The sequence below is a fragment of the Vicia villosa genome, linkage group LG4, assembly GCF_029867415.1.
Source record: "Vicia villosa cultivar HV-30 ecotype Madison, WI linkage group LG4, Vvil1.0, whole genome shotgun sequence".
Lineage (NCBI taxonomy): Eukaryota > Viridiplantae > Streptophyta > Magnoliopsida > Fabales > Fabaceae > Vicia > Vicia villosa.
This window is the reverse complement of record NC_081183.1, coordinates 73,794,955-73,867,043: the sequence shown is the minus strand read 5'-3', so window position 1 is coordinate 73,867,043 and position 72,089 is coordinate 73,794,955. Positions and strand designations below refer to the sequence as shown.

General features: G+C 38.5%; 1 protein-coding gene and 3 long non-coding RNA genes across 4 annotated transcripts; all 4 read right to left on the bottom strand.

Moving 5' to 3' along the window:
- Positions 1-33,744: 33,744 nt before the first annotated feature.
- LOC131597370 (uncharacterized) lies at positions 33,745-35,495 on the bottom strand. Its single transcript, XM_058870074.1, has 2 exons — positions 34,414-35,495; positions 33,745-34,327 (listed from the first exon to the last, which is right to left on the bottom strand). The coding sequence occupies exons 1-2, from the start codon at positions 35,493-35,495 to the stop codon at positions 33,745-33,747; spliced, it is 1,665 nt and encodes a 554-aa protein (XP_058726057.1).
- A 17,178-nt stretch (positions 35,496-52,673) lies between these two features.
- On the bottom strand, positions 52,674-53,365 carry LOC131599252 (uncharacterized). Its single transcript, XR_009282672.1, has 2 exons — positions 53,179-53,365; positions 52,674-53,012 (listed from the first exon to the last, which is right to left on the bottom strand). It is a non-coding gene; the product is annotated as an uncharacterized LOC131599252 (long non-coding RNA).
- A 138-nt stretch (positions 53,366-53,503) lies between these two features.
- On the bottom strand, positions 53,504-54,096 carry LOC131599251 (uncharacterized). Its single transcript, XR_009282671.1, has 3 exons — positions 53,863-54,096; positions 53,698-53,777; positions 53,504-53,602 (listed from the first exon to the last, which is right to left on the bottom strand). It is a non-coding gene; the product is annotated as an uncharacterized LOC131599251 (long non-coding RNA).
- A 16,740-nt stretch (positions 54,097-70,836) lies between these two features.
- On the bottom strand, positions 70,837-71,395 carry LOC131599250 (uncharacterized). Its single transcript, XR_009282670.1, has 2 exons — positions 71,342-71,395; positions 70,837-71,175 (listed from the first exon to the last, which is right to left on the bottom strand). It is a non-coding gene; the product is annotated as an uncharacterized LOC131599250 (long non-coding RNA).
- Between the last annotated feature and the right edge of the window lie 694 nt (positions 71,396-72,089).

Sequence of the window (72,089 nt, the reverse complement as noted above, 5' to 3'; positions counted from 1 at the left end):
TCGGAACGAACCCTATCGATAACCCTGAAAAGGCATGAAAAAGGCACAAAGAAATATTTTCAGTGTATAATAAATCCTGGTTAAGATTCAAATAGAATATAATGGTAAATCGATTTAATTAATTATTGGTCTTGCGACCTAATTAATTAAATCGGGATAAAAAATATAAAGTCAAGCACAGATATATTTTTTGGGATTTTTTGGGATTAAAATAAAGCAAATATGAATTTTTAAATAATATATAGATAATTAAATCGAATTAACATTTTTTTTTTAGGAATAATATTTATATAAAATAAATAAATACAAAGTAATACAAGTTTTTGTTATAAAGTTTTATATAGTTTATGTATATATAACAAAATTATTTGAAGGAAAATAATATATATATATGTTACAAAAAAAAGGCTACGTAATTAAAATAAAAAAAATTTCTGAAAACCTTAACTTTTGCTTCAATGTGATGCGCCCAGGGAGATCTATGGTAGTCTCGTGTCCTGAAGCCCGTTGGATGCGTTCTGGAGGAGATCCAATGGATCCTGCACGAGGGACCACCGTACGTGCCTGAGGATGAAACGCGTCAGATCCACTCCTCCACTCAGCAAGAAGCGCGCGCGGAAAAATTTGAATGGGCCAGTAGACTCGCGCCACGTATTGTCTTCTTCACCAAAAAAACCAGTCATACCTTTTTACAGCGCTTGCGTTGGAACGCTATAAAAGGCTTTGGTCTATTACACCTGTTAAATGCTTACAACACACATATATGCATAAAAATTCAAGATAAGACCATGGATTGACTCGATTTTTCATCACGAACTCAACCACGGCCTTAATTTGGTCTAATTTTGGCTAGACCGTAAACCCCTAATTTGGAGATTCGAGATTCATCCATGGTGGATGTGTGTTCCTGCATTCAAACTCAACCAAACTTTCCAGAAATGCTGCCCATACTCATATAAACACAAATATGCGATCCAAATTCATGGAAAATGTATGTAATATGCAAATCAAACGAAAGTTAGTAATGACAAACCGTGAGCTTTTAGTGACTATTCAGGATGCCTCCAGGCGTGATAGTGATTGGAAACGCTTCCTTGATGCCTCCGGAACCTATTGGGATCGGTAAAACACCTTGAATTAATCTGTAGACCGAATTCGATTTTGAGATTTTTTACTCTTCTTTGAAACTCGGTTTAGGGTTCCTCTGGCTGCAAATTCGTCACCCTTGCATCTGAATGTGTTATGTACTTATAGAGGGATGAATTAGGGCTATTATCTTTGAGGAAAATCCAATTGAATCATAGATTTCCATTAGAGAAAATATGATTGGAAAATATTTCTTAATTTGTCCAAAATCGAATCAATTTTCTCTAATTTTAATTTGCACGAAATTATATTGGTTTTGAGATATTATTGGTGATTAAGTTGGTTCCAAATCATATCTTTTACCAAATATTTGATTTTCCTTTAATTTATATGATTTTAATTCTTTTTTAATTGAAATAAAAATCAAAATAAATCAAATAAATCAAATATTTTCGTGGCCTTGATATTGAAGCTTCTAGATATCTTGGGGAGCAATATTGAATCAAAGAAGATTGGGTCTTTTTGCAAAAAGATCCAAATTCTTTCACATTTTTCCCTCTAAAATAGTCCAATTTTGACAAGGCCTATCTCTCTCATTTTTTGAGGTATGGAAGTGTTCTAAGACTTTTTAGAAACCTTAAAGAGTCCTCTAACCAGTGTCTTTGGTCTCATATCAAACAATTTTCCATGCTCCTTGTGTGTCCTTTTGAAAGAAGTGACTTTTTGTTGACTTTTGAAGATGACCTATAATGTTTTAGTCCATATCTCTCAACTGAAGCATTTTTAGACTTGGCATGTGAGAGACAAAATTGTAGAGAATCAAATTTCCTTCAAAATGAGCTTTGGATGGAAAATTTCTGATGTTCCATGTGAGAGTTATGGCTGGTCAAAGTTTAGTTGACTTTTCCTATACAGAAACCCTAATTTAGAAACTTTTTGATTTGTTGATTTTTGATCTTTCCTTGCATCATCATGATCAACCCTTGATCAAATGATGATTTTAGGGTTATGAGGATGTTGTTGACCAAATATCTTGAACTTTGACTGTACATTGACTTGAAATGACCATTTTGCCCTTGAGAGTCGACTATTGACCTAATCAAGGTTTGAGGGACTCAACTTGCCCTGATTGGCTTGAAACCTTGCATGGAGATTCTTTGGGATGTTTGTGACCCTATGGATTCCACCTTGAGCCATTGATTCAATGATTTTCTTTTGAATGACCTAAACCCTAATTCAGGGCCTTGTATAGGAGAGTGTATTTTGGAGCTTTGTGTTTTGATTTGATTTTGTGCAGGAGAAAATGTATGGGCAAATTTTGGGGTATGACACTAGTCGTTACTAGTCTTGTTTTGGTTATTTTCCCGTGTGCCGCGTGCATAATAGAGTGCGAATGAGGGTGGGCATTCAACCCATCTCATTTTTCAATCATTTGAAATCCATACTATGTGTGTGGCAATTCAAGCGATTGCCACCCTTGAAGAGTACACCCCGCCTTTGGCCTGAGGGATCCATGTAATTCTTATGCTTCGAAAGCATCAATATCTTCCTGAAAGCCCAGTGTTTACTGGCATCCCCTGATTGATTCTAGTTGCCACTAGCCTTTCATTCAGTCAAGCCCAATAGTTATTGGCATCTCTTTCGAATTCAGTGTTCATAAACATCCCCAATAAGAGTCTAGTCGTCACTAGTCTTCTTTAGTCAAGTCCAATGATTATTGGCATCTCTTTCTTTAAAGTCCTGTTGTTACAGGCATCCTTCTAAGTCTGGTTGTTACCAGCAAAAGTCCTATTGTTATAGGCATCCTTCGGCCAGTCCTAGTTGTTACTAGTCTGTTTACTTCAAAGTCCTGTTGTTACAGGCATCCTTGAAAGTCTGGTTGTTACCAGCAAAAGTCCCGTTGTTACGGGCATCTTTTGGTCAGTTCTAGTTGTTACTAGTCTGTTCCTTTAAAGTCCTGTTGTTACAGGCATCCTTTGGTTGGGTCTGATTGTTATTGGTCCTTTCCTTGAAAGTCTGGTTGTTACCAGCAAAAGTCCTGTTGTTACGGGCATCTTTTGGTCAGTTCTAGTTGTTACCAGTCTGTTCCTTTGAAGTCCTGTGGTTACAGGCATCCGTTGGCTAGGTCTGATTGTTATTGGTCCTTTCCTTGAAAGTCTGGTTGTTACCAGCAAAGTCCTGTTGTTACAGGAATCCTTGAAAGTCTGGTTGTTACCAGCAAAAGTCCCGTTGTTACGGGCATCTTTTGGTCAGTTCTAGTTGTTACTAGTCTGTTCCTTTAAAGTCCTGTTGTTACAGGCATCCTTTGGCTGGATCTGATTGTTATTGGTCCTTTCCTTCAAAGTCCGGTTGTTATCGGCAAATGTCCAGTAGTTGACTAGCGCTTCTTGTTTATATCAAGCATTTAATAGTATCCCTTGGTTGGAATCAGTAGTAACTGATGTCCTCTTTCAAAATCAAAATTGCAAAATACCACCTCAGAGTTGTTACTCCTGAGCGCAAATTTTTGGGTTCTTTGGTATTCAATCCACTTACACCTCAAATGTCCAGAACTTGTGTCGTTCGTACATTCAGGTTAAAGAAGATTGAATAGGGGCAGCTGTTGCACCCCAAAATTTGCCCATTTGTTTATATCCAATTGGCCCCACCTTACATTCATGTGCATACCTCATATAGGACATTCATCCATTTCATTCATCCATATCACAATTACTGCTCAAGAAAATTGACAAAAGAGGCTGAGGTTGAGGAAATTCTTGGTTAAGAAGAATCAGATCTGAGGTCTTATTGAAGAGGATCATTTCCATTGGTATACTCCTAAAATCATGGCTTCATCATTTCCAAGTCAAAGCTTTGATTAAAAGATACAATTCTCATGTTTATCAGGATTTCCAATTAGGGCTTTGACCAAAGTCAACCCTGTTGATTTTTTGGTCAAAGTTTAATCAGGAGATGATTTTTGGATATGAAAATGTGGTTGCTTTGAAGAAATATTCATTGAAGTTTCTTTGGTTGAAAGATGATCGAGAATCAGATCAGAAATGGATTAATCGGGAAATTCGTCTGGAATCGGAAAAATCAGGAAAAGTTGACTTTTGTGGTCAAAATCAGGGTCAAATGTCAAACATTGACTTTTGGTGGAAAATTGGTCAAAGGAGTCAACACAAATAAATAAAATCAAAGAATAACCGACAATTGCCATTTTGGGAAAATTGGTTAAAATGAGAAAATTCTAAACTTGGAGGATGGTTGTGTAACTGACATCAGGCCCAAATTTCACTTGGTTCGAGGCACTATTTCCGAAAGTGATCAAAGGAAATATTGCTCATTTCATGGCATACTACATTTGCGTAGTTGGAAGTTTCTTGATTTGAGTCTTGGTTCAAAAGATGTGAATCGAGGAAAGTCATGGTTCAATGTGGAAGAGTCTCCATTACTTAGAAAATTCTGGAAATTTTGAGAATAGTAGAGCAACCAACTTTGAGCTTACTTTTCATGCGAATCAGGGCTTTATTTTAGAATGAGGTCAAGAGTGACATTGTTCCACCCATGGCATACTACAATTGTGTAGTTGGAAATTTCTCCATTTGAATTGTGCATCAAAAGTTACAGGCCCGAAAAGTTGATGAATCATAAAAAAATAGATGCTGATTGCATATCAGAATTCTTGCTGGTCATGACATGGTCAAGCAGCTGTCTTTGGGGTCCATCTTTCATATAGTTGTAGACATTATCTCAGATCGGGGATAACTACAATATTGTTCATGTCTTGGCGAACTAAAATGTTGCGGTTGGAATTTTCTCAAATAGAAGCGTGGATCACAATTTATACGCACAAGAAGTCGAGGATCCACCAAGAAATGCTACTGGGCGCGTAGTGGAATTCTGGCTGAGCCATGAAACGGCCGGACAGCTGACTTCGAGTTCGTTTTTGGTACAGTTTCAGACATTGTTTCGGATCGAGTTCAACTACCAAGCTCTTCCCCTTGTGGCAATCTATAACATTGTAGAAGGAAGTTTCGCTGAAAAATGTTTGGATGCAAAGTTATAAAGCCTGAAAGTTGGTGTTTTGAAATATTTGTTGCCCAGCAGCCAGCAGAACTTGGAAAAAAGTTTCATGAGTGATTGTAATTGAATCTTTGAGGGCAATTTTCATTCAAGTCCGGGTTCCGGTTCAGAATGTGTTCAACTATAGACTTGTTCTCCTCATTGTCGTTTACGACTTTGTAAAAGGAATTAAGTTCAGACGGGGTTCGGATCAAGAGATACGGTGGAAAGAAGTCGATGTCTCATTAGGTGTTTTATGATACACTTGGAACTCTGCTACAAGTTTCTTAAGCAGTCTAAGGGTCTGACTTTGAAGGGAAAGTACATGACACTCTAGCCATTTTCTCGAGACGAGTTCAACAACGAGGTTGTTCATCTCATTGCAACGTGTAATTTCGTAGAAGGAATTGACTCCAAGAATTGCATGAATCTGGACTTATAAAGGGCAGAAGTTGAATTCGTCCTTGTTCAAACCAACGAGACATGATAAAGTTTCTTAGTGCTCACAGTTTGATGATGTGAAATCGAAGAGATTCCGGGCGCAATCTCAATGTTTTTCTAATATGAGGAATGTGTACGTCGTGTCGTCTCTACCCCGATACCAAGAGTGCGTCATATGGATCGTTGTCGAAGAAGCTATATGCATGATAAGTGGGCGTCTTAAGCACTGAAGCCATATGACGTACTGAGTTGAAAAGAAAACAAACTATTGCTCGAAGAGATTGATGGCTGCAACATTTCCAATTTGGTCCTATTCATCGACTTGCCGAAGCCTAGTATCAATCCACATCATTCCCGAAACTCATTGACATCAATGGCATGCTATCATAATTCTTTTTATCGCAAATCTGAATCAAGTAAGGGTCGGTGGAGTTTATTGCATGCACGCGAAGCCAGCATTATGAACCTGAGTCATACGATATTGGCACGATGGTTTTGTATCAAAAGTGCAAAGTTGATGGACAGGATGCAACACGATACGACATGGGCACAACAAATTGCACCGTCATGCGCATAGAAGGAATTGATTACCACAAGTGTATAAGAGAGAGCATACCCCAAGTGAAAAGGGACTGACATGGTGAATTTAAAACAGAAGCGCTCAGCTACAAGCTACACACCATGCACACTCACCATATAAATATCAAGACCTCTTCACAAATGAAAGAACACGATTCATTTTTTCTTTTTCTCAGTTTCACTCTCTTCTCTCACTCTCTCATCACTCTCTTCCATCACACTCCACAAAACTTCCATAACCGTTTCTCTCACATCTCTAACCACCATAACCACCTCTAACAACCATGTAACAAACTGCCACAACCATTTTCCAATCATCTTCAACCACTATTCCTCCCTCACCTCCATAACCGAGCTTCAAACCATCACAAACCTCCATGAAAGAATCACTAAGCTTCTAATCTCCACCGTCGTAGTCATTGCTGAACCTTCATCTTCATCTTCTCATCAACACCACTACTTTCACATCATCATCAACCTTTTCTCGGGATCAACATCACCATCAGCATCATCTCCATTTTCAAGATTCGAACGTTATCATCGCCAAGAGTGTGACTCATCATCATCAAGATCTCGCGAGGAGTAGAGTTTCCTTTTCTTTTGGTTCAAGACTCACAGGTAAGTTCACTAAGACTCACTCGCATGTAGCACCATGGATCCAGTTGAATATTGCATATGTATGAGTTTTTGTGATTCATGAATATGATTTACTGTGTCTGAAATGCTTGCTGCTTACATGTTTGGATTATGGATTGAAGTTCTATGAATGTTGATGAGTATAAGGATGTGTTTAGCATAAGTTCCGGTGAGATCTTGTATGTTAGGGTTTTAAAGATGGTTTCGGTTCAGATGATAGAGAGGGTTTTAGAGAAAACTAGTGGCAGATTCGGAATCTGCACGAAAATTCGAGTGGGATGAGGTTTGATTCGCGCCTTTCTGGGCGCTTTGAATCGTAGCCGCGGCAGAGCTCCGCCGGAGAAGACGACCGGAGTGTGATCTCCGGCGTCTGTTATTTTTCTTTTCTTTTTTACGTTTAGCCGAGGTGGCGTGCGACTATTGGCCGTGTTCCCATAAGTTTGTGATTTTTGTTTGATTCATATGATTGGAAGAACGACGTGGCAAGCTCCAATTGGCTGATGTCCTGGTTTTGTCTTGTTGTGACTTAAGTCTTATGGTGACCTATTGATACAGGTTCTTTACTCCTTTTTGGTCACGTATATACTGAGACATATACTAGTCAAATAGAAAACATAGTATAAAATGAAATAAAAAATGAAATAAGTGAATCTGGGCCACGAATTCACACTGTATTGGGCCTAGCATATACCTGCTTTCGGAACCCCCTTTTGCCTGGGCCTTAGCGCCATATAACTAGATTTCCGTTCAGTCTCTTTTACTAATACACCCCACGCTGATAATAATAAAAAACATATAAAAATAGTTCTTTCTTTTTTCTTTTATTGCTTGTTAATTGTTTTTTTTCTTAAATAAAAATTGATAAAAATATTTTTTACCCAATTAAATTTTTAGGAATAATTGTTGTAATTAGATTTTAATTATTGATTTTTTTTCAAATTTGTGATTGGTTGATAATAATAAAAATACTTAGTTTTTGTTAGTTTTAATTTTTGAAAATAGTTTCAACATGAATAAAAATACAAAATTACTTGTGAATATTTTCTTTAATAGTTTAGAGTTTTACTTCTCTTATTTTTGTGAATATAATTTCCGTATTTTGTGAAGTACCAAAAACGCCCCTAGTTGTTAAAACAACTCTTTTTAGTTAATCTCCTTTAGATTTAGTTTAGATTTTAAATAGGAATTAGAATAACTCTAGGTTTAGAAAATAGGCTAGTCCCCCCTTTCATTCTTTTTCTTTTTCAACATTAATCCATCTAATAAATACTCAAAATAAAATCCCTTTAAAAAATACAAAGAAAACATCTAAAACATTAATAAAAAAGTGAAAATCATTAAAAAGGGAATGGAAGCTTGAATCTCCCTTGCTTTAGGGAATCATTCGAGTGCCTGGATTTCCCTTGCTTTAGGGTTCCATTCGGGCGTAAGTTCCCAAATTCTAAAAACACAAACCATAGAGCAACTCGAGTTTCCCTTGCTTTACGGATTTCCTCGAAACGCTCTAACTCTCTTCTATCTCTCGCCCTCGTGGCATTCTTAAGAACATGTTGAATCCATTCCATAATTAGGCGTATAAGTCTCCAAAGGTCGAGCATCGTGGAGTTCGACTTTAACCTCTGTTCAACTAAAAAACACAAAACAAATGGAAACTATAGAGCCGAACTACGGTCGCTCTGATTCCTTGTAAGGGATACGTAGGCATTGGGTCGCGGGGCCTAAGCGAGCACACTTGTAAATAATTCCTTCTTTTCCCCGTATTTCTTTTGCATTCATTCGCATTTAGGTTTAGACATAGATACACCCTTTAGATAGAAACAAACATAGGTGGATACCATCGAGTACGATGGGCGTGAGGGGTGCTAGCACCTTCCCCTTGCGTAACTGACTCCCGTGCCCTCTTCTCTGGTCGAAAGACCTTGTTCTTATTCTGAGTTAGGTTTCCTGGTATTCCTTTCCCTTATGGGATAAATATATTAGTGGCGACTCTGATTCCATTTTTCGCGGTAGCGACAGCTGGCGACTCTGCTGGGGAAATGTGATAGACCTGTGCTGGTCCATTCTTAGCGAGTTGATCCTAGCCTTTGTTTGTTTCTTTTATTGGGTGTTTATTTGTTTTTATGTCTATATCTTGTACATATGTTTGCATGTTTATTTCCTGCTTGCGTATCATGTTTATTTCTGCTTGCACATCATGCATCTGGACTATATTATGGGTCCCTGTGGGGGCCACATATTTAGGCTTAGGAAGGTGCTGATTCAGAATTGTGGTCTCAGTCAACAGTTGACTGAAAGTCGACTGTTGACTAAAAGTCAAATGTAGCCTCTCTTTTTTGTAATTTTCAATGCACTTCCAGATTCTGATTTTTTTTTTGTAATGACTTCTTGTATGGTTAACTTGCACTGTATGAATCTCGACTTGAAATATTGGAATTCTCTTCAAGTAGTAAGGCTCTTGCATTTTCCCACCTTTTCTATTTGACTATTTGAATTCATGCTTGCGACTTTGAATAGAATTTTCTTATGAGTGAATTGTGAATGATACTCGAGCGGATATTGAATGACGACTTGAGTCTTGTATGAACACTCACCTTGAACTCATAATTGCGCACCACTATGCCATTAGTCTTCCAACATGTTCCATATGCACTTAAACTTGCAACACGAGCCAATCAATGGATACTTTATGCATGCCATGAAAGAACTTGAACATAGCCAACCTTGGATCAACTTCTCGAACCATAAGTAGCCCAATTAATTAAATGAAGTATTTTGAGTTGCCAAAGTCGTATCCTCAATACAACTCAAGAATGCATCGTGTCTTGACTGAAATGTCTCCTTTAACAAATGACTTTAATATGACACCTCGAGGAATCCTCTGATGAAGATAAGAATTGAAGCGTAGGAGAACATTTTATCATGAAATTCAATTGTCCTTTGCTGATGGACTTTAACAAACTCGAACATCGCGAATAAGAAACCCCAATTCAACGATCCCCAGTCGACTTCAGATGGATGCACACCTTGTAACTTGGTGAAGAAGAAATCCCTGAATCAACCCTAGTATGCCTTTCAATACATACAGGGAAACCAATTGAGATAAGCTTATCTGAAGTAGCAACCCTAAACTTTCAAACCTTGATCCCAAAGCCAAGTTATTGATTAATGATGCATGATATGTTAGATGACCTAATGGAGAGTATGTACATGAGTATGAAACTTAAGCCAGTTAGAAGTTAGGGGTACGACAAATTTGGGGTATGACACCCGGCGTACACAGTTCGGAAGAGATATCTGTTCATATCCTAATATTCAGATTTAGATTAGTTGAAGGAACCGCCTCCGGATCTCTGTTGATCTTCCGAAGGAGCAAGCCACTGATATCATTAGATCAGATGGAGATGTCTGCCTGATCGACTTTGTCTTTCAGATGAAGATTGTCCTACTTATTTTCTAGCATCATGTCCAGATCAGTTTAAAGGCATTCTTTCCCCGATGTACACAATTCGGAAGAGATATTGTTCCTATCTTGATTCCAGTTCAGTTTTGAAGGAACCGCCTCCGGATCCCCGTGGTCTTACGAAGGAGCTGGCCGCTAATTCCCAGATTAGTAGGAATATCTACCTAATGATTTAATTGCATCAGAAGAGATGTCTGCCCAGATTCCCAGATCATGATTCCCATATCAGAGATACCTATTACCCGTTGATGTCCGATCCAACCGATGTATCTCCCTCGATTCCCAGATCGACTTAAGACATCTATCCAGATGCATGTTCGGAGACATCTGCTACGTCTGATACTCAGATCAGTCGAGATGTTCCTTCTTATCACAAGTGGGAGCTTATTTAATTATCCAAGTCAATTGAAGTTTTTTCTCCTCGCCTGCGGGGTGGTACATTCCTTCTTATTGCAAGATGGAATCTTCTATTGATCAAGTGCGCAAATTTTCGAGTTCATTCTGGTATTCAATCTCCTTCCACCTCAACGGTTCGAAACTTTTGTTTCTCACTCGTCAGGTTCAAGAAGTTTGAATTGGGCAGCTGTTGCACCCCAAAATTTGCCCTTTTATTTGTGCTATAAGTTATCCACGACGTTTATTTCATCGTTCAAAAATTGAATAAAAATAGTAAAAGAGTTCTTCTGTGGTTCAAAGCATGTCCTTCGTCTCAATGCTTATGACTTGTAATACAAGTTACTTGATGAAAGTTTGGGTAGGATGTTCATTAAAGTTGACTTGAAGATTGATGGCTTAATATTATAAAAGTTTGAATGTTGGGTGGAATTTCTTAACACATAAGTCATCATGAAGGTTTTGTTACTAATCATCAGACGATGGACTATGATTCTAGTTTTTCATGTTATGATTCCCTCATTTATTCATTTGGATCACTTGGGTTGCAAGTAATTGGTACAACATGTTAAGACAAATATCAAAACCAAGAGATATGGAGCTGGAATGCAAGTATTTGATTCTTATTGTTTGAGTCGTAAATCATTAAATGGCAAGGAAATAAAGAACCATTGGAAAGGCAAAAAGAGAAGTTTATTTGAATTCAACATACTTAAGTTGATTAATCAAGTCAATGTCCATTACACAAAATATTCAAATATCTTCATATGCTACAAGAACTTTCACTAGGACCAAATTCAAAAACCATCAAAAGATCTAAATGCCCTTTCACGTGTTCTTCAATTCTTCAAGACCACCCCTTTTGCACAAAACCTCACCCTGCATTTCAAAGATCCAAAAAACGGTTCAGACCAGCCGCTTTTCAACCCTGCACCAGACCGAACCGCAGCCCTGCACTTGTTCCATAAAACCAGAAAAAATATCACAATAAGGAGAGAACTTATAACAGAAAAAAGGAACCGATTCAGAGAGGGAGAACAAAAAAGGAGAATTCATAGAGAAGAGAATAACAGAATGGATAACCGAAAACGTAACAAACTCTCTTCCTCATAACCAATCTACACGCTCTGAACGTAGGACCAGAAGAAAACCTTCATTCATCTTCTTCCCGAATTCTCTTAATTCTCCATTGAATTTAACCTAAAACTCATACAAATGATCCTCCAATCTCTCACAAACTCACTCTCGATCAAAGATAAGGAAAAATCATCATACAACATCACATTTTGAATCGCAAGAATTTACCGTAATCGTTTCTTGAAGCTCCAATAGTCAACGTTGAATCTCCATCATTGAATCTTCTTCAATCTTCACCTTCCATAAATCCTGCAAGAAAACCGGAACATCTACATACTTTTCTTCATCTCCCTCTGAGAATTGCAGTATCTTGTCATCGCAGCATAATTACTATTCATCTTCTTCGTTCATCGTTCACCTTCAATCCATGTTCACGCAGCAAAAATGCTACAAGACATTAACAAGCAACAATAATAGATGAGAAGCGAAACACAGTCGAATATGGAAAGAAGAGGGAGAAGGTTCGCATGATGATGAATTGAAGATGTGAATGAGCATCAGGACTTACATGAGTTTCACCAAGCTGTTAATGTTCGATGACTGTCCCGAAGCACCGTCGGAGCAACTTCGACCGAGGAAGAACCATCATATGATGTGCGATGTTGATCTGAGATGATATGAACGAGAGGTGAGGTGACATTGTCGCTCACGGAGGCGCAAAGAGAGTCTTCACCGGAGAAGGAGAACGGCGTCGTTGAATCGTGGTGAGGAAGGAGAGCTAAGACTCCAACATTATCACGTAAACCTAATTCCATTCCTCTTTTCAATTGAAATAGTGTTATGGCATAAACTGTAGTTTAGTTGGCTTAATCTGAGCATTAATTGATAGTGATGTGTGTGAATATTTGGTTTAATTGTTAATATGATAGTTAACATAGGATTTAATCTGAGTTTAATTTGGTTAACAGAGTTTAGTTAGATTTTATTGTTAATTGAGAAAAATGATAAAAAAATTTAAACAAATGGATCGGGATCATATCCCTTGGGCCTTGGACGAATACCCCTGCGCACACCCCCTCATGAGCCCATTGCCACCGTTTTTTTGGCTGAAAAATGAAACAATAAACATTCATTGGGCCAACAGCTTGGGCCTGGCGCCCTTACTCCATAACACACCATATTTCCAGTAGATCACCCCCTGTATGCATGATTTTGATGTTTTAGATTTAGTTTTTTTAACTAGTTTGCTTTCCATTATTTTTAGCATAATAAAATGTATGAAAAACATTGATCTTTGTTAGATTTTTGACATGATAAAAATAACATAAAAAAAAGTAATATTTTGCTTGTTAGAATTTATTTGTTTTGTTACGTAGTTTAGTTCTAATTCTTTGATAAAATGCCATGAAAAATATTATGTTTGATTAGATTTCTCGCATTGATAAAAAGAGATAATAAAAAATATGTAATCTTTTGCTTGTTCGACTTTAATTGTTTCTTACATAGTTCGATTCTAGTTTTAGTTGAAATGTCATAAAAAAACAATTTAATCTTGTTAGATTTTTGTTTAGGATTTAATTAGAATTTAATTGCTAGTATTTTCTATGGTCGGTGCATGCTTCCTTGTTATTACTGATTTGGTTGTTGAGATGTGCGAGGTACTTTGAGAGAGCCTTCGTTTGCGATTCGACTTACTTTGTGTTCCACTTTATTTGTGGGACAAGAATTCGCTTCCGGTGCAATTGATTTTCGTCGTGTTCCACTTTATTTGTGGGACACGAACCTATTTCCGATGCCAGTCACCTGATCTGTCATTCATTGAGATGTATACTCTTGTATTGTCTGGATTGTTTCTCTTGCAGGTTGCTCGTGTGGTTATGCTCGACGTGTACCTCTGATTCTGCAAAACGGATACGTAGGCAGCGGGGTAGGGCCCGTGCGAGTATAACTCTTTCTTTTCCCTACATTTGGCATGCATTTTAGTTCAGATTTAGCGCAGTTTGCTTACACACCCATAGTTTTAGACACAGGCGTGGATACCATCGAGTACGATGGGCGCGTGGGGTGCTAACACCTTCCCCTCGCGTAACCGACTCCCTTACCCTTTTTCTCTGGTCGTGAGACCGTTGTTTTGTTTTTGCTGTTTGCTGGTGTTCTCTTCCTTTTCAGAATAAATATGTTAGTGGCGACTCTGTTGATTTTCGCGGTAGCGACAATGAGGACCTGGATAGCTTCACTAACCTCTAAGGAACATGTTGGAATGCTTAGAATGGACTAAGACCTCTTACTACTCCAAACCCGATAGCACCTAAAACTCAAATGAACAACAATGGTGAATGATGATTAAGGTGTTACAGATGTAATTTTATGTTTTGGATAGCTTATGTAGATGTTTTTCTTGTTGGTTGCATTTGTGGTAAAACATACATGAGTATTTAATGTCTTGACTGATGTCACGACATGTTTGATATTATGTTATGCAGGTTGCATATGTGTTAAGCTAATACAAGTTCTGTTAGTGAATGTCATGACCGAGACATCCTTGTCTGACTGCAGGAGTTGTTATATTTTATTAATTGTGTTTCTTGACTTCTCTCAATCTACAATTTAGGAAACTTTTTATTGTGTGTTAAATATTTTGTCCAGTAGATTTCGCTGACAGCACATACTGTAACAACCAGATGGCGTGTAAATTAGGTTAACTTGGTTAACCCTAATTTGTTTCTAAAAAGGCCCAAGGCCCAAGAGCTGCATATTAAAAGTCTGCAATCCTAATTTGGAACGGAGAGAGAGTAAATTGTTAATTGTGAAAAACCATAATTCTGTAGCTGTCTCTTGTACTCCAAGCAATTGTCTTTGATGATTGCGTTGGAATAGGTTGTGTTTGTTAAATGTCACTCTAAGCTTTTAAGCACGATTGTGTGTCTCTTTATTGAAGCTTTGAAGCAGATCAAGGTGTGTTTTTGAAGTGCGTCTTCTCTCTGAATTTGTTTAATGTTTATTTATAATCACTACTGTGATTGAGGGGGAGTGAGTGGAGATACTCCGGTCTAGGAATAGATTGGAATTACATTGGGTAGGTTTTAAGTGAGGAGTTGTAAACAGGGGAGTTTAACTCCAAATTAATTATGCTTATTGTCGCTACCGCGAAAAATGGATCAGAGTCGCCACTAATATATTGATCCCATCGAGGGAAAGGAATACCAGATAACCTAACTCTGAATAAGAACGAGGTATTTCGACCAGAGAATAGGGCACGGGAGTCGATTACGCAAGGGGAAGGTGCTAGCACCCCTCACGTCCATCGTACTCAATGGTATCCACCTATGTTTGTTTCTATCTAAAGGGTGTCTAATGTCTAAAACCTAAATGCAAATGAATGCAAAAGAAATACGGGGAAAAGAAGGAATTATTTACAAGTGTGCTCGCTTAGTCCCCGCGACCCAATGCCTACGTATCCCTTATCAGGAATCAGAGCGACCGTAGTTCGGCTCAAAAGTTTTCATTTGTTTTGTGTTTTTTAGTTGAACAGAGGTTAAGGTTACAATCCACGATGCTCGACCTTTGGAGACTTATACGCCTAATTCTGGACTGGACTTACTTGTTCTTAATGAGAAGAGAAATTGGATTTGTGTGTTTTATGTAACTACATGATGAACAAAACCCAATACAAGGTTTCGCACCACTTCATTACTTTATTTTAATTCAAGCCTTTATTAAGTGTTTTAAATATTTTGGTTGGGTAATTTTTAAGGGATTTACTTTGCGATTTGAATCACATAAAAAATGTATGATGGTAGAGAAACAGATTAGGGAATGAATCCCACTCATTTCTCTCCCCATTATATAGTGATTGAGAAACAGATTAGGGAATAAATCCCACTCAGTTCTCTCGCACTAAGTGAGTGAGAAACAGATTAAGGAATAAATCCCACTCATTTCTCTCTCACTTTCAGTAAAGTGTGATTCGCATCTTTATTTATTAGTATTTTAATGTTGAAAGAAAAAAGAATGAAAGAGGGGAGACTAACCTATTTTCTAGCCCAATTGTTATTCTAATTCCTATTTATCATCTAAGGGAAGTAACTAAGAAGATAGTTGTTTAAGTAGACTAAAGTCAAATTTAATAACTAGGAGGCATTTTAGACATTTCACAAAGCATTGAAAAATATTCACAAAAAGAAAGAATTAATATCTAAACTCACAAGAAAAATATTCACAAGTCATTTTTGTATTTTTTTTAATTCATTTCAAAGATATTTCCAAAAATTAAAACCAAAAAACTAAGTATTTATATTCAATGTGCACCGATCAAAATTCAAATAAATCCTCAATTAAAATTCTAAACAATTACACAATTATTCCTAATATCTAATTAGTCAAGAAAAACTATTTTTATCAATTTTTATTTAAGCAAAAATCAATTAACAAGCAATAAAAGTAATAAAAGGAACTATTTTTATTGTTTTTTTATTTAGTCAGCAGGGGGTGAATTAATAAACAAAATGAACAGAGACCTAGTTACAATGGCGCTTGGGCCTAATTCCAGGGGGTAGATATCAGTGGCGCTATGGCCCAAACCAATAAACACGTATGCATCATCAGTAAAGGAGGTGTGTGATCAGAAAAACGCCCTCGGGCCCAGCCATTAATCACGTTCAGGGCCCAATATCCTTTTGCTCATTTTTATTTCATTTTTATTGTTTGATCTTGACGTGATTAACAACTTAACATATGGTCCTTTTGTTCACGTGACATGAACTCTATCAATAGGGCAGATTCAATTAAGTTGCTACAAGACAAAAAAAACCATGGCCAATCAATATTTGCCAACGCTACATGCAGTGATTATAATGAAGACAAAAAAACCAAATAATGGGAAACGGACCAATGAGAAGCGGACACGCAAGCGAAACGGAAAACGGAAACAGGCAAATATCTCGGACGCCGGAGCTAAGCTCCGTTCGTCTTCCCCGGTAGCCCCACGGCAGAGATAATGCTGCGAGGTGGTGAATATAGATGAAGGTTGATGAAGCGAGTTTGCCGAAGGTTTGAAGTTTGTTACAAAATGTAACAAACTTTGATGTAGAGAGAGAAAGAGAGGGAGCAACGAGAGAGAGAGAGAGAGAGAGAGAGAGAGAGAGAGAGAGAATGAGGGGAATAAGAATGAGAGTGTGTTGGTGGGTGAAAGATGGGAAAATGAAGCGTGTCTTACTTTGTGAGGAATTGGAGGTTTTATAGTGAGGTTGTGTGGTTCATGGAAGTGTTATGGTGAGGTTGCGCAGTAGCAAATTCCTTTCTCTTTTAAATTTCCCATACAAGTTGTCATTGTGCAAGGTCACGTGGAGAGATATAGAGCAATTTTTCTTCAGCCCCTTCTTTGTTTTTCTTCTTTGCATGGCTTTTGTAGTAAGCTTCTTTTATGCTTTTTATTTCCAGTTGCAGCGCATGATCACTTGGAGTAAGAATGAGGTGCATGGGATTTACACTGAGGTGATGCATAGCTTGTAGTTTCCTTCGCACTTGCTCACCAAACTTTGGTATTTTGAGTAATCTCTAGGCATGGTTTCTTGTTCTCAGCCGTATGCATGATTAAATGGAGTAAGGTTACGTGCTCAGCTATGTGGTATGAACTTGGACTGATGCCTTGCATTTGAGTATAGTGCCCATGTCAACTAACTGTAGCGGGGAAAATCTGACATCGAAGCCATGGGATTGACTCGAATCAATATTCCGTTTTGAAATCGCCACCGCGCTTTATTTTTTCAAAGGAAAAGGGAAAAGAACGTAAAACCCAAAGTTTTGTTTTTAAAAAAACAAGAAAGAGAACTCAGGTTCGGGTGTTGATTATATGAGGGGAAGGTTTAAAGCACCCCTCATATCCGTGGTACTCCACGGGAACCTTTTTGAAAATCTGTGTTGTGTGTGTGCTAAAAAACGGTTTGTTTTATTTTTAAAATAAGCTCGGCAAAGCGATAAGCTTTGGGCCTACATACCTCCTCGGTGCAATGGAGAAGTCAGAGCTAATGTAGTTCCGCTTTTGGGAAAAACGTTTTTAAAACGAATAAACACTTTGTTGTCGTTAGAGAGAAATACTCAGCCATTGATCTTGAGCATGAGAACAAACAAGTTCTTTGCATCGCAAATGAAAGAAGGGCTCCAACTCGGATAAAATCGACGAGTATGCCACTAGCTCTCTCACGCGGAAAAGATCTTGTTATTATCAATCAATTTCAAAATCGTGGGGTATAACCACTCGTTTCGACAATTAGCGGTGTCTAAACTTTTGAAGAAAAGCCACTTGGGGCGAAAGATATTTTTAAGAAAAAGGTTTTGAAAAGGTTTGCAAACATAAGAATGTTTTGGAAAAAGAGAGAAGATTTTGAAAATTTAAGAATGGGAGGAGATGAAGAGGCTATCCTATTGCGTAAAATAAAAGCTAAGGAAAGAAACGGTCTAACCAAATAAGAAGCCAACACTCGACATTAAGAGCCAAGGTAGTTTTCCCATCCTTTGGATTTATCAGTACCAACACATTAACACTTGGGGATCCAGATGAACTTATTGTCTTAGCACCATTTTTCATTAAGCACATTAAGATTCTGACGAAAGTCGGGCAGAGTAACGACTGTTTTCGGGTAAAATCCTTATCTCAATGCCTTGGAATTAACCATCAAGGGCTTTCAAGGAAATACCTGCACACATAAACATACAACAGAACAATGCCAGACAGACAGAACAATCACAGGATAGTAATAGAATGAGTCCAAAGGTACTAGGTCCATAAGTCCGAATCTCCAAAGTGCTAGGGATAGTAACCGATAGTCCAAAGAGAGCCTTATGTATTTTTTAGATTTTGGTTATTTATTAGTGTTTTAGCAAGAAAAGATAAAGTATGGTCCAAGTGGACAAAGGAAAAATGGCGGAAAGTAAATATGATGAAATGGTAAAGTAAAGCGATAAGGCGAGAAATATAAAGAGCAGTAATATAAAGAGCGGTAATATAAAGGTGCGGAAATTAAAGTTAGTTGTTAAATGTTAAAGATAACCATCTTGAAACTTGTCAAGTATGTTATCAAAGTTAGTAGGAAGATCTATGGTGAGTGAATGATGTACTCGGATTTAAAGTCAATGGGGCTTATCAGAAGCTTGATAAAATCATAGTGACTACACGATAAAAACCTCCACAAGTCTTAAATCAACCGCATACAATTCTCTTCCATGTTTGATCTTTTTGATTCGGGACACGAAATATTGCGCTATGTTAAGCAGATCGCCAAGTGATTTATGTAGAAATCACCCTACAACGAGGCCGGTCAAAACTTTATGTGCTAATGTATGCGAGAAGAACGATATGTAGATCGCCTTCCGAAAGCAATACCGCACGAAAAGAAAATAGGTAACGATCTAGTCTTTACTAAGAATCCATAAGAATTCTCAAAGTATTAAGACTTTCATCGATCAAAAGAAAAAAAAAGAGAAGGAGAAGATAAAATGCATAAAGATAATCAACTCACACTACCATTAATATCATTCATCTAATATTATAGATTTGGTTCTTTCAAACCTATCAACATCCTAGATCCAATGATATTAATGAAATGGAGGAAGAAGAATAAAATTCACAAAAGATAATCAACTCACACTATCATTAATATCATTCATCTAATATTATGGATTAGGTCATTTCAAACCTATCAACATCCTAGATCCAATGATATTAATGAAGTGGAGGAAGTAGGAAACCAAAACAAGCATAAAAAAGGCAAAAAACCACATTCTGCCAGCAGGAAATTGATTTCATGCAGAGGGAAATCGATTTCCATAGTGCAGTTTTCAAAAAAAAACAAGTCACGCTCAGCAGGAAATCGATTTGAGCCTTAAGGAAATCGATTTGACCAGTGCAAATTTCAGCAAAAACAACATTTAAAGGCATAAAACTTGACTTAAGCAAACATACAAACACCTTATGATCACATATCAATTGGAGCACGAATTTTCCATCAAATCACCATCAAATAGGACTAATATAGCATCAAAGATGCATCACACACAAGCACAAAAGAATCACATTATGATGGATGAATAAAGATGAATAAAATTACCAAATCTTGAACAAAACTTAGATCTACTTCAAGAATCACCAACACAAATCTTGATCTCTCAACAATTGAAGAAAAAAGAGTGAAATGGATGGTGGTTTAGCTCAAAGTTTGTGAGGTTCAAGGTGTAACTCACAAACTTTATGAAAGAATGAAGAGCTTTGGTGAATTTGGTAGGAATGAGGAGAGAAATTGCAAGAGGTTTTTTGGCTCTCAAAAGCTTGAGAAATGAATTTGCAAGAACTTTTTTGGCTATCAAAAGCTTGAGAAATGAGAGAGTAGAGGGCTCTATTTATAGAATTGGAGCAAGAGTAGTGGCAAATTGGTCTTTTTGTGTTTGGTGATTAACTTGTGTTTAATTGGTGATTAAAGTGGCAATTAAATGGTAAAAATGGTAAAATGAGGTTAAAGTGGGTTTAATGAATGAATTAATTTTGATGAGGTGGAAAATTGATAAAATGATCAAATAAAAAGGTACCAAAATGATGTCAAGCTTCCCTCCTTATATTTTTTTGAATTTTGCGCACAGGAAATTGATTTCCCACAGGGGTAAATCGATTTCCACCTTCAAATTTTCAAAAACTGTTTTCTTGCACTGTTTTGATTTTTGCCCGATCTTTCACCTGTAAAATATAAACAAAAGAGACAAAACATATATTTTTGATTTTTTGGTTAGTATAAACAAATAAAAGGCTATAAATGCTCGATAATTCCCCTCAGAGATAATCACAGTATCAAAGATAAAGCTTCATAATGGTGCTCTTGATTGATGATTGAATGCAAATGATGTATGATCTTAGGGTCAAAAATTGGGGTATGACACTAACATGTTCAAGATGCCTACTTTGGGTGCTCATTTCTCTAGCTATAGCTCATTATATGCTCCAATTTTGTTACCAAAATGAAGGACAAATGGAGTAAAAGCACTTTGATGTTTGAAAGATTGGGAGATAACACATGTAAGTCTTTACAAAATGGTTTGAAAAAATGGTGATGCACCCTCGTGGTTTGCCTGGGCGCATGACTCGAAAGCTGGCCTGGGGCCTTCTCAAATACCAACTTCATGCATATGAATTTAAGGCATGGCATCTCATTCTACACTTAAGCAAAAGTTATGGGGTTGGTGCCAAATGAAATAGGGCATGGGGATGATCATGATGCAATTAGAATGGGATTCAAGAGATGCCTATATATCTTTAAAAATTGAATTCGAATTGGCCCATCACCTGTTCGACCAAATGCCTTGCGGGCCTGGGATTTTTGTGCTCACCCATATGTCACAAGATGTTTTTGCGTGGCTACCACTTTGAACCTCTCTAATTTACTCAATACACGACCAATTTCCATTATTCTTGGTGTTTTTTGGTAGAGGGAATGGCAAAGAAGAGATTGACACCAATTTTGTACCTTATGGGCCTTTACATTTCTCTAAAACTGACTTCAAAGATGGTGCACCATGTGTTTAATCAAATGCTTTCTGCTTGCCCAGAATTTGGCCCAGCAACTTAACTTGAATCAACTTGAATCTCCCAACTTAACCTCTTCGTATCTCTTCAACCAAACTTCAAATAGAAAAGTAACCAAAAACAAAGTTGTTCTCCTCAATGAGAGGAACAACTTTGATGTTGGAAACTTTTCCAAAAAACGCCTCTTGCCACGTGTAAATCAGTGATAAAGTAGACTGCTCACCCAATTCCAAAAGCCTCAAAAATTTTCTAAGTGTTGGAATTTTCTTATTATTGATTTTTTTGATTTTTGGTAACTTTTGTCAAACTCCTGATTTTATTTTATTTTCTTGACCTATTTTCAATCAACCTTCAGTATTTGACAATTGACCCTGACTTTGACCCAAAAGTCAACATTTCCTGATTTTTCTAATTCCAAATGAATTTCTCGATTAATCTGTTTCCGATTCAACTCTCAATCAGTTTTCAACCAAAGAAGCTTCAATGAAAATTTATTCAAGGCAACCATATTTCGTACTCAAAATCACCTCTCGATTAAATGTTTGACCAAAAAGTCAACAGGATTGACTTTGGTCAAAACCTTACTTTGGAAGGCTTGATGAACTTGAAGATTGTATCTTTTAATCAAAGCTTTGACTTGGAGATGATGAAACCCTGATTTTAGGAGGATTTCAATGGGAATTATGCCATACAATCAGACTTCAAATCTTCCCTTATTTTTTATCAGGAATTTCTTCTACAGAAGCTCTTTTCTTATCAACTCTAGATAGTAACCATGATATGGATGAATGTAATGGATGAATGGCCTAGATGAGCTATGCACATGAATGTAATGTGAAGGCCAATTGGGGAATAAATAAGTGGGCAAATTTTGGGGTGCAACACTTATATTGGATTCCCTCCTTGGCTTGGTAGCCCCCAGAATAGGTTGTTTGAACCGAACTGGGTAAACAATTTTGTGTGTTCTTTATTGTTTTTATGCGTTTCTGTGTTAACATTTTATGTTGTGATTTCGTGGATGTCATAACAACCAATAATACATCCAGCGTGAGTTACTAGAATTTTCAATTGGCATCAGAGCATGCACCCTGCCTATTTACATCTGGGTGAGATCTAGGGACAACAAAATTCAGGTACTATGGAGAAGGAACTGTTAGTGTTTGGGAATAGACCACCCATCTTGGATGGCTCTAACTATGATTATTGGAAACCCAGTATGGTAGCAGTCATAAAGTCTATGGACAGCAAGGTCTGGAGAGCTGTGGAAAGCGGATGGAAACATCCCGAGAAGGTTATGGAAGATGGAACCATTGTTCTAATTCCTGAAGCACAATGGAACAAAACTGAATAAGAACTAGCTTTGGGCAATTCCAAGGCCCTAAGTTCCTTGTTCAATGGAATTGACAAGAATATATTCAAGCTTGTGCAACACTATGAACTAGCTAAAGAACCTTGGGATATTCTCAAAACAACACATGAAGGCACATCCAAGGTAAAGATGTCGAGACTTCAAATGTTTACCACTAAGTTTGAAAATCTCAAGATGAAAGAGGATGAAACTATTTATTAATTCTATATGAATGTCCTTGAGATTGCAAATAACTCAGGAGCCTTAGGAGAAAAAATGTCTGAAGAAAAATTGGTAAGAAAGATCCTCAGATCACTGCCTAAGCGATTTGATATGAAGGTGACGGCCATAGAGGAAGCCCAAGACATCAGCAACAAGAAGCTGGACGAACTCATTGGTTCTCTACAAACCTTTGAGTTAAGTATCTGTGAGTCTGTTGAAAAGAAAAACAAAAGCATAGCTTTTGTTTCGAACACAGAAGATAATTCAAGAGAAAGCAATGGTGGAAGTAATGAAAATTTATCAGAAGCCATAGCCATGCTTGGAAAACAATTCAACAAATTTATTAAAAGGGTTGACCAAAAGTCCAGATCCAATGTCAAGAACACTTCCAATGACATCAGCAAGACCTATGATCCTAGCATAAGATTCAAAGCTGAAGAGAAGTCAAATCAAGGGAAAGGGGTTCAGTATCATGGATGTGAAGGATATGGACACATTATAGTTGAATGTCCTACCTATCTCAAAGAGCAAAGAAAAGGTATATTTGTCACCCGATCTGATGGAGACTCAGATAGTGATGTTGAAGAGGAATGTGTTGCTCTAACAAGTGTGTGTACACTTGAATACAAATTCGGCAAAAAGGATCCTACCTTTGAAGAACTGGCTACCTCATACAATGATCTAAGAGTCAAGAGTATTGAATTGTGGAGATTAAGGGAGAAGCAAAAGAAAAGTATAGAAGAACTGGAAGTCGAGAAGAAAGAACTTCTAGAAACCATAACATATCTCAACGGTGAAGTCAGCACACTCAAATTCAAACTAGATCAGATGTCAAGATCAATCAGAATGCTGAACAATGGGACTGACTCCCTGGAAAAGATTCTTGAACTTGGACAGGAAGTATGGAATATGTCGGGTTTAGGATTTATGAAAAAAACTGAACCCAATCTAGGGTGGAAAAGGTCAGAATCTAAAGCTCACCATGTCAATCAAACGTTAGTATCGATGTCACGACATCATGAAATGAGAAACTGGAACCAAACAAAGAAGAAATTTCAGAAATGGAGATACCACTACTGTGGAAGGTTTGGCCACCTAAAACCGTTCTGCTACAAACTGTTTGTGTAACACCCCGTAGATTCTTATTTATCAATTTAATTAAGTTTTAAATTAAATTATTGGAGTTGAAATTTTATTGGAAATTATTTGGGAAATAATGAAATATTGGTTATTTGGCTTAGTGTAGTAGTTAGCAAAAGGGAGGTGTTAACTATGTAAGCCTATTAAGACATTTTCTATTTTTTTCATAAAAATAAGGGAAATTGGAAAGGGAGGAAGGGAGAAGCAAGAAAGCCAAAGTCTGAGGAACAGAAGAGATACGTGAAAAGAAGAGGAACCAAAGAGGAAGAGGACCTTCGAAAACTCGACTCTGAGGTAAGGGGGGATTCTTCAGGTTATTAATCCTTATGCAATTACGGGTAGTAGAATTGATTAGGATTGTTATTTAGTTCAATCGGATGTGTTGGGTTTTGGGGATTTTGTTAGGTTTTGATGAACCTTCATAGTTTTGTATGATTTTGATGATAACCATGATATATGTTGTTAATTGATGTTTAAAACTTGTTTGAGTTGTGTTATAATGTGCAATTTAGTGTTGTTTGTATGTGATATTTGTTTGGGGACGAATTGGTTGAATGGGGAAAAGTGTTTTGCTGTAAAAAACTATGAAATTGCTGTTGCAGGCACGTAGGAACCGGTTCCTGTGTGGGAGGAACCGGGTTCCCCTTATAAAAAGCAGAGGCGTTGGAATTCTGGGTGCTGGGAACCGGTTCCCAGCTAGAGACAACTCGGTTCCCCATAGTAAAAACCAGAGGCGAGTTTTGGGACGCAGCCAGGAACTGGGTTCCACATAGGGAGGAACCGGGTCCCACTGTGTGTTTTTGAAAAATTATTTTTATTTTAAAAACCCTTAACTTTTGATCCGAGTATCTGATTTATGTGGCATTTGGGGTGTTGTGAAGCTAATTAATAGCCCTATACGATGAATAGGTGAAATGGATGGGAATCCGAGTTTATATTTTGCTTAGATTATTTATTGGGTGATTTCTAATATGAATATGTGTGATATATATTTGAATGAGTGCTGAAACATGTGCATGCTTATTGGTGATGAATTGGTGATTGGTAACGAGACGATGTAATACATCGAATTGGTGATGTTGTAAGCATGTTATATGTTGCATTCATTCACATACATTTTGGTGATGGATCCCGGTGACGTTGTGAATCAAAATGGTGGGCATAATTCCCATTGTGAGGAATTTGTGCCGGTTGGACTGTATCTTGGTGATGAAAAGATCAGTTGGATGGGTTTAGCCCATCTATGGTACCACATGCATAGTGTCAGTCCATTCATGTGCATAATAGCATGATATAACTAAATGATTGTGTAATGTGATAGGTGATACGTGTGAATTGGTGCTTTCTTATTTATAGTAAAACTGAATACATGTATGGTTGGGTGAATGATAATTGCTATGATATTTTATTACTTATGACTGTATAATGCTTACTAATTTCGAATGAAACTCACCCTTACATGTTGACATTTTCAGATTAAGGAGTAGCGGCATCTTGATTGGGTGAGGATAGCTCGTAGGCTAGTCCGTAGTTCCTGACGAGTCATGCTCTGATTTGTAACACTGGGAACGATAGTCTTAGAGTTACTTGTGATACACTATTTTTCCGTTTTTGGATTATGTATCATTGATTTTGTTGGTGATGTTTCATAACACTGTAGGATGAGTTTCCGCTGTGCTGAATATGTGTTTTGATATTTGTGGATTATTCCTAATAAAGCATGACAAAAACTTGGAGTTTTCTTTATTTTATTAATTGTAACATCCTTGTTGTATGATTACTCTGATTTTTATTATATTTTCCGCGGGGGTTTAGAAGGGTGTTACAGTTTGGTTACCCCTGTCAATCAGACACGAATAATCTCAAGCAGCATAAACTTATCAAGAAACAACAATGGGTTTCCAAAGGTTCTACATTGATTTCTCACACCTCCTTGAGGATGTCAACCAAAGGAGACTGGTATTTTGATAGTGGATGTTCAAAACACATGACAGGAATGAAGAACTTGTTAGAAGAGGTCAAGCCGCATTCCTCTAGCTATGTGACCTTTGGTGATGGAGCCAGGGGAGATATTAATGGGTAGGAAAACTAGAACATTCAGGAGCCCCTCAACTAGACAGTGTTCTGTTGGTCAAAGGACTAGCTGCAAACTTGATCAACATTAGTCAACTGTGTGATCAAGGTCTAAGAGTCAGATTTACCAAAGATGAATGTGTGGTCACTAACGAAGAAAATGTAGAGGTCACAAAGGGAGTGAGATTCAAAGACAACTATTAATTATGGGAACCCAAAACAGCAAGTCATTCATCCATATGTTCCATGGAAAAAGAAGAAAAAGAGGTGATACTGTGGCATCAAAAACCGGGTCATCTACATGTGAGAGGAATGAAAAAGATCATAAGTAAGGAAGCTGTGAGAGGAATTCCAAAAATATAGATTGATGAAGTCAAAGTGTGTGGAGAATGTCAGGTTGGCAAGAAAACCATGACTCCTCAACCAAGGATAGCTTCTATTTGATGTATAGAAGCTATCTGAAGTGATAGTTTGGTTAGTTTGTGTATGGCTTGTGTTTTGGAAGGTTAAGGCTTCAAGTGTCTCTTTAAGGGAGGTTTGAAAGTGAATTTTTGCTAAGGGTGGTTTGGGAGATGGAGGAGATGATGGTAAGCTTCTAAATGATGATTAAAAGTTATTTGAAACCTTGGTTGACACCTAGAATTGATAGAACTCAAATCACTAAAGAAATGCAAAGATGGAAAAATGGAGAATTTTAAGTGAGGGGTAACTTGGAGAATTTTGGTGTGTTGAATCCCAAGAGCAATGCTCTCTATTTATAGGCATAAATTAGGGTTTATGGAGGGAAAAATCTCAGAAATTGGAGATAACATGTGAGAGTTGTGCCACATTGCTTATTCATGAAGTTATGTGAAAATTGTAGTTCCAAGAGCAAAGTACAAGCTTAAACATGCTTTCATGAATTTATTATTTGCATGGAGAGGTTGCTTATGATGAATGAAGTGATTTTGATGCATAAGAAAAAATGTATTGGCTCAAGGAGAGTGGACTTTGCATAAAGCTGTGCTTTTCTAAATTGGAAGTTGTGACTTTTGTACACAAATGACATGAAACTTGGTTAATGTTCAGAACACATGGATCATAGCTCAAAAGAGAGTGTAATCTTCTGAGTTTGGTGTCTTGAACAAGATTGAGGGCATGCACTTTGAAGATTCCTTCATATTTGAATCAAATTCAAACCTTGTTCTTCATGTTCATACTCCAATTTCAAGTGCCATAGAGCTCTCTTTGCAAAATCATATCTCATAGCTCAAGTAATAAAATTCCATGGTCATGGTATCTTTGGAAAGCCCTTTCTACATACTCCAATCCAAAAGTCAACATTTCCTGACTTTTCTGATTCTAGATGAATTTCTCGATTAATTCGTTTCTAATTCAACTCTCAATCAGTTTTCAACCAAAGAAGCTTCAATGAAAATTTCTTCAAGGCAACCATATTTCGTACTCAAAATCACCTCCTGATTAAATGTTTGACCAAAAAGTCAACAGGATTGACTTTGGTCAAAACCTTAATTTGGAAGGCCTGATGAACTTGAAGATTGTATCTTTTAATCAAAGCTTTGACTTGGAGATGATGAAACCCTGATTTTAGGAGGATTTCAATGGGAATTATGCCATACAATCAGACTTCAAATCTTCCCTTATTTTTTATCAGGAATTTCTTTTACAGAAGCCCTTTCCTTATCAACTCTAGATAGTAACCATGATATGGATGAATGTAATGGATGAATGGCCTAGATGAGGTATGCACATGAATGTAATGTGAAGGCCAATTGGGGAATAAATAAGTGGGCAAATTTTGGGGTGCAACAGCTGCCCCTATTCAATCTTCTTGTACCGGAATGTACGAACGACACAAGTTCGAGATATTTGAGGTGTAAGTGGATTGAATACCCCGAAAGTACCATCAAAATTTGCATTCTATGGTACAACAAAGAATATTGAGTATTATCAAAGGATACCAGCCGAAGGTGGACCTTAACCAGATTGCTAACCTCAGTTAAACTTGAACAAAGAAGAAACCAGCCGAAGGGGAATCTTAACCAAATTTCTAACCTCAGTTAGACTTCAAAAAGAGACACAGCCGAAGGGTGACTCGATAAAGGATGAAACCAGCCGAAGGGGAATCCGATCCTAATTTTCTAACCTCAGTTAGACTTAAACAAAGAGACGTAGCCGAAGGACGACTCCAAAAGGAAGAAACTAGCCGAAGGGGAATCTTAACCAAAATGTTAACCTCAGTTAGACTTCAAAAAGAGACACAGCCGAAGGGTGACTCAATAAAGGATGAAACCAGCCGAAGGGGAATCCGATCCTAATTTGCTAACCTCAGTTAGACTTCAAAAAAGAGACACAGCCGAAGGGTGACTCTAAAAGGAAGAAACCAGCCGAAGGGGAATCTTACCTAATTTTCTAACCTCAGTTAGACTTCAAAAGGAGACACAGCCGAAGGGTGACTCTAGATCTGAAAAGGTATGCCAATAATCATTGGACTTGACTGAAGAAGACTAGTAACGACTAGACTCTAATTGGGGATGTTGACGAACACTGAATCTGAAGATGATGCCAATAATCATTGGACTTGACATAAAACAGAGACTAGTAATGACTAGATTCACGCAAAGCATGGGTTATCCAAATTGTTGAACTCAGCATACGGGGAAATGACCAATGAAACAGTGATTTTGATGAAGAAAGACTTTGTATCCAATCCACACTAGGGGAGGGAAAGTGAGACTTCTTCTGGGGATGTATATCAATTTGTCTGTGTAACATATGTGAACTTGGCTTATGCATTGATGCATGTTTGAATTTTCCATGGCGTAATGTTCCATATTTATGGAAATGCTACACGCTTTTATAGATGCAATGATTTATATATGCAAGAGAGGATGGATGAACATCGGAGAGAGCCTTCTGTCTGAAGGACTCTGTGGGGATTCCTCTTGATTGTCTTAACTTTGTAAGGCCACACCAGATGGTTTTTGGATTATCCTCAGTATGCAACTTCTGCAGGGGGATGACTCGCACCAGAAGACTTGTGAGAAAGGAGGCGTGATGGCATTTTTGAGAGACATTACCGTCATCATATTTGGAAACTTGAAGATTGCACCTCCCCCTTTGAACTCCCACATCTTTGTTGAAGGATAAGGGAATCTAATCAGCACTGCGTAGAACTTGGGCCACGGATGAGAGATCCAAAGAGAAATAAACTCTAGTATTCGGAGGAAAAGAAATCTTGGGATTCCATATCGAGTGAGATGCCTGGTTGACACTCTTTGAAGCGTAGGTACTGGCATCTGACTGTGCTGAATGATCGGAGATTCCTGCAAAACAAATCAAACAAATATGCCCCAGGTATGATGGCTCGACCTCGTCCACCATCCCAAGTACTCAAAGTCTTAAGCAATTCTATCTGTTTTAGATCATGTTCCTTTTGTAGGACCTCAATGTTAGAAATGCAATGCTTACCAAAATAACAGGACGTTTTTGTAAACAAAACAGTAAAAGATAAAATGAGGTAGGAATTTTTTTTTTTAGTGAAATATTTTTCATTAATGAAAATTTGCCCAACATAGGTGAGTACATCAGGAAGTATCCCCTTAAAGAGGTGGTTACCAAAAAAGAAAATAAATAGCATTTACAAACATGGCAACGTAAGAAAAAGATTTTCTTGGGTTCCAATCTTGCTATGCCTTGTAGACCCTCGACGTTCCTTCTAATTTGCTTTCTGAAATGGATGAATGGATTGATCTTTACCCTTCTGAGTCCTCTAGTTTTGGTGACTAACTGTACTCAAAGATCTAATGTGCGACGCAGTCATTCGCTTTTTGTCCCCCTTTTGCCTGGACTGCCCTTTCGGGTTTTCAATCCACCAGGACCCCTTTTTTGCCAAAGTCTCCCTTTCGGGTTTTCAACTTAGCGGGTGTACTTTATATATTTTTCATTCTTTTTCCTGATCTTTTCCTTTTCTTTTATTTTATTTTGATCAGGTTTATGCGAAGTATTTTTTAACTGCGTCGGCATTCATGGGAAGTGGGAAGTCTTTGCCATCCATAGTTGAGAGGATCATGGCGCCACCCGATAAGACTTTCTTTACGACATAAGGCCCTTCGTAATTCGGAGTCCACTTGCCCCTAGGATCATTGTGAATAGGCAGGATCTTCTTGAGCACAAGGTCACCAACCTGAAAGTGTCGAGGACGAATCTTCTTGTCGAAGGCTTTCTTCATCTTCTTTTGATAGGCTTGCCCATGGCATATGGCCGCTAATCTCTTTTCGTCGATGAGGTTCAATTGATCAAATATGGTCTGAACCCAATCAGCTTCACTGAGCTTCACATTTGTCAATACCCTTAATGAAGGAATCTCGACCTCAACCGGAAGGATTGCTTCCATGCCATATTCCAATGAGAAAGGAGTTGCCCCTGTGGAGGTGCGCACCGAGGTACGATAACCCTGTAAAGCAAAAGGTAACATCTCATGCCAATCTTTATAGGTGACCACCATATTTTCCACAATCTTCTTGATATTCTTATTGGCCGCTTCAACTGCGCCATTCATCTCACATAACTCCTTCATCATCTTGTTATTGAGGTTGGATCCATTATCAGTGATAATTTTCTCAGGAACCCCATAACGACAGATTATATTGTGCTTAATGAAGCGAGTCACTACTTGCTTGGAGACATTTGCATAAGAAGCAGCTTCAACCCACTTGGTGAAGTAATCAATGGCAACGAGAATGAAACGATGTCCATTAGAGGCGGTGGGCTTAATTTCTCCAATCATATCGATGCCCCACGTAGCAAACGACCAAGGAGATGTCAACACATTCAGAGGAACCAGAGGTACATGAACCCTATCTGCATACACTTAACATTTGTAACATACCACCACATGACTAAAACAATCATGCTCCATGGTCGACCAATAATAACCTGCTCTCAATATTTTTCTAGCCATGGTGTGTCCACTCGCATGTGTACCAAAGGATCCCTCATGCACCTCTTGTATAATCTTTGTTGCTTCGTGTCTATCCACGCATTTGAGCAACACAGAATCAAAATTCCTCTTGTACAACACACCTCCAGCAAAGAAGAACTTGGAAGATAATCTCTTCAGAGTTTTCCTATCCGTAAGGGAAGCACCCTCAGGATACTCTTGGGTCTCTAGAAATTTCTTAATGTCATAAAACCATGGTTTCTCATCAGGCACGTTATCAATAACGCCACAGAATGCGGGCTCATCCAACCTTTTGATCACAATTGAAGGCGCTTCATTGTCCCATTTAACTTTGAACATGGATGCTAAAGTGGCAAAAGCATCAGCCAAATGATTTTCCTCTCGAGGGATGTGATCAAAAGTGATCTCATCGAAATATTGAGCCAATTTCACAACATGTTCTCTATAAGGAATCAAGTTGGGGTGGTGTGTTTCCCAATCTCCGTTGATCTGACTAATCACCAAAGCAAAATCTCCAAAAACTGCGAGATTTTTAATCCTCAAATCAATGGCAGCCTCAATACCATATATGCAAGCCTCGTATTCATCAACATTATTAGTACAATAAAAAAAATCCTGGCCGTGAATTGAATATGAAAACCTGTCGGAGAAGTAAGGACAGCCCCAATACCATTGCCCAATGCATTAGAAGCACCATCGAACACAAGCGTCCATCGTGACCCTGGTTCTGGTCCTTCCTCTTGATCTTGACTATTAGAAGTCTGTGCCACACACATTATATCCTCATCAGGAAACTCAAAGTGCATAGACTGGTAATCGTCCACAGGTTGATGCGCAAGATAATCAGTAATCACACTACTTTTAATGGCCTTCTGAGTAGTGTATTGTATGTCGTATTCTGTCAAGATCATTTGCAAACGGGCAATCCTTCCTGTCAATGTTGGTTTCTCAAATATATATTTGATCGGATCCATCTTTGAAATCAACAAAGTGGTGTGAGTCAACATATACTGTCTTAGTCGGCGAGCAGCCCATGCCAAAGCACAACAAGTTTTCTCGAGTAGTGAGTATCTTGATTCACAATTGGTAAACTTTTTGCTAAGGTAATAAATTGCATGCTCTTTTCGACCAGACTCGTTATGCTGCCCCAGCACACACCCCATTGAATTCTCGAGGACTGTCAAGTACATGATCAACGGTCTACCTTCCACTGGAGGCATAAGGATTGGAGGTTCCTGTAAATACTCCTTAACTTTATTGAATGCCCTTTGACAATTGTCATCCCACTTTATTGCCTGATTCTTCCTCAATAGCTTGAAGATAGGTTCACATGTGGCGGTAAGGTGTGAGATGAATCTCGCAATGTAATTCAACCTTCCCAGGAACCCACGAACCTGTTTCTCTGTCCTCGGCTCAGGCATCTCTTGTATGGCTTTTACCTTTGTAGGATCGACCTCAATACCCTTTTCACTTACGATGAAACCAAGCAACTTTCCTGATCTCACTCCGAAGGTACATTTATTGGGATTCAACCTTAACCTGAACTTTCTTAACCTTTCAAACAATTTTTTCAGGTGGACAAGGTGCTCCTCCTCAGTATGGGACTTTGCAATCATGTCGTCCACATAGACCTCGATCTCCTTATGAATCATGTCGTGAAACAACGTCACCATAGCTCTTTGATAGGTTGCCCCAGCATTCTTCAACCTAAACGGCATGACCTTGTAACAAAAAGTGCCCCAAGGTGTAATGAATGTTGTCTTTTCCATGTCCTCAGGTGCCATCTTTATTTGATTGTAACCAGAAAAACCGTCCATGAAGGAGAAAACCGAGAATTGAGCAGTATTATCTACCAACACATAAATGTGAGGGAGCGGGAAATCATCCTTCGGGCTCGCTCTATTCATATCTCTATAGTCGACACACATTCGTACCTTCCCATCTTTCTTAGGTACAGGTACAATATTAGCGACCCATGGTGGGTAAACTGTTACAGCGAGAAAACCTGCATCAAACTGCTTCTGAACCTCTTCCTGGATTTTTTTGGACATGTCAAGACGTGTTCTTCTGAGTTTCTGTTTGACAGGCGGAGAATCTTCTTTAAGAGGTAACCTGTGCACAACAATATCAGTATCTAATCCAGGCATATCTTCGTAAGACCAAGCGAAGATATCAGAATACTCCTTCAACATTCCAATCAACTTTTCTTTTACATCCTCATTCAAAGAAGCCCCTATTTTAACCTCCCTCCTCATCTCTTCGGTGCCAAGATTCACCGTTTCAATAGGTTCTTGATGTGGCTCGATCACTTTCTCTTCTTGTTTCAACAAGCTGGCCAACTCATCAGGGAGTTCACAATCTTCTTCATCCCCTTCTTCAGCGATGTAGATAGGATTGTTGAAGTCATAACGAGGCATAGCAAAATCGTTATCAACAGAATCTGGAGGAGAAGTGGATCTGCATGAATTATGATTTATGCTTTATTTTAGAATGGAGGGATGATGATGAATAAGAAACGTTGCCATCTTTTATTTATTTATAACAAATGTAAAATTAAAAAAGAAAGACAGGGAACAAGAATGTTTGAATTCAAAAACGTCCTTTTATTAATGATTTTAACATTGAAAAACAACAAATGATGCCCTACATGTGTTCACTGTGTCTTGGGCAGAACACAGGAATTATTGCATGATAAACAAAAACAAACAGTATTACTCTTGATCAAAAGCAATTGAGATGATGTCCTCAGATGACCAGTTGAGAAGCTTCTGTCCTGGGACACATGGCTTGATCCATCCCTCGATATCATAATCGCTATCCATATCGTCATCAGCAGCACAAATATGATCCTTGACAATGCCAGCACTAGAGAACTTGATCGGAATGAAAGTTCCGGGCTTCTTAGGGGCCTCATTAGACGAACTCTGACCCACTTGATAACCAATCCCACATTTATCCTGCTTGATCGGTAAATCCAAGACTCGGCCCCATCCTTCAGGATGACCAGACTCAACCACAGCTCTGGCTTCCTTTAGTGAAGACATGGGGGCCTCCAATTTGTTATTTTCAACATAAGGGATCTTGATAGTCTGGACAGCCTCAAAAGCTTGGCATGGTGTCTCGTGGACCTCTCCTTCCACCTCGATATACCTGAAAGACACGAGATGACTTACTACGTGTTCTTCTTCCCCACATATGGTGACTATCTTTCCTTGAGTTGCGAACTTGAGTTTTTGATGCAATGTGGAAGTCACGGCCCCAGCAGCATGGATCCATGGACGTCCCAGGAGACAACTGTAAGCGGGTGGATGTCCATCACAAAGAAATTAATGGTGAAGAGCTGGGGACCTATCATTATTGGCAAGTCAACTTCCCCAAACACTGATCTCTTTGAGCCATCAAAAGCTCTCACCGTCAGTTCACTCGGCCTTATCTCAACACCAGAATAATCTAGCCTCACCAAAGACGACTTCGGTAATACATTCAAAGAAGATCCAGTATCCACGAGAACACGTGATAACATAGTCCCTTTACACTCCACTGATATATGCAAAGCTCTATTGTGGTTTCTGCCTTCGGAAGGCAAGTCTGCATCAGTGAATCCCAACCCATTGCCAGCGTTGATGTTTGACACCACTCCTTCAAGTTGATTCACTAAGATCTCCGGAGGGACAAAGGCAGTACTTAGAAGTCTCAACAACGCGTTTTGATGTGTCTCCGAACACAAGAGCAACTGCAAAATCGAAATCTTTGATTGAGTTTGACTCAGTTGGTCAACCACTTTATACTCACTTTTCTTGATGATCTTTAGGAACTCTTCCATCTCTTTGGCCACAGTATCTTCAGAATTGGAGCTTTGCCCCTGATCCACTGTATCTTCTACCACTCTTTTCCCTTTAGCTTGAGCTAGAGCCTCTTCATTATCATCGCGAGCATTCTGGGTAGGATTGAAAACACGACCACTCCTTGTCATTCTTCCAATGCCAACAACATTATCCACATCCTCTTTCTCAACCGGAGACTTGATCTCATACTTGGCCCCTTGGTAGAAAACTTCTGCCCCATAATTCCATGGGATTGCTCTTTCACTAGTATACGGGACGGGACCAAGCAATGTAATAACCAAAGGAGGTGCTCGGGCAGGAATTGGAATCTTGGCAGGAGTATACAGAATGGATGCCACATTAACTTCGTTTTCAACCATTTCAGGACGACGCACACGCTCAAACTGTAGATACCCACTATCTATTAGCTGTTGAACCCCACTTTTCACCTTATCACAAACTGAGGAAATGGCCATGCAATCAACACAAAATTCTCCACAACCAGAGTATAGATCCATCCTCAATAATTCCGTCTTCAATAATGGCAATAGAGAGCCCAATTCGATCACATCTTTGACCAAGCGAGCATCTTCAACAACCTCAATGGCATTTGCCGCATGAGCTCCATGGGGAGGCATAGGATTCTGAACAACATTAGGTCCTTGAGTAGGAGTAAACTCGATGGCTTTATAGTCGAGAAGATCCTGGACTTTATGCTTTAATGCTTTACAATTTTCAATATTATGTCTAGGTGAGCCAGAGTGGAACTCACATCTTGCATTGGCATCCCAACTAGCAGGCAACTTAGCAGAAGTGGCCAGAGTCCTCAATTGGACCAACTTCAAATCGAGGAGATATGGCAATTGTTATACCCCAAAATTTGCCCGCATCTTTTTTCAAGAAAACTCCAATCTGAAAATTAAGAGTCTCATATAATCATGGATTTTTATTTCAACAAATATCCTGACATATGAAATACTTAGTTTTTAGAATTTTTCTTATACAGTAATTTGGCTTGCAGTTGAATTTATTCTTACGCAAACGCCAAATACTGTTTATTACTTCACACATGCTATTTATTTATTTACAGATAAATAGTACTGACACAATTGGTACATAGTTAAATCTTTTTGCAGGCGCAGAATCAGGAAACTCAGACTGTACTGGTAACAAGTAGATTATTATTATCTTTTGTTTCCCACTAATTTTTGTACTATATTCCATTATTTTCAAAAATATTTTCAAATCTCTTTTTCAAAAATCAAATCCTATCTTTATTCTCTACATCTCTCTTTTTCCCAACACTATCATACACTTTCTTTCAAATCTTATTTCCACTCAAATTTTCCTTTTGTACGGAATCACATCATTCCCCAACGTCTCTATCCTTCTTTCCACTCTATAAATACCTCTCATTTTTTCATAAAAATCTCACATCAAATTCTAATTCATCTCTCAAATTTCTACTTCATAAATCCATCCTTTCTTCTTCCCCGACAAAATGGCGAAGCGGTGGGAAACGTGTTTTCTTATGGTCATCACCATTGCTACGGTGATCATGTCTTTCTTCTGTCTACATAGCCCGGAACACTGTGGACCTGGGATGCTTATGCTCCCAATCATCTACATGTTACTATTTGTAGCATGGGTTATCAATCGTCATTCTTAAAATTTGCCGTATTTCTTATTTCTTAAATATACCGTTCATTCGTACTGTTCAATATAGTATGTAATATTTGTACTGTCAGTATTAAATGTTGTACTATTTGTAATAATATTGCTTAATTACTCAGATAATATTTTGTGTGTTTTCTGCCAGTCAAATATTCATTTTTCTGTGCATTAAATGATTTTCAGGGTTATTATCGGTAATTTTGCGCGCATACAGTAAATATTAGTTATTTATTATGTCTGTGTTTTTTTTTAACAAGTCATGTAAATAAACTTTCATTTTTCACATAAAACAAAAACAAAAACAACAAAAAAGAAAATTAACTTTAACTGTTAATTTTTCACTCTAACTGCTACGTCAATATCTGGACAGTCAGTCGACAGCCAAACTGCTGGCAGTACAATTCTCAGTGTTTTGTACCATCAATCAAATCAATCTTTTACAATTCAAAATTCCAAGATTTTTGTTCTAGAAGTCTTCTGAATATCACGCGATTAGCAGAGACTCAACACTGCACAAAAATCAGGTACGCTTAACTGTCTCCTACACAAACAGTCCCTGACTAGGGTTTTCTTGTTTTTACAGGAGAAACAAGTTTTTGAGACCTCAAATGGATTTCATGCACATCCATATATCTCAAAGTACCATCATACAAATTTTCAAACTTCAATTCACTCAGACGCACCGTCAGCAGCTCAAACAGTCAACAGACGACCCGTTTGACCAAAAAGTCAACAGACAGTCAAAAATGAAATTTTTTTGTCAAAGTCCATATTTTGTCAAAGGATTCATCATTTGATCATTGGATGATCATAATTCATCAAGGAAAGATCAAAAATCAACAAAACCCTAAGATTCAAAATTAGGGTTTTTGCTTGAAAAGTCAACTCAACTTTGACTGATCATAACTCTCTCATCCTTCATCCAAAAAATTCAAACCAAAGCTCATTTTGAAGGAAATTCAATTATCTTTCAAATGCAATTGATCCCATGGTCATTGCATTGACCATTTGAAAAATATGGCCAAAGACATTACAGGTCATTTTCAAAGTCAACAAAAAGACACTTTTTTCAAAAGGACACACAAGGAGCATCAAAAATCATTTTGACATGAGACCAAAGACATTTGGTTAGAGGACTCTTTGAGGTTTCCAAAAAGTGCAAGAACTCCTTCATATGACAAAAATTGAGGGATTTACACCTTGTTGAAGTTGGCTAAATTTTGGAAAATGCATAAAAACAACATTGCTCAAAAATGCATTTTTTCCAAATGGGGCCAAGTTTTCATGGTTCAAACATGTTTGCCATGTTATTATGGGCCTCCCACGACCAAGACAAGGCCCACACCATTTTTATCCATTTTTTGCTTGATTTTATCTTATTTTAAGATTAAATAAAAAGGAAAAATGAATGGATAATGGATAGCTTACAATCTAAGCATGAGTCATCCAAGAATCTTCAATTTTCTGTAGAGGATTGAAAGACAAGGCAAGAGCATTGAAGGGAAGCAAGACTTGGTCAACAATTCAAAGGTTTTAATATAAAAAAATCAAGAATTCAACAAAGGCAACTAAAGGTTTCTTGGCTTCAATTCTAAGCACAACATAGTCTATATAAAGGCTATAACACTTCACAAACAAAGGAGAACGAAATCATAGCCAGAATTCTGCTTATAACACACTTGTAACATCTTGAAATATTCAAAGAAATTTAAAATTCGAATTTTAAGTTTAAGCTAGTTTCAATACAAATTAAACACTCAAACACGTTCCTTGAACTTCACTGAACCTATCCAGATCAGTTTCAAGCCTTGAAACCTCACAAATCGAGCTACACAAGCCACGGTTTGTTCAAACTAAAATCAACTTGTATCTCATAACACACGCATATTTAATAAGATGTAGATATATATTTGTGTTTAGTTTGAGGTCCTAATCATTTCTGGAAACTTAATTGAGGTTTGGACACCTATACGAGGAACCACCATTTTAGGGTTCTTACTTTCAAATTTAGGGCTTTACAGTTAGTGCAAAATCATGAGCTCTAAATAATACCATTAAACTCGCATGAACAAGACGAACTAAATGGTGGCATCGCGCCAAATTTATGTTGTTGTTTGCTTGTATTCGCTATTTCCAACAGGTGTAAAAGGTTAGAGTTTCTACACCACCTGCAAAAGAAAGGTGTAAAAACTCTATCCTGAGGAAGAAGATGATGCGTGGCGTCCTCTGATTGGCTGGAGGGCGCGCGCGTGTTTTTTTAAATTCACTTTGGATTCAGTGTTTTGCAGGTACGTCACGTGTCATGGTCCCTCATGATGGTAACCATCAGATCTGTCCACTCAGCAATCCAACGCACCAGAATGAAGCACCATATCATGGACTCCATTTAAATATCACATCTGATCATTCATCTTTTTATTTTCTATTTTATTTTAATTTCGTGTTAAATTAATTAAAAATAGTTTTAAAAATCCAAAAAATACACAAAAAATATTTTTAAGTTTCTAAAATAATATATTATTTTCTGATGTAAAAATATTTTATTTTTCTTCATAATTTAAATATTTTGCATAATTAATTAGTATATATTTATATATTTGCTTTTTAATTATTCTAACCAATCAAAAAAATCATAAAAAATTGTTCTTTATATAAAATATTGTTTATATATTATAGACTAATTTTGTACATATTTTGAACAATTTTCTCTTTAAGTTTTAATTATTTGTATAATTATTTGTATAATTATGTATTAATTAACTTAATAAATTTCAAATCAATTTCAAAAATTCCAAAAAAATTAGTTTTGTTTTAAAATTAATTGACAAATATTTTGTACATATTTTAAACTTAATTTCTAGGTTTAAATCTATTTTCATCTTTTTTCTTCATTTTAATTTAATTAATCATGCATTGATTATAATTAAAATCAATCATAAAAAATCCAAAAATATGTCTTTTATTTTTCTTACAATTTAAATTCCTAGATAAATGTATAGGTTGTCAAAATCATGTAAATAGGCTTAGTTTACATTTCCTGCACAATCGATGTAATAGCGTAGATTTACTTTCCGCACTTTACATTTCCGCATTTTAATTTCCAGCAAATATAAACTGCGTGTATGTCAAAGATAAAATTGAACCGTTAGATCACTAACTTCAAAGATAAAATATCTGAATCCAATCACAATCACACTTGCACCTCTTAAGGTAATCCCTTCTCATTCTTTTCAAAATCAAAGTCAAAATTCTACTGTTTCGAGTACAAAATCGAACCTTTTGTTTGTATCCGGTGAAAGGATAGATTTTTAAAGGAAATAGGATAAAGACCTTACAACTCAGGGTAGACCTCCTAGTTTGCTTGCTCAAATCAAAACAAACAAAATTCTCATACACTGTTGTTTTTCAAAACAAAACTTTCCAAAAAGACAATATTTTGTATACATCCAAACACGGATCATTACAAAGTTAACGTTCTTTTCAAAACATCTTTCGAAAGATAAACAAACATTTTGTATACATCCGCACAAGGATCATTACAAATTCAATTTACAAAGGTATTTGAAACCACATATGAGCATTCTAAAGCAATTGAAAAGTGATCGAAAAACAAGTGAGCTAAGCAAACTTAAGAGCCCATGGATAACCATGGATACAAAGGGTGCTAACACCTTCCCTTTGTATAACCTACCCCCTTACCCAGAATTTCTTAAAGGTCTTTTTTATGTTTCTTTTATAAACCTTTCCTTAATTGGATAAAATAAAAGGTCGGTGGCGACTCTGTGAATTTTCAAAAAATGCGAAAGCATAAGCGATAAAAAAGAGTCAGTTCACGTATCTCTCCCACTCAGAGGTATGGCCCGAAAAACGGAGGTCCACAGAACTGGCGACTCTGCTGGGGAGTCACTTTCAAAAAACAAAATGTTTTCTAAAGGGGTTACCTTAAGAGAATACATTACTTCGATGTTTTCAATTGTTTGACTTGATTGCTCTATTTTTCAAAGGTTTGTTTGGGTATTTTGCTTGTGTGGAAGATTCTAACCCGAATCTCGAGATACCTTAAGTATATGACAATAGACCAAGGAAACTGTACGGCATGTACCGATACGGTTGATCTGGTAGGCATCGTTAGTGCGATACTTTGGTTTATACTGATGTCCCTTGAAAACGATCAAGGAGTATATTAGGCTTCCGAAATGTCATTAAACACTAATTTGTCTTAGAACCTTTTTAGTTGAACTTGACTTATGGCCTATTAAGTGGCTAGCTTTGAAATTGATCGAAGTTAGTTATCCTCGAGGAATATTTTGATCGGCCGCTCGAGCACCGTATTGAGATGTTACTTCCAAGGATCATAGAACCCGAATACTATTCTAGGACAGGTTTTAACCAACTCAACTTCAGTGGGGAGGGTATCACCTATCAGCTCCATGCAAGCCTTTAAACCTAAGGCTATTGTTTGATTTTTTTTTGTGTGCCACATGTTTGCATAATAAGAATATCATTTTCTCACAAAATACTTCAAGGATCAAAGAGTTTACCTTTGTTTTTGCACGTAATGGCTCCCGCCACCCGAGATTACATCCGAATCAACATCTCAACGGTACCATCTGAACTAAAAGACTTAGTGTCAGAATTCCCCAGGAATGTTCAATTCACCGAAAGGCATGGTCACTTACTCCATTTGGTTACCTCAAAATTTGAAGAAGACATGATACGGGTCCTGTTCCAGTTCTTTGACCCTGAACATCATTGCTTTACCTTTCCTGATTACCAGTTGGTACCCACTTTGGAAGAATTCTCTGAACTAATTGGATTGCCTGTTCGAAATCAATTACCTTTCACTGGTTTAGAAAGGATTCCAAAACCTGAGGTCATTGCTGCTGCTTTACATCTGCGAAAATCAAAAATCGAGTCCAATTGGGAAACAAAGAGTGAAGTTAAGGGTTTGCTTGCCAAGTTCTTATTGGAAAAGGCTCGACTACTGCTAGAAAACAAAAGTTATCCAGCTTTTGAGGAGGTTATGGCCCTTTTGATCTATGGGTTGGTTTTATTCCCAAATCCCGACCAGTTCATAAGTGTACACATCATCAACCTTTTCCTAATCCGTAACCCGGTACCAACATTGCTGGGAGACATTCTACATTCTCTACACACTCGTACCATGAAGAAACGAGGAACTCTCATGTGCTGTATACCACTACTGGCTAGGTGGTTTACATTTCATCTTCCCCGATCAGTGTTGAGAAATGAACAAAGAATGCAATGGTCTCGCAGGATTATGTCTTTGTCTCATTCAGATATCCGGTGGAACAACTTCTTTCAAAGAGACATTACTATCATTGATCATTGTGGAGAGTACCCTAATGTGCCACTCCTTGGCATCAAAGGAGGCATCACTTACAATCCCTCTTTAGCTCTACGCCAATTCGGATATGCAAGGAGCAACGGTCCTCATGACATGATTATCCGTGGCATTGTGTTTGATTACGAGAATGATTCTCATAGACACCGACGAAGGTTCATACATGCATGGGACAATGTCTATAGAATAGAAAGCAAAACTTTGGGGCAATGGAATTCTATCCCTATGGAACCTTACCTCAGATGGGTCCGCACTCATGCTCAGAAACTCATTATGCCATATCCCGCTATTCTACCTGTGACTATTGAGCCAAAGGTCGAAGGAGACGAACCCCAAGTTATTCTACACCCGGATATGCCAACTGACCTAGACGAGTTGCAAAAATCTTGGGTTCAACTAAAAGAGGAAAGAGACACCTTCAAAGCACACTGTCAGGACTATGAGAGAAGGATATTGGAGCTCACCGGACAGCTTCAAGAAGAACAGCAGATCAACACATTCCTGGGGGCAAAGAGAAAGCGTCCATGGGAGACCTGAAGGATCATTTATTTTATTTCTGTCTTGTAAGCCCAAATGAGGCAAAGAAAAAAAGAGAATAAATTGATTAACTAATGTTTGTTTCTTCTTTAACAAATCTAAACTCTAAGATCCTTGAAAACATTGCACACACATTTCATTTCATGCATTGCATATACATTTCATACATTGCATTCATATACATTGCATATACATTTCATTCATATACATTGCATCCAGTCATAGACATTGCGTAACAGGTTCTCATGACGGATTTCTCATCTCATCGCTGTTTATTTCAGTCAGAAGAGATGGAATCTGAGACAAGCATCAAGAACCTCGAAGCACAGAATGTCCAAGTTCAAGTGGCAATTCTGGAACTGGCAAAGGGGCAACAAGAACTGAAAGCCCTGATAATCAAGAAGAAAAAGAAGCCCAAAGGATCTGTAGGTTTGAGTCACCTGAAAAGGAAGATCAAAATCCCAGTCAAAAAGTTCAAAAAGCTGAAGGATAGAAAAAACACTTAGAAAGGGGGGGGATTGAATAAGTGTGACTTTAAATCTTGGACGATAAAAATAAATGCACAAATATTTTTATCCTGGTTCGCTGTTAACGAAGCTACTCCAGTCCACCCCCGCAGAGATGATTTACCTCAACTGAGGATTTAATCCACTAATCGCACGGATTACAATGGTTTTCCACTTAGCCGCAACTAAGTCTTCCAGAGTCTTCTGATCACAACCTGATCACTCCAGGAACAACTGCTTAGTTCACTCCTAAGACTTTTTCTAGAGTCTACTGATCAACACGATCACTCTAGGCTTAGTTCACTCCTAAGACTTTCTGCTCAGCCAACTGCCAAGACTTCCTGCTCAGCCAACTGCTAAGACTTCCTAGAGTATACTGATCAACTGATCACTCTAGTTCCTTACAACTTAATGTAATCTATTCAAGAGTTTACAAATGCTTCTTAAAAGCGATAATCACAACTGTGATATTTCTCTTACAATTTAAGCTTACTCTCACTAAGATATTACAACAGCAATGTAGTGAGCTTTGATGAAGATGAAGATTCTGAGTTTAGATTTGAACAGCGTTTCAGCAAGTTTGATATAAGTTGATTTTGTGCAGAATCGTTAACCTTGCTTCTCATCAGAACTTCATATTTATAGGCGTTGAGAAGATGACCGTTGAATGCATTTAATGCTTTGCGTGTTCCGTACAGCTTTGCATTTAATGTTATACGCTTTTGTCAACTACCTCGAGCCTTGTTCACGCTGTGTCTACTGACGTAGCCTTTAGTAGCTTTAACGTTCCTTTTGTCAGTCAGCGTAGTCTGCCACGTGTACTTCCTTCTGATCTGATGTTTGTGAATACGACGTTTGAATATCATCAGAGTCAAACAGCTTGGTGCAAAGCATCTTCTGATCTTCTGACCTTGAAGTGCTTCTGAGCGTGATACCATCTTCTGATTTTCAGTGCTTCTGATCTCATGTTCTTCTGATGCTTCCATAGACCCATGTTCTGATTCTGCTTCGACCATCTTCTGATGTCTTGCCAGACCATGTTCTGATGTTGCATGCTGAACCATTTGAGACACATCTTCTGAGCGCTGAATTATGCGTACTCTTTATATATTTCCTGAAAGGGAAATTGCATTGGATTAGAGTACCATATTATCTTAAGCAAAATTCATATTATTGTTATCATCAAAACTAAGATAATTGATAAGAACAAATCTTGTTCTAACAAAAGCCACCGATCCCTGAAACAGTCGGTGATGGTGAACAAGAAGACAATCAAAGCAACCAGGGTTCTGCTAAACCCACTCTCTCTTCAAATGAAGAAGATGATCATTCTGGGGACGAACCGGATGATGACAAATACCAACAGCTGGAAGACCGTATGAAAGCTATGGAGATACAAAAAGTACCTGGTTTAGATTTCAATGATCTGGGGCTCATCTCGGATGTTGTTATCCCTCCAAAATTCAAAGTTCCTGTCTTTGCAAAATATGATGGAGTTTCTTGCCCGAAACTACATCTGAGATCCTATGTGAGGAAGATACAACCTCATACAACAGATAACAAATTGTGGATTCACTTCTTCCAAGAAAGTCTGTCGGGTACACAACTCGAGTGGTACTACCAGCTGGAAAATACCAAGGTTCATACTTGGGAAGAATTAGCTGCTGCTTTTTACAAACAGTACCAATACAATGCTGATCTTGCGCCAACCCGTACTCAGCTAAGGGGCATGTCTATGGGACCAAAAGAAAGTTTCAAAGGATATGCACAAAAGTGGAGAGATATGGCTGGATGGGTTCAACCACCCTTATCTGATCGCGAACTAGTCGACACGTTCATGGGCACTTTAACTGGCCCTTTCTATAGCCATTTGCTGGGAAGCTCATCATCAGGTTTCACTGACCTGATACTGACCGGAGAACGTGTCGAAAGTGGCATTCAAAATGGAAAAATTCAAATAGGTTCCTCCTCTGGTACTACAAAAAGGCCCATCAGCGGGAGAAATGAGGTCAATGCAACACAAATTCAGAAAAGTCGCAAAAGTGAGCAGCATCAATCTGTAGGGGCAGTTCTGATCTACGCATCTGCACCTCAAAAAGATCAACAGCCAAAATATACGCATCGACCAGATGCACCAAGAAGAAATTTCACCAGAATCAACATGCCAATCTCTCAGGCATTGCAGCACTTGCTAAAAGCAGATCTGATCACATTAAAAGGTCCTCCAAAGAATGTCAACACTTCCTCTCCAAATTATCGCCCTGATGCGACATGTGCCTATCACACAAACTGTCCAGGACATGACGCAGATCACTGCTGGGCCTTGAAAAATAAAATACAAGATATGATAGATGCTGGGGAAATTGAGTTCGATCCTCCAGAAACTCCAAATGTCATCACTGCACTTATGCCAAAGCATGACAAAACTGTTAACGCTATCCTGGACACTGTTTACATCTATGATGTGAACGAATTATCAACTCCACTCTGTGAAGTCAAAGGAAAGCTAATCCAAGCTGGTTACTTTCCAGGGTGTGACCCCGACTGCTTTTATTGCTCATACTGGCCCAATGGTTGTGAAAATCTGAGGATGGGAATTCAAAAGTGGATGGATCGCCGTATCATTATGTTTGAGAGGCTCCCTTCTATGGACGTGTTGTGCGAAGTCTTTGCAAACGGGATGAGAATAGAGGATGCCTCAGTGATCTCCAGATTACCATTCAAAATCTCTGCCAAGGCTCCATTCAAAATTTCTGCTACACTCAAAGTGGCATCAGTAGTCATTGCTAGTCCAACTCCATTTCCATACTCCTCAGACAAAGCTGTCCCATGGGGATACGACACTAATGTTTATGTTGATGGAGTTAAGCAGGGTACCTCGACTGAAGAGGCCGCAAAGTTAACTACTCCAACTGTGGGTAATATTGTGGGTACCAGCAAGATCACGAGAAGTGGAAGAATCTTTTCACCAGAAATTTCTCCAAATGTTGCTGCTGGTCCAGTCCGAGTCCCAGTTCCTAATCAAGATAACAACGCTCGAGGCAAAGAGCCACAAGTTGAACAAGTTCAAACCCCGGTGGAGATCACTGCTGAGGATCCGTCAAAGCAAGAAATGGAGGAAATATTGAAAATCATCTGCAAGAGTGATTACAATATTGTTGAGCAACTAGGGCACACCGCTTCAAAAATCTCAATGCTATCTCTGCTAAAATATTCAGAAGCTCATGCCAAAGCTCTGATGAAGTTCCTTAAAGCTGCGCATGTGCCTCAAGAGATCTCAGTCGACCAATTTGAGAATTGTGTTGCCAATCTAACCGTGAACAATGGTCTCGGTTTCTCTGATGTGGATCTAACCCCTGCTGGAAAAAATCACAACAAAGCCCTACATATCTCCATTAAATGTAATGGCACCACTCTATCTCATGTGCTAGTAGATAACGGTTCTTCTTTGAACGTGTTACCGAAAACAGTACTAGAAAAGCTTGACTTCGAAGGAATTGTGTTACAACCAAGTGATGTTGTGGTAAGAGCCTTTGACGGGTCAACAAGAACGGTATACGGAAAGGTGAATCTCCCAATCAGAGTGGGTTCTCAAATCTTCGATTCTATCTTTTACGTAATGGAAATTCACCCAGCTTACTCCTGTTTACTTGGACGCCCTTGGATACATGGGGCAAACGCTGTAACTTCTACCCTGCATCAGAAGTTAAAATATCCAGTAAAAGGAAAGATTGTCACAGTCTATGGCGAAGAGGAATATGTGGTTAGTCACCTAAGCAATTCCAAATATGTTGAGTTGGAGGACGAATTCATCGAAACTCCATGCCAATCATTTGAGGTGGTCTCCCCAGATGTCTCTACCACCAAGCATATTCCTGCTACTCCAACTACAACTATGGCTTCTCTCAAAGATGCCAAAGCCATGATTGAACAGGGTGATTGCACAGTATGGGGACAGCTTCCCGATATGCCCTACAAGTCTGACAAGCTAGGCCTGGGCTATGATAGTGAAGATCAAAAGAATGATCAAGGTCCTCGTTCTGGAGGATTAATGTCACACTTCGTCAGCCAAGAAGTAAACGCTATTGAAGATGAAGGAGTGTTCTTGAACCATATCATTCAGCCATATCCAGATGAGATTCCACCCATTTCCATGGGAATGTGGGATGCTGTGGGAGAACCAAGTGACGGGTATAATTATCAGTATACCGCACCTCAGAATTCTTATATTGCTATGGAAGACATTACCCTGACTGGATGGGGTGATCAAATTGAAAATGACGAAAGTTTCACAAGTCCCGTCACTGAGCAATATCAAAATCCACCCAAAGAAGTATGGGACACGCTAGGAGAACCCAGCGGCAAATATGACTATATGGTGAAATATTCCGCTCCTCCGAGCTCACAAATTGCTATGAAGGACATTGTCCCAACTGGATGGGATGGACATTACGATGACAATTTCACTTTTGAAGAAGCCAGGGAAATACCAAATAACGAGGGTTGCTTTCTGTCAGCATACACTCCTCATCAGGATGCACAATTCTCTATTCAAAACATCATCCCGACTGCATGGGACGGCCTTATTGAGCATCTTGCTCAGCCAGCAGAGATATCTCAGCCTGGGCTCTCGTATCCAGCAAAGTATATCACTTATCCCGAAGGATCACCGGCTCATTTTCCCACTAATGAAATCAATGTTGTGGAAGATGAAGAAGACAACTGCAACTGGAACAGCTGGATACTCCCTGCTCACAACAGTGGATTGAACAACTGGAAATCTGAGGATGTGATCTCCTTTGACCAGGAGTAAATGCCATTTCCTGTTTTCTTTGTGTATATTGTGCAAAGATAAAAATGGTTCCTGAACAATCGAACCATGAGCCTGAAAGCCGTGTGCCTTTCCCAAAGCACACTGGCCCTTCTATAAGGGCTTATCATATCATGATCATGTGCATTCAATAAGATCATGGGACGCTTGCATATTTAAATTTTGTGATCCTTTTTCTTTCTTTCTTCGCTTTCAAATAGCTATGTTTTTTCTTCACACACACTCACATAACTAACATGCAGATTCACATACACTCTGGATCCAGTCAACAACGATTCTGCTATTGCCCGTCATGACTTTGAAAGTCCGATCTACCAAACTGAGGACGAAAGTGAGGAAGATTGTGAAGTGCCAAGAGAAATTGCAAGGCTGGTAGAACAAGAAGACAAGGCCATACAGCCTCACGAGGAGCCAATTGAGGTCATCAACTTGGGCAGCAGCGAAGAAAAGAAAGAAGTCAAAATAAGGGCTGATTTAGAACACAGCATCAAGCAAAGACTGATTCAAATGCTGCGAGACTACGTCGAGATATTCGCCTGGTCCTATGAAGATATGCCAGGCCTTGACACGGACATTGTAGTTCATCGCCTGCCAATCAAAGGAGGTAGCATTCCAGTCAAACAGAAACTACGAAGGAGTAGGCCTGATATGTCAAAAAAGATCAAAGACGAGGTTGAAAAACAGTTCAATGCCGGATTCCTAAAAGTTGTAAGTTATCCTCCTTGGATAGCTAACATCGTGCCTGTACCTAAAAAAGACGGGAAAGTCAGAATGTGCGTGGACTACAGAGATCTGAACCGGGCAAGCCCCAAAGATGATTTCCCTTTACCACACATCGATGTACTGGTTGACAATACCGCACAATGCCAGGTATTCTCCTTTATGGACAGATTCTCAGGGTACAATCAAATCAAGATGGCACCCGAAGACATGGAAAAAACAACCTTCACAACACCCTGGGGAACCTTTTGTTACAAAGTAATGCCCTTTGGTCTGAAAAACGCAGGAGCAACCTATCAACGTGCAATGGTAGCGCTATTTCATGATATGATTCATCAAGAAATAGAGGTGTATGTCGATGACATGATTGCAAAATCCAACACCGAGGAAGAACATCTGGGTCATTTACACAAGTTGTTTGACAGACTCAAGAAATACAAGTTGCGACTGAACCCAAATAAGTGTACCTTTGGAGTAAGATCCGGCAAACTCTTAGGTTTCATCGTCAGCAGCAAAGGTATTGAGGTTGATCCCGCCAAGGTTAAAACCATTCAAGAAATGCCTATACCTCGTACCGAGAAACAAGTCAGAGGATTCTTGGGACGTCTAAATTACATCGCCCGATTTATTGCCCACATGACTACTACTTGTGTGCCGATCTTCAAACTGTTGAAGAAAGATCAAGTGGAAAGGTGGAATGACAAATGCCAGTTAGCCTTTGACAAAATCAAAGAATATCTCCAAAAACCTCCAATCTTGTTGCCACCTGTGGAAGGCAAACCTCTGATAATGTACCTAACTGTGTTAGAAGACTCAATGGGGTGTGTACTAGGACAACATGACGAATCCGGCCGAAAGGAGCACGCAATCTACTATCTTAGCAAAAAGTTTACCGATTGTGAAATAAGATACTCACTACTCGAAAAAACTTGTTGTGCCTTAGCTTGGGCGGCTCGCCGACTAAGACAGTACATGCTAAATCACACCACTTTCCTAATCTCCAAGATGGATCCCATCACTGGAAGAATAGCAAGATGGCAAATGATCTTAACAGAATATGACATTCAATACACTTCACAAAAAGCAATCAACGGAAGTGTGGTAGCTGATCATCTGGCTCATCAAGCAGTGGATGATTATCAAGCATTGAACTTTGACTTCCCAGACGAAGAAATTATGCTAGTCAATGACTACAAACAACCAGGACCAGAAGAAGGACCCGAGCCAGGATCCCGGTGGACTATGGTTTTTGACGGAGCTTCTAATGCACTTGGCAATGGCATCGGAGCTGTGATCATTTCCCCCACAGGAGGTCATACACCATTCACTGCCAGGTTATGCTTCAATTGCACTAACAATATAGCCGAATACGAAGCATGTATTCTGGGTCTTAAAGCTGCAATCGATCTAAGAATCAAATTCCTGGAAGTCTACGGAGACTCGGCCTTGGTAATCTACCAAGTCAAAGGGGAATGGGACACCAAGCACCCGAATCTAATTCCTTACAAAGAATATGTGCTGAGTTTGATTCCTTACTTCGAAGAAATCACTTTCGAACACATCCCACGCGAGGAAAATCAACTAGCTGATGCTTTAGCTACCATGTCATCCATGTTCAAAGTCAGGTGGGACAACGAGGCGCCTATGATCACCATTTACAGGCAAGATGAACCATCATATTGCAATGAGATCAATGTCGAAGGAACAGAAGAAAAACCATGGTTCCATGAAGTAAAAAGATATCTCGAAGCTCAGGAGTACCCTGAAGGGGCATCCATTAACGAAAGAAAGTTTCTAAGGAGATTTGCTGCCAAATTCTTTCTAAGCAATGGAACCTTATACAAACGCAACCATGACTCGACTTTACTTCGCTGTAAGCAGAACAGATCATGAAAGAAATACACAATGGTGCCTTCGATACTCATTCCAATGGCCATACAATGGCTAAAAAGATCCTTAGAGCAGGTTATTACTGGTCTACCATGGAAACAGACTGCCATCATCACTCCCGAACATGTCACAAATGCCAGATATACGCTGACAAAGTACATGTACCTCCAGTTCCATTAAGCGTCCTGACGGCTCCTTGGCCTTTTGCAATGTGGGGTATTGATATGATTGGAGAAATCAAACCTACTGCCTCCAACGGACATCGCTTTATCCTGGTCGCTATTGACTACTTCACAAAGTGGGTAGAAGCAGCTTCATTTGCTTCTGTTACCAAGAATGTGGTGGCCCGGTTCATCAAATACAATCTCATTTGTCGGTACGGCATCCTTGAACGGATTATCACGGACAATGGCGCAAATCTAAACAACAGAATGATTACTGAACTTTGCACACAGTTCAAGATCAAACATCATAATTCTTCTCCATATCGACCAAAGATGAACGGCGCGGTGGAAGCTGCCAACAAGAACATCAAGAAAATCATACAAAAAATGACAGTAACCTACAAAGACTGGCATGAGATGTTACCTTTTTCTCTTCATGGTTATCGCACATCTGCGCGTACTTCAACAGGGGCAACTCCATTCTCCTTAGTCTATGGTATGGAGGCAGTTCTTCCAATTGAAATTCAGATTCCTTCCCTAAGGATTATGAAAGAAGCCAATCTAGACGAAGACGATTGGATTCAAACACGGTTGGACCAGATAAACTTGATTGATGAGAAAAGGCTCGCCGCTATTTGTCATGGTCAGCTATACCAAAAGCGTATGATCAAAGCCTTCAACAAAAAAGTCAAAAGTCAAGCATACCAAACTGGTGGCTTGGTTGTCAAACGCATCATCTTACCACAAGGTGATCCCAGAGGCAAATGGACTCCCACCTACGAGGGACCATTCATAATCAAGAAAATATTCTCCGGCGGCGCCATGTTGCTTACCACCATGGATGGTGAGGATTTCCCACACCCTGTTGTCATACCCCAATTTTTGACCTAAGATACCACCTCATATCATCTGCATATGCATCATTTGCATCTCTAACAAATTGCATAGCTTGTGTTTGCTACTTGTGACTCAGCAGGGTTTAATCAAGAAATCACTCATCAGTACAAGTAACAATCAATTAGGGTTTTGTTCTCCCTTCATCTCAAAAGAATTATCTTCATCAATAATCAACATTTGGTCCTCAAAGATTCATTTCAACAATCTCAAAGGCTCTGAACTAATCAAATTAGGGTTTTGACTGAAGATAGCATACTCCTGACTTTTGCTCAGAATTTGATCTAATGACTTGGGACATGACCTCAAGACCTCAAGTGCATCATTTTGACCTAATCCATTGGCTCATAACATCTCCTACACAAAGATTGATCAGACAAATCCTCAGATCAGGGTTTTGAACTATCAGGGACTGAAATCAGGGATCACATTTGGGAAACCCTAAAAATCCCCAGGAAGTCAATCAAAGGTTTCAATCATCTTCAAATAAAGTGTGCCATATCCATTTGTGTGATTCAAGAGTTTTGATTGGAATCTATTTCAAGATTTTGGCCTATGGATTCATCATGGTGAAGAATTGATTCATATGGATTATTTGAAAGTTGGTACAAGTTTGAAATAATTCACGGAAATTTCACCAAAATTGCAAGAAATATCTTTTAGTCCATTTGTTGAAAGATTATTTCAAGTATGGTTTAAAACCATAAATTCAAGAATTAAAAGTTCATTGGTGCAAGAACATTTTTCACATTACTTCAAGGACTTTTCTTTCAAGAATATCCAACATTCATGGTTCATACAAATTTATCCAAGATTCTAAAGGAAATTCAAGTGGAGTGTCTTTACATGAACAAATTCCAATTTTCAAATGAATTACAAAGGAACTTTATCTAAAGTTCAAGAATTACAAAATTCTATTCATTTTCAAGAATACAAGTTCATACAATTTTAAAGTTGGAATGAATTGGAAATTACAAGAAAAAAGAGAAAAACTACAAAGACATTCTTGAAGACTTTCTTCAATCTTCAAATCTCCATTCTTGGAATTCAAGTTTCTTCATTCTTTCTTCAAAGAATACTCATGTCACATGAAAAAAAAAAAGAAACAAAAAGGGGTGAGATTAGCAAAAAGTCCAATAAAAGAAATAATTCAAAAAGAAGAGATAATTCAAGACAAAAAGGAATCAAAGAGAGATTTTTCTTCCACTTGCATGATTCATATCATAAGAAATATCTTTGCATAATGACATGGAGAATATTCTTATTCTTATTCTTATTTTCTCAATGATTACAATCTTGCCAATCAAGTTAATTTTTATGCCAAACACATCCTAAGCTTTTCCTATAAATAGAGGTGTTCTCTTCATTGCAAATCACACCAAAGCTACTATACTACTAGCTTTCTCACTTCTCTCTTTTCATAATTTTCAAAGTTCCATAGTTTGAAAAAGGGTGAAGAAATAGTTCATACCTTGGTGGAAGGTTTCCACTTGAAGATCATCTTCAAGTCTCCTTAATATCCAAAGTTCCCGTGAATCCAAAGAGGTGTTGTGGCATCACCTTCATCAAAGAGCCTACAACAATTTCAAAAAAAAGTTGTTAGTAACAACAATTCAAAGTCGCTTCAAACAATTTGCAACAAGTTCAAAAGTTCATAACCGGTTCAACAACAATTCGAGAGTGTTCTTCAACAACACCACCCGAATTTCTAGAAAAAAGAAAGGAGGTTCAAAACTATACCTCCAGTGGCAGCCCCGTGTTTACGCATCGTTTGCACATCATCTTCAATCAATAGCTGATCCAAACACCGACACCGACACTGCAATTACAACAGTTGCGACAACAAGGAATCACGGTTCAGCATCACAATAATTCAAAGCTTGTTCATCATCTAATCAAATTCAGAATCACATACATCAATTCATTCAAAAATTCAGCATACAATTAACAACAAATCCGAAGCAGTAGCAGCAAGAAAGTGGTTCAGCATCACAATTAATTCAAAGACACAGAACACACAATAGGCGGTTCACAGCATAATTCCAGAAGCAGAATAAACACATACCTCAACACTGTGCCGGTGAAAATCTCCTCGCCGTAGGTAAGTCCATCTCACACCTTACTCCTAACATTGCTGTCAATTACTACTGTAAGTGTTTGGTTCCTATGAACAATTTGAAAATAAATAAATAAAAACAGAGAGTATAAACAATTGCTACTATGTCATGACAAGAGGAAAACGAAATTAAGAACACATACCTGGATTTTTGCTTCTGATTTCTATTTCCATGGCCGCCGAAAACTTGAAGGTTGTCATCGTTGTTGTTCACAGCGAGCAACTGAGAAAGATGAATGAATTGAAAGAGAAATCTATTACTGAGTTATCATCAAAGAAAAACAAAAGAACGCAAATTTGAAGCATACCCGGACTTTTGTTCTTGTTCCATGGCCGCCGAAAAATCGAAGAGCTTCAGTTTTTGTTGTTCAAATCGTGAGTGAAGAGAGACTGAGAGAGCCCATCAATTGCGCGAGAGAGAGAAGAAAAACCAGGTTATTGTTGCTGTTCGTTGAGAATGAACGAAATCGAGAGAGAGGATGAGAAGAATTGTTTTGTGTTCTTTCCATTTGTCTGTTTCAGAATTGTGAACGAAGTGAGAGGGAGTTAGAGCGCTGCTGGCCTCTTTCCCTATTGTTTAGGGTTTTCTAAACCATCCTCTTGCTAACTAACAGATGGGCGGATCCGGGTTCCATCTGACCCGACCCGGTCCGGCCCATGTTTTTTTTAATTCAGCTTATTAATATATTTGGGCTGCACACCTCCAAACGAATTTCAAACCCCCTGGCCCAATTATTAAATTCTTCTAACTATTTCATTTTGAAACTTTTTTTATATAGGTTTTAGTTTTTATTTTAATACTTATTAAAAATGACAAAAAATATGTTTTTAATATTTTCATATGTTAATAAGTGTGTTTTTTTTTAATTCTTATTAAAACTCCAAAAAAAATATTAGATACATATTTTATTTATGTTTCTAATTATTTTCTTCTTCTCATAAAAAACAACAAAAATATATTAGATGCATATTTAAGTTTGTGTTTCTAATTATTTTATCTTTTCATAGAAAAAATCACAAAAATATCTTCTTCTTAAATTAATTTTGTTTGAATTTGATATTTTCATATTATCTTGTGTAGTTAATCATTTAAATTTTTATTTGATTATATCACTTGAATTTTCTAACTTCATCCGAGACTTCGAGATTATTTCTCTGTTGTTCTCTGTTTTGTCTGTTTGTTTGGTCTTCCATTTGTAGTAGAATTCCATAAACAATTACTGGATGATCATGGAATGCTGAAAGTTGTGAGTTTATTCGACATTCTTTTCTGCTGGTGAGGATGCTTAACATTTGTTGAAATCCTATTTTATTCCAAGCATATCACTTGAAGATCAAGGTAACACCTCAAACTCAGAAATCCAATTTTCTCATTCTTCGAGGTAAGCCTAAAACTCAATCAACTGTTTTCACAACAGTAATCAATTCACTTTCAAATCATTTCAACTCATTTCCAAAACGAAGTGGGGCCTCTCGAATATTAGAGAGTATAAGTCCCTTTCGTCTTTCTTTGTACAGTTTTTTTAAACAGAAAACTTTTTTCCAAATTACTTCCAAACAGTTTTTAAAACAATAAATCTCACATCTTTTTTCAAAACCATCCACCCTGTTTTATGAAAATAAAACAGGGGCCTCTCGAATATTAGAGAGTATAAGACCCACTCCTTTTTCCTTTTATACAGTTTTTCTTTAAACAATAAACTTCTTTCAAAACAAACTCTCAAACAGTTTTTTCAAACAACGCGTCTGTAAATAAACAATCAACCATGTTTTTCAAATATACCATGGGCCTCCATGTAGGTATAAGTCCCAAGCCCTTTTGTACATACCCACTCCAGTACATGAAATTAGGTATTTCATTGTACGTCTTTTTGTACATATCTCAATCAATTTGTTTTTAACTTTGAGTAACAAACCAAAAATGAAGGTTTCTTTAAATCTTCCCAAAAATATACCATGGGCCTCCATGTAGGTATAAGTCCCAACCCCTTTGTAAATACCTGTTTACATAGCTTTGAATAAACTCAAGTGGACTTCTCCCCGAGTATGAGTCCCGAGCCCTGTGTATACAAATGGATCATGCTTACAGGTATATTTCCTTCATAAACTCCATTATATACACACACTTTGTCATATATATGCTTATTCATAACCTGTTCATACCTGTTCATGTTTGTTCATACTTGTTCATGTTTGTTCATATGTGTGATATGTGTGCTTGTTCAACTTAGTACAACACTAGGTTCCCTATAGCCTCCTATTGGGCTTCGTGCAAAGAATCTCCCTAGTTTAGGTTAGGACATAGAGTATGGTTTCCCGGTGAAATCGCTCTAAGAGCTCAAACCAACTATACCATGCCTCCCCTTGGGCTTTGTACAAACGAGTGACCCTCCCATAGCCTCCTCTTGGGCTTACAATGCAAGGACCCTGGATTGTCCCTCCCATAGCCTCCTCTTGGGCTTACAATGCAAGGACCCTCGGATAGCCTCCTCTTGGGCTTCGTACAAGGACCCACGGGCTTCTTATAAGCATCCCAATATCCAAATCAAATACCCTAGGAGATTAGACATTTTTCATCTCTATGCTAGGAGTATCTCTTATATATCATCACAAACAATCAATCAATCAAACTTTTTGCCACAAGTCTGGCTAATCAATCAATCTTCTTTTGCCACAAGGCTGGCTAATCAATCAAACTGTTTTACCACCGTACTGGATGATTAATCAAAGTTTTTGTCACAAGGCTGACTTCATTGAAACTTTTGCCACGAGGCTGGCTGATTAATCAAAACTTTTTGTCACAAGGCTGACTTCATTGAAAGTTTTTGCCACAAGGCTGGTTAAACAAACAAAAATCAAACAGATGTATGTGATGATATAGATTAGATACATCTAGCATTTAGACGACATTTGTCTATTTTCCTTTGCTTCCACTAGCATAAGTAGGAACTACGATTGCTCTGACTTTCTCAACATCCCTTTGAGAATACGTAGGCACAAGGTCGATCCTTGGCGAGCAAAACAAAACACAAAAAACCATTCAAACCTTAGCACCCGTAGACCCCGAGCTACAGATGCTCTGATTCCCTTTAAGGGATATGTATGCAGAGGATCGCGATGATCTTTGCGAGCATAATCAAACAAACACCTTAGGTCCCACATATTTCACAACAGAACCTCCACCTTAACATAGAATAAAAAACAATAAAGAACCCTGTAGAGTACTACAGATACGTTGGGTGCTAATACCTTCCCTTCGTATAACCAACCCTCTTACCCAAGATCTCCCCCCACTTTTAGGTTATTGCAGCTTTTTTCCTTTTCCTCCTTTGGAAATAATAAAAAGTTTGGTCGAAATAAAGAAAAATCATTTTTTATGAGCACTCGAGCCCAAAGAAGGCATCAGGTGTCTCATCCCACAAAAAAGAGGAACAAAACGGTTTTTCGCCCGCGACAGAAAAATGGCGACTTCACTGGGGATAATCTTTTTATTGTTTCCAAAGGAAGGGTTATTCCTAATTATTGTTTTTATTTTAATTTTTGTTACATGTGTGATTCTTTGGTTCTGTTACTTGTGTGGTTCTGTTACAAGTGATACATTATGGACAAATCCTAACCCGGATTAAGTACACATAAGAAATTAGGTGGAGGGTATAGTCATGTGCAGGCGCACTTGAGAATCCTTCCGCTCAGTGGAGGTTCCTTGTTGGTAATATATGTTTAGCATGCTTTCGTAGCGAAGACATTATTGCCGCATTGAACTGTAGAAGCTGAGAGACCGTAGAACCCCAACCCATCCTGGCCTTATTAGGACGTGGTGCAGAAACGATCCAGGTGAAGACTTGGATAGTTGTCATGCGGAGAACCACACTCAGACGAGTTTTTCTTGAGAATATTTCTGGCTCATCAGTTTAGTTGTGAAAGCCGGTAATATCCGAAAGAAAAATGTAGACTCTGACGTATCAGTAGAACATGTTGTACAGGTGATTAACTAGATCTATCCCTATTTGGTTCTCTGACCTCATGCTCGTGACGCTGGACCTTTGAACCTGTGTGTACTATGTTTGAATTACCATGTTTGTGTACCATGTTTGCGTTACCATCACCATGTCTGTTTTACCATGTTTGAATATGTGGCATTCATGCATCCACGCATTCATACATTCAAAAAAAAAAAAACCCATTTTTTCCATAAAAACATGATTTTTCCAAAGATTTAGAGAAATTTTCTTTGCAAACATTTTAGGATTTAGTCATGGAAGAAGTAAAAAGGCATACCAAGAAATACGGTTTCAAAGCGCCTGATGTGGGAAAACTGATAGAGTTAGCATCTTCTGTACAAAATCCTTCCAATTTTAGGAAAAGTTATGGAAAACTTTTGCCTATCCTGAACACTCATGTTGATGAAGGACTTCTCAAAACTTTGGTTCAGTTCTATGATCCCGTCTACCGGTGTTTTACCTTTCCAGACTACCAGTTGGTACCGACCTTGGAAGAATATGCCAATCTTTTGGGTATCCCTGTGTCTGACAAAATACCTTTCAATGGTTTGGAAGCCATTCCTAAGTCACATGTCATTGCAACAAGTATCCATTTGAAAAAGTCTGAAGTAGAGAGTAATTGGACTACCAAAGGAAACCTCCCGGGTTTAACTTCACACTTCCTGGTAAAGAAAGCCTTTGATTTCATTGAAACTGGTAGCATGATAGCTTTTGAAGCTATACTAGCCTTGCTCATCTATGGGTTGGTTCTGTTTCCCAATGTCGACAACTTTGTTGATATCAATGCCATAAATATCTTTCTGATTGGAAATCCTGTTCCGACTTTACTTGGTGACATGTATTTCTCTGTCCATCATAGGAATCGCCAAGGCGGTGGAATCATTGTATGTTGTGCACCTTTGTTGTTCAAATGGATTGTTTCACACTTACCTGAGTCTCCTATTTTCACAGAAAACCGAGAAGGTTTGCGTTGGCCTCGAAGACTTATGTCTCTTACTAATAATGATATTCGTTGGTATACCTTGGCTCGCTGTGGTACAGAAACCATTGATAGTTGCGGAGAATTCGCCAACGTACCTCTCATTGGTACACAAGGAGGAATTAACTACAATCCGATCTTAGCCCGACGACAACTCGGGTATGCAAATTCAGTTAAACCTGTTGGTCTCGCAGTAGAAAGCTACTTCTATCAAGAAAGGGAAGATCCTCAAAGGTTGAAGACAAGAATGATGAGAGCTTGGTGCGACGTCCGATGGAAAGAAAAAGGTGAGGAAAGGAATTGCATTGCTACGGACGCCTACACCTGCTGGGTAAAGAAAAGAGCAAAGGAGTTTCAAATGCCTTATGATTATGAAAAACCCATGTCTCTTGTGGTATCTCAACTACCCAATATTCCCATTCCCACTATGAAGGAATACCAAGACACTTTAGCCAAGATGAGGTTAGAGAAAAATGCTTGGGAGCACAAGTTTCGTAGGACCGATATGGAAAACAGAAGGTTGAAGAAACAAGTGAAAGATCACGAAGAAATTCTCTACTGTCAAGATGGATGGCTCATGAGTAAAGATGAGAAGATTCGTCAGAAAGACGCTGCAATCAAGAGGTACATCAAAGAAAGCAAGAAAAAACCTGAAGGTTCAACAAGCAACGCTCCAACTCCTGACGATTGGAAGAATATTGTTGACAAGCTAAAGACCGAAAAGGCCGAATTGAAAGCTTACTATGGGAAAGAAATCATGAAGCTCAAACTGCACAATGCATTTGGTTCTTCGTCTGATGAAGATGCTTAGGATTGTTTAGCTTTTTATTTATCATTTGCTTTTGTAAGGAGCTACGCTCCAATGTTGTAACATTTCCCATTATTGTAATAAAAAAAATGAATGAATAAAAGATCAGTTTGTGTACAAATGTTTGCAAGAAAATAATCTTTAAAATATTTGGAAAAATCATAAATTTCTTTTTGCATACATCATTCTGCATATCGAGTCTGTTATATAGAGTCTCATCTTTTGGATCTTTCTCCATTAGATCGTCAAGCTGTCGCGTCTCAAAGTTTCTCGACCGCGCTCGCAATCAGATCACAGATACAATACTCGTTCAAGTAGAAGAAGAGTAATGGAACACTCTGAACAAGAGAATATTGAGCTCCGTGGTACAGTGACCACCCTTCAGGAAAAGTTGGAAAGTCTCACTACTCTGGTTGACTCCTTAATGGCCGCACAGAATCAGCCGCCGCCACCCAACAGTCAAGCAACAGTAACATCTGAGGTCACTACTCCAGTTTCTACGGTTGCATTCGGCATTCCATCTTTCTCCATGCCAGAAGGTTGGGGCACGCCTTTCAGCTTTGGTACAGGTTTCCGCCATAATGTTTCTGGGGTTCAAACATCCACAACTGAAGCGCCTGCTGCACAAAGTTCACAGTTCACTCCAAATCAGGGGATAACTTTTTCTCAAATCACTATGGCACTTTCTCAACCCACTATGACGGTTCCGACTCCTATGGTTCACACTGTTCCTTACGGTGACAATGAGATTTATCATGATCAGGGTGATAGCACAAATCAGCGAAGCCTTGTAGGAGATCTCCAAGAGCAGTTTAACAAGATTCAGCTGGAAGTCAAAGCTATTCGTGGCAAAGATTTGTTTGGAAAGAATGCCCAGGAGCTATGTTTGGTTCCCAGTGTACAAATACCTGCTAAGTTCAAGGTCCCTGACTTTGAGAAATACAAAGGTAGTTCTTGTCCACAAAGCCATCTTGTGATGTATGCCAGAAAGATGTCTACTTATGCAGATAATCATCAGTTGCTTATCCATTACTTTCAAGACAGTTTGACTGGTGCCGCACTGAAGTGGTACACAGGCTTGGATAGCACCAATATTCGGACTTTCAATGATCTAGGTGAGGCCTTTGTCCGACAATACAAGTATAACTCGGATATGGCTCCAGACCGAGATCAGCTTCGGTCCATGGCTCAGAAAGATCATGAAGCTTTCAAAGAGTATGCCCAACGATGGAGAGAAACTGCTGCTCAGATTAATCCACCATTAAAAGAAAAAGAGATGACAAAGATCTTCTTGAATACTCTCAGTCCGTTTTATTATGAACGCATGATTGCTAGTGCTCCAAGTGATTTCACCGAAATGGTAAACATGGGGATGCGTCTAGAAGAAGGAGTCCGAACCGGACGTCTGACTAAAGAAGGTGGATCTTCAAGTGGAATCAAAAAGTTTGGAAGTGGTTTCCCAAAGAAGAAAGAACAAAGTGTTGACATGGTATCCCAAGGAAAGCCAAGAGGAAATGTCAATCGTCAACGACAGGTTGCTTCTATCACACCAGTCGTTAACACAACACCGAATCCAGGATTCACTCCTCAGTTTCAACAACAACAGCCTCGACAACAGGCTCAGCAGTTAAACAATAATCAGAATCGAGTACAAAGAGCTCCACAGTTCGATCCGATTCCGATGACCTATACAGAATTGTACCCTGCATTGATTGAAAGAGGTCTTGTTCAAACTAAAGCACCACCACCCGTACCTGAGAGACTCCCATGGTGGTACAAAGCTGAGGTTTCATGCCCTTATCATCAAGGAGCACCTGGCCATGATCTTGAGCATTGTATAGCTTTGAAATATGAAGTTCAGAGGTTGGTTAGATCTAATCTCCTCTCTTTCAGAAATTTGAATCCTAATGTGCAAGCAAATCCGCTGCCCAATCATGGAGGGCATGTTGTAAACATGGTGTATGGATGTCCTGGCCAATACCGAGTCTATAATATCAACTTCTCAAGAGCAGATTTGGTACAAATGCACGCTACTCTTTGTCGAAGGCCGAATTTTCGCCAGCATCAATACGGTTCCTGTAGAATATGTTGTGTGGATCCTCACGGGTGTTCGATTGTGAGAAGAGATCTCCAAGTTTTGCTAGATAATGGTACTATTGAGATCTACAGAAATAGGGATGAAAATGAAGTTAACATGATAGGATGTTATCCGCATGAGCTTTTAGTCTCAGATATCAACTCGGAAATGCCTACAGTTAACGTCATCGTTCCTCATTTCAACATGCCTGAGCGCATGGAAGTTACTTACAACAAGCCGAAGGTTCCTGTTGCTCCTTTGATCATCTGTCTACCTGGACCTGTTCCTTATAACTCTGACAAGGCAGTTCCATACAACTACAATGCAACAATGATAAAGAATGGACAAGAAGTTCCTTTGCCTACTCTTTCATCTGTTGTAAACATTGCTGATGTGAGTCGTGTAACAAGAAGTGGACGTGTGTATACTCCGCTACCTCCAAAGCAGCCTGTTGCTCCTGTTACCGGGCAAAATCCTGTCAATACACCAGTAGAGAATCCTGTGGAAACTCCTGTCAGTAATCCAAACACTGATGTTGGTCAATCCAGTGGAACCAATGTCAATCCTGACTTTGATGAAATTTTGAAGCTTATCAAAAGAAGTGAATATAAGATTGTGGATCAGCTTATGCAGACTCCTTCAAAAATCTCAATACTTTCATTGCTGTTGAATTCAGAAGCCCACAGGGAAGCCCTGATGAAGGTCTTAGATCAAGCTTTTGTAGATCATGATGTGACTGTTGATCATTTTGATGGGATAATAGCCAACATAACTGCTTGCAACAATTTAAGCTTCTGTGATGAAGAACTCCCCGAGGAGGGTAAAAATCACAATCTTGCTTTGCACATTTCTATGAACTGTCAGTCAGACTCTTTGTCCAATGTGTTGGTAGACACCGGATCTTCCTTGAATGTTATGCCAAAGACGACTCTTGCTCGCTTGTCTTACCAAGGAATGCCTATGAAGTTCAGTGGTGTAGTAGTCAAAGCATTTGATGGATCGCGAAAATCTGTTATTGGTGAAGTCAATCTTCCCATGACAATTGGTCCACATACATTTCAAATCACCTTCCAGGTCATGGACATTCAAGCTGCTTATAGCTGTCTGTTAGGACGACCATGGATCCATGAAGCAGGGGCAGTAACTTCTACGCTCCATCAAAAGTTAAAGTTTGTAACAAATGGAAAATTGGTAACCATAAGTGGAGAACAAGCCTTGATGGTGAGCCATTTATCCAATTTCTCTTTCATAAGTGCTGATGATGTGGAAGGAACGCAGTTCCAAGGTCTCTCTTTAGAAGACGAATCTTCCAGAAAGAAAGCATCAATCTCTTCTTACAAAGAGGCAGTGAAAAGTAGTAAAGGATGGAACTACCACTGGCTGGGGGCAAGTTGTGATCCCTACCAAGAATGAAACTAGAGCAGGACTCGGATGTTCACCAACATTCTCAAACTGCACCAAGAAGGATGAAACCCTTCGTCCGATCAAAGAAACATTCATTAGTGGAGGATTCCTTAACCCAATTCCTCAAGAGGTTAATGTCCTTATTGAAGAATGTATCGAAGAAGGTCTCTCCGATACTGAAGAAGAATGGAAATGTTATCTCAATGACTCGGGATACATATCTCAGGAAGAACCATATCCTCCTTCAGAGAAACCCAAAGGCAAAGAAACTGAGCCTGTTCCTGCAGAAATCTGGGACACCTTGGGACAACCAAGTGGAAAATTTGATTATATGGTGAAATACACTGCACCTGAAAGTTACAAGATTGCGATTGAGGATATCCAACCAACTGGATGGGGAGATTCCTTCGAATATAATAGTCAACCAGAAGAGGCTTATCAGCCTTGTCAATTTTCTCAGCAACCTGAAATTACTGGAGATTTCGGATTCAATGCATCTGCCAAGATTAACAATCCTGAAGATGGTTATTATCACATAAATGCCATTTTTGAAGATGAAGGGGAAGATGATCCCGCAGTTGACTCGGAAAGTGTCGCTGACAATGAGTCTCTTCATCCTGAAGACTGGGAAATACATCCTGAAAATTCTGAAGATTGTGACTCATCATATGCTCTTCAAGAAGTAGAAGAAGACCGTTTCAACTCTACAAAGAACAAGGTTGACAAACCAGGACCTTCAAATCCTGCTCGACCAGCGGTCAATGTCAATGCTGGAGATAACTCTGAGGAGAATTTTCCTGAATACATAATACATAGAGGAGTTCGTTGCTACTGGAAAGCTGTCGACGTTCCGAATGTTGTCCGCCGCTCAAAGTAATCACCTCGCTGTTATTTTGACCTCCTGCCTTGCCCAAAGCAGAGAGATGTTTTATAGGGCTTTGCTTTTAATGTTCCGCCCAAATAACTTTGTGTATAGGGCTTTGTTTTAAAAGTTTCCCTCTTTGTCCTGCCCAAGACAAATGAGTTTGTGTTTAGGGCTTTGTTTCAAAAATGAATCATAAATAAAGTGTCATTTTGAATTCCCTACATTTATATGTTTTATTTTTTGCTTTTTTCTGGAAATGGTAATCCTAAAAAACCAAAATAAAAATAAAAAAAAAAACTTTTCCAAAAAAATCTGCATACACTCCTGCATTCATAAATTTTCTGAAATAGATATAAATCATATGTGCAGATTTACTATTGATAAACCCATTGAATGCAATAACCCTATGCCCTCTCCCAACTTTGAGTTTCCTGTGTTCGAAGCCGAAGAAGAGGAAGAAGAGGAGATCCCGGACGAGATCTCTCGATTACTTAAGCACGAGGAAAGAGCCATTCTGCCTCACAAAGAGCCTCTAGAAAAGATCAACTTGGGTTCTGAAGAAGACAAAAAAGAAGTGACCATTGGATCACTGCTTGATGCTGATATCAAGAGTAAGTTGACAGACCTTCTCAAAGAATATGTTGACGTGTTTGCCTGGTCCTACCAAGACATGCCTGGGTTGGATACCAATATTGTTCAGCATTACTTGCCATTGAAGCCAGAATGCCCGCCAGTTAAGCAGAAATTGCGAAGGACTCACCCTGATATGGCTAACAAGATCAAAGTGGAAGTTCAAAAACAGCTCGACGCAGGTTTTCTTGTCACCTCGGAGTATCCTCAATGGTTGGCCAACATAGTGCCAGTTCCGAAGAAAGATGGCAAAGTTAGAATGTGTGTTGACTACCGTGACTTGAACAAGGCCAGTCCAAAAGATGACTTTCCATTACCACATATTGACATGCTGGTTGATAACACTGCTAAGTTCAACGTCTTTTCCTTCATGGACGGGTTCTCCGGTTATAATCAGATCAAGATGGCTCCTGAAGACATGGAGAAAACATCTTTCATCACCCCATGGGGTACCTTTTGCTACAAAGTAATGCCGTTTGGATTAAAGAATGCCGGCGCAACTTACCAAAGGGCAATGACTACTCTCTTTCATGACATGATGCATAAAGAAATAGAAGTTTATGTGGACGACATGATAGCCAAGTCCAGCACAGAAGAAGAACATATTGAATACCTTTTGAAGTTGTTTCAACGACTAAGGAAATATCAGCTTCGCTTGAATCCTAATAAATGTACTTTTGGGGTTAGATCTGGAAAACTCTTGGGTTTCATTGTCAGCCAAAGAGGTATTGAAGTAGATCCCGACAAAGTTAGAGCTATTCAAGAGATGCCTGCACCAAAGACTGAAAAACAAGTAAGAGGATTTCTCGGACGATTGAACTATATCTCCAGATTTATCTCTCAAATGACTGCTACTTGTGGGCCAATTTTCAAGCTTCTCCGCAAAGATCAAGGGGTTGTATGGACTGAGGATTGCCAGAAAGCGTTCGACAGTATCAAAGAGTACCTGTTAGAACCACCAATATTGATTCCTCCAGTTGAAGGAAGACCATTAATCATGTACCTTACTGTGTTGGAAGAATCCATGGGTTGTATGCTTGGACAGCAAGATGAAACCGGTAAGAAGGAGCATGCCATCTATTACTTGAGTAAGAAATTCACAGACTGTGAGTCTCGTTACTCCATGCTCGAAAAAACATGTTGTGCTTTGGCTTGGGCTTCAAAACGTCTCCGCCAATACATGATCAACAATACTACTTGGTTAATCTCCAAAATGGATCCGATCAAGTATGTCTTTGAAAAGCCTGCCTTAACAGGAAGGATTGCCCGATGGCAAATGCTGTTATCTGAATATGACATTGAATACCGTGCTCAAAAAGCGGTCAAAGGAAGCATTCTCGCCGATCATTTGGCGCATCAACCAATTAATGAATATCAATCTCTCAAGTTTGACTTTCCTGATGAAGATGTCTTGTACTTGAAAATGAAAGATTGTGACGAACCGTTACCTGAAGAAGGTCCTGAGCCCGGATCAAGATGGGGCCTAATTTTTGATGGAGCAGTAAACGCTTTTGGCAATGGAATTGGGGCAATCATCATCACTCCCAAGGGTACTCATATCCCGTTCTCCGCCAGATTGCTATTTGATTGCACCAACAACATCGCAGAATACGAAGCTTGTATCATGGGTCTCGAAGAAGCCATTGACTTAAGGATTAAGATCCTAGACATATATGGAGATTCAGCCCTTGTGATCAACCAAATCAAAGATAAGTGGGAAACTTACCACCCTGGCTTGATTCCTTACAGAGATTATGCAAGACGTCTGTTGACTTTCTTCAACAAGGTTGAATTGCATCATATACCTCGAGATCAGAATCGAATGGCAGACGCCTTGGCTACTCTATCTTCTATGTTCAAAGTCAATCACTGGAATGATATGCCTACAGTCAGAATCACGCGCCTTGAAAGGCCCGCTTATGTGTTTGCAACTGAAGCAGTCATCGATGATAAACCGTGGTTCCACGACATCAAACGCTTCCTTCAAACTCAAGAGTACCCACTTGGGGCATCAAACAAAGATAAGAAAATTCTAAGGAGACTTTCTGGCAGTTTCTTCCTGAACGGAGATGTGCTATACAAAAGAAATTTCGACATGGTTTTGCTCAGATGCGTGGACAGACACGAAGCAGACATGTTAATGCATGAAGTGCATGAAGGGTCCTTTGGAACTCATTAAAATGGGCATGCAATGTCCAAAAAGATCTTAAGAGCAGGATACTATTGGTTGACAATGGAATCTGATTGTTATAAACACGTGAAGAGATGTCACAAGTGCCAGATCTACGCAGATAAGATCCATGTGCCACCGACTCTACTCAACGTTCTCTCATCTCCATGGCCTTTCTCCATGTGGGGTATCGACATGATCGGAATGATCGAACCGAAAGCTTCAAACGGTCATCGTTTCATCTTGGTAGCAATTGATTACTTCACCAAATGGGTCGAAGCAGCATCTTACGCCAATGTTACAAGACAAGTGGTTGTGAGGTTTATCAAGAATAACATCATTTGCCGATATGGTATTCCCAGCAAGATCATTACTGACAATGGTTCAAACTTGAACAACAAAATGATAAAAGAATTATGTGAGGAATTCAAGATTGAGCATCATAACTCTTCTCCTTACAGACCAAAAATGAACGGCGCCGTCGAAGCTGCTAACAAGAACATTAAGAAGATCGTCCAGAAAATGGTCGTCACTTACAAAGACTGGCATGAAATGCTACCATTTGCTTTACATGGGTACCGTACTTCAGTGCGTACTTCAACAGGGGCAACTCCCTTTTCTCTAGTATACGGCATGGAAGCTGTGCTCCCCGTAGAAGTTGAAATCCCATCAATGAGAGTCCTCATGGAGACTAAGTTGTCAGAGGCTGAATGGTGTCAAAGCAGATACGATCAGTTGAACTTAATCGAAGAAAAACGTATGACTGCTCTATGCCATGGACAGTTATACCAAGCAAGAATGAAACAAGCCTTCAACAAAAAGGTTCGACCTCGTGAATTTCAAGAAGGCGACCTCGTGCTTAAAAAGATCTTGTCTTTTCAACCAGATTCTAGGGGCAAATGGTCTCCTAATTACGAAGGCCCGTATGTTGTCAAAAGAACATTTTCTGGCGGCGCCATGACTCTTGCAACCATGGATGGTGATGAACTCCCACATCCTGTAAATGCTGATGCAGTCAAGAAATACTTTGTCTAAAAATTACAAAAGAACAGCTCGGTAAGTCGAAAACCCGCAAAGGGCGACTTAGGCAAAAATGAGCGTCTCGGTGGACTGAAAACCTGAAAGGGCGGTCCAGGCAAAAATTAGAGACAATAAACAGAAAAATTCATCCTGGTAGATTGAAAACCTGAAAGGGCAATCTAGGCAAAAATTAGGGATTTATGACAAAGTAACTGCATCAGTCCGTACTTCGTCACCTGAAGAGTCTGTACTTCATCAAAGGATCTTCAAACAAATCATTGCCAATCTGAAGCGACAAGCACAGTTGGAACTCAAAGTTGTTGGGGGAAATAGTGGTTATTGCTTTCAATGTAGCCTTTTCCGCATAATTACCATTTCCAACTTTTGTAAATACTCCATGGAATCACGCCTTTAGCTGATTACCATCCTATTAAATAAATTTGAGCCTTGTGCCCACTTGTTTGCAATCTCTAATTTCTTTTAGCTTGCAAAATGACGCTTTAATTGTGTTATTCACTTTTGAAAAGAAAAAAAGAAAAAAAGTTTTAAATGAATTTACTTTTCTTTTTCAAAATAAAAGCGAAATTTTCCTTTGAGTGATGAACAACCGAAGGAACATCAACAGCTATCTCCATAGGACGAATCAAGGATTATGATAGGAAAAGCTCTTCTATCCCCAGTGAAGAAGGTCTTCTATCCCCAGTGTCAAAGATTTCCCATCTCCAGTGACGAAGATTTTCCATCATCGACAAAGAGGTTCTTCCATCTCAATGAGAAAAGATGCTCATCTTCCCCAGAGAAATTTAAAACATGCAGCACATTCATCACCCGTGTTATCTACACCGTGTTGAAGAACATTTGCTAAGTATCTGGATGTATTGCGACGTCGATCCTTCTCCAGTATATACTTCTTTGTCTGTCAGTATTGTCAGTATGCATGCTACATTCATGACATTCATCATTCATACATATTTGCATCATTTATGCATTCTTGCATTTTTCAATATTTGCTTCATATTCACTTGCTCAGGATATATCTATCCCAAAAAAAAAAGAAGAAAAGAAAAGAAAGAAAAGAAACAAGTATGGGCGTGTCATCTCTCCAAGTAGGTCGTCACCCATAAGCAGAAATAACTTCTTCTTTCTCCAGTTCCCCACTGAGATCATTCCTCGTGGAAGAAGGTTTCTTTAGTTTCTCCTCTCAAAACAAAGGAGAAAATCCCCATTTGAGTTCATTCCTCATGGGAACAAAGTCTTGTTTGACTGTTTCTTTCCAATTCATTCATGGATAGAACCTTGTCTTTACCAAAAGATTCAAATTCCGATTCCCCAAAAAGAGTCGAGAAAAACAAACCATAAACAATAGCCTCATCATCTGAGCAGTTTATGTTTCTTTCAAAAGATTTTTTTTTTTCCTCTCTAGGAAATCAATCATGAAGACCATTTGACAATCAGGGCCTTATTACTGTTCACAAAGTTGAATATCCAGTAATTCCCCTAGCAAAGTCTCCAGAATCATTTTGTCACTTGGCTGATAGTTGATCATGTCTTCAAAACCACTATCACGAGGCTGGTAGTCGGTACCTTTTTGTTCTGGTTATATTATTTAACATGTCTATCACCATGCTGATAGTCGGTAATATTAACCGAACCTTTGAAACTCTTTTTACCTTGTCAAGTCTATCACCATGCTGGTAGTCGGTAACACAGTTTCATACCTTTCACCTTCGCATTATTAAACAAGTCTATCCCTCTGTTGATAGTCGATAATGTCGATAGGTAAGCTTTTCTTACAAAGCTATCATTCCCCAATGAAGCATACACTTGCTTTCCCGAAAAAAACGGATTCTCTTCCTAAAACGGATTGAGATATCCTTCCCAATCTCTTTTCCCCAGCGGAGTCAGTTTTGATATTCCCTCGGTAAAGATATCCTTGCATCATTCGCAATTTTGGTATCTTAGGTCCAAAATTCGCGTCTTCTGATATTTAAGTCTCTTCCACCCTATCAAAACGAAGATTTTCAATCTTCATGTCTCAGGTCGAAGAAACTTAAATAGGGGCATCTGTCATACCCCAATTTTTGACCTAAGATACCACCTCATATCATCTGCATATGCATCATTTGCATCTCTAACAAATTGCATAGCTTGTGTTTGCTACTTGTGACTCAGCAGGGTTTAATCAAGAAATCACTCATCAGTACAAGTAACAATCAATTAGGGTTTTGTTCTCCCTTCATCTCAAAAGAATTATCTTCATCAATAATCAACATTTGGTCCTCAAAGATTCATTTCAACAATCTCAAAGGCTCTGAACTAATCAAATTAGGGTTTTGACTGAAGATAGCATACTCCTGACTTTTGCTCAGAATTTGATCTAATGACTTGGGACATGACCTCAAGACCTCAAGTGCATCATTTTGACCTAATCCATTGGCTCATAACATCTCCTACACAAAGATTGATCAGACAAATCCTCAGATCAGGGTTTTGAACTATCAGGGACTGAAATCAGGGATCACATTTGGGAAACCCTAAAAATCCCCAGGAAGTCAATCAAAGGTTTCAATCATCTTCAAATAAAGTGTGCCATATCCATTTGTGTGATTCAAGAGTTTTGATTGGAATCTATTTCAAGATTTTGGCCTATGGATTCATCATGGTGAAGAATTGATTCATATGGATTATTTGAAAGTTGGTACAAGTTTGAAATAATTCACGGAAATTTCACCAAAATTGCAAGAAATATCTTTTAGTCCATTTGTTGAAAGATTATTTCAAGTATGGTTTAAAACCATAAATTCAAGAATTAAAAGTTCATTGGTGCAAGAACATTTTTCACATTACTTCAAGGACTTTTCTTTCAAGAATATCCAACATTCATGGTTCATACAAATTTATCCAAGATTCTAAAGGAAATTCAAGTGGAGTGTCTTTACATGAACAAATTCCAATTTTCAAATGAATTACAAAGGAACTTTATCTAAAGTTCAAGAATTACAAAATTCTATTCATTTTCAAGAATACAAGTTCATACAATTTTAAAGTTGGAATGAATTGGAAATTACAAGAAAAAAGAGAAAAACTACAAAGACATTCTTGAAGACTTTCTTCAATCTTCAAATCTCCATTCTTGGAATTCAAGTTTCTTCATTCTTTCTTCAAAGAATACTCATGTCACATGAAAAAAAAAAAGAAACAAAAAGGGGTGAGATTAGCAAAAAGTCCAATAAAAGAAATAATTCAAAAAGAAGAGATAATTCAAGACAAAAAGGAATCAAAGAGAGATTTTTCTTCCACTTGCATGATTCATATCATAAGAAATATCTTTGCATAATGACATGGAGAATATTCTTATTCTTATTCTTATTTTCTCAATGATTACAATCTTGCCAATCAAGTTAATTTTTATGCCAAACACATCCTAAGCTTTTCCTATAAATAGAGGTGTTCTCTTCATTGCAAATCACACCAAAGCTACTATACTACTAGCTTTCTCACTTCTCTCTTTTCATAATTTTCAAAGTTCCATAGTTTGAAAAAGGGTGAAGAAATAGTTCATACCTTGGTGGAAGGTTTCCACTTGAAGATCATCTTCAAGTCTCCTTAATATCCAAAGTTCCCGTGAATCCAAAGAGGTGTTGTGGCATCACCTTCATCAAAGAGCCTACAACAATTTCAAAAAAAAGTTGTTAGTAACAACAATTCAAAGTCGCTTCAAACAATTTGCAACAAGTTCAAAAGTTCATAACCGGTTCAACAACAATTCGAGAGTGTTCTTCAACAACACCACCCGAATTTCTAGAAAAAAGAAAGGAGGTTCAAAACCATACCTCCAGTGGCAGCCCCGTGTTTACGCATCGTTTGCACATCATCTTCAATCAATAGTTGATCCAAACACCGACACCGACACTGCAATTACAACAGTTGCGACAACAAGGAATCACGGTTCAGCATCACAATAATTCAAAGCTTGTTCATCATCTAATCAAATTCAGAATCACATACATCAATTCATTCAAAAATTCAGCATACAATTAACAACAAATCCGAAGCAGTAGCAGCAAGAAAGTGGTTCAGCATCACAATTAATTCAAAGACACAGAACACACAATAGGCGGTTCACAGCATAATTCCAGAAGCAGAATAAACACATACCTCAACACTGTGCCGGTGAAAATCTCCTCGCCGTAGGTAAGTCCATCTCACACCTTACTCCTAACATTGTTGTCAATTACTACTGTAAGTGTTTGGTTCCTATGAACAATTTGAAAATAAATAAATAAAAACAGAGAGTATAAACAATTGCTACTATGTCATGACAAGAGGAAAACGAAATTAAGAACACATACCTGGATTTTTGCTTCTGATTTCTATTTCCATGGCCGCCGAAAACTTGAAGGTTGTCATCGTTGTTGTTCACAGCGAGCAACTGAGAAAGATGAATGAATTGAAAGAGAAATCTATTACTGAGTTATCATCAAAGAAAAACAAAAGAACGCAAATTTGAAGCATACCCGGACTTTTGTTCTTGTTCCATGGCCGCCGAAAAATCGAAGAGCTTCAGTTTTTGTTGTTCAA

What these genes read in the sequence shown, in the direction of transcription:
- LOC131597370 (XM_058870074.1), bottom strand. Translation starts at nt 35,495, where the DNA reads ATGCCTCCCCATGGAGCTCATGCGGCAAATGCCATTGAGGTTGTTGAA. An exon ending in GATGGCTCAAAGAGATCAGT is followed by an intron (nt 34,328 to 34,413) that starts GTTTGGGGAAGT and finishes ACCCGCTTACAG; the next exon opens with TTGTCTCCTGGGACGTCCAT.